General features: G+C 33.6%; 2 protein-coding genes and 1 pseudogene across 2 annotated transcripts; 2 read left to right on the forward strand and 1 right to left on the reverse strand.

Moving 5' to 3' along the window:
• The first annotated feature begins 32,248 nt into the window (after positions 1–32,248).
• Positions 32,249–33,275, forward strand: LOC139890095 (F-box/FBD/LRR-repeat protein At1g13570-like). Its single transcript, XM_071872997.1, has 3 exons — positions 32,249–32,629; positions 32,739–32,897; positions 32,979–33,275. The coding sequence occupies exons 1-3, from the start codon at positions 32,249–32,251 to the stop codon at positions 33,273–33,275; spliced, it is 837 nt and encodes a 278-aa protein (XP_071729098.1).
• A 1,002-nt stretch (positions 33,276–34,277) lies between these two features.
• On the forward strand, positions 34,278–41,159 carry LOC139893646 (uncharacterized). The gene is made up of 14 exons (XM_071876822.1): positions 34,278–34,412; positions 34,612–34,978; positions 35,399–35,637; positions 35,722–35,878; positions 36,014–36,091; positions 36,188–36,262; positions 36,390–36,509; positions 36,601–36,765; positions 37,575–38,100; positions 38,436–38,592; positions 38,760–38,869; positions 39,171–39,283; positions 39,808–40,165; positions 40,714–41,159. The coding sequence occupies exons 2-14, from the start codon at positions 34,646–34,648 to the stop codon at positions 41,022–41,024; spliced, it is 2,742 nt and encodes a 913-aa protein (XP_071732923.1). The 5' UTR covers positions 34,278–34,412; positions 34,612–34,645; the 3' UTR covers positions 41,025–41,159.
• Positions 41,160–55,845: 14,686 nt separating this feature from the next.
• Positions 55,846–63,690, reverse strand: LOC139893647 (auxin response factor 18-like; annotated as a pseudogene).
• Positions 63,691–72,089: the final 8,399 nt, after the last annotated feature.

A 72,089-nucleotide genomic window follows, 5' to 3' on the forward strand; every position in this document is an offset into this window, starting at 1 on the left:
ATATTTACATGATTAAACGTTTCCAACATGTTAAGCAATCAAACTTGTTAAGACTTGATTAATTGAAATAGGTTTCATATAGACAATTGACTACCCAAGTTGACCGGTGATTCACGAACGTTAAAACTTGTAAAAACTATATGATGACATATATATGGTTATATATATAGTTAACATGATATTATGATAAGTAAACATATCATTAAGTATATTAACAATGAACTACATATGTAAAAACAAGACTACTAACTTAATGATTTTTAAACGAGACATATATGTAACGATTATCGTTGTAACGACATTTAAATGTATATATATCATATTAAGATATATTAATATATCATAATATCATGATAATATAATAATTTAACATCTCATTAGATATAATAAACAATGGGTTAACAACATTAATTGAGATCGTTAACTTAAAGGTTTCAAAACAACACTTACATGTAACGACTAACGATGACTTAACGACTCCGTTAAAATGTATATACATGTAGTGTATTTAGATGTATTAAAATACTTTTGGAAGACTTCAAGACATATATCGAAACACTCATACTTAACGAAAATGGTTACAGTTACTTTCCCATTCTTTTCTTTCATCAAGAATTCTAGTCGTATTCTTACCCGTATTATACACAGCTTCAAAACGTACTTACTATGGGTATATACCAATAGGAACTAGCATGGGATTCCACTCTTGATTATGTCATGTATGACTAATCAATTTTAACTTCTACCATGAGCTAGTCAACTAACTAGAACTCCTTTTAACCCCACTCACCACTCACCAATTAACACTCATCATTCACTCCATTTCACTTCCAAATCTCTTTCTAATTCTCTCTCAACACACCCACACTATTATGAACGTATTTTTCCAGTAGTTAATCATCATCTTCATCAAAAATCACTTCAAGAATCAAGCTATAATCATCATAGGAAGAACACTTCAAGAATACTTCAAAAATCCCTTCAAGTTTACTAATTTACTTCCAAGCTTTCTAATCCATTCCAAGTAATCATCTAAGATCAAGAAACCTTTGTTATATACAGTAGGTTATCTTTCTTATTCAAGGTAATATTCATATTCAAACTTTGATTCAATTTCTATAACTATAAACTATCTTAATTCGAGCAAAAATCTTACTTGAACTTGTTTTTGTGTCATGATCCTACTTCAAGAACTTTCAAGCCATCCAAGATCCTTTGAAGCTAGATCATTTCTTGTCACTTCCAGTAGGTTTACCTACTAAACTTGAGGTAGTAATGATGTTCATAACATCATTCGATTCATATATATAAAACTATCTTATTCGAAGGTTTAAACTCGTAATCACTAGAACATAGTTTAGTTAATTCTAAACTTGTTCGCAAACAAAAGTTAATCCTTCTAACTTGACTTTTAAAATTAACTAAACACATGTTCTATATCTATATGATATGCTAACTTAATGATTTAAAACCTGGAAACACGAAAAACACCGTAAAACCGGATTTACGCCGTCGTAGTAACACCGCGGGCTGTTTTGGGTTAGTTAATTAAAAACTATGATAAACTTTGATTTAAAAGTTGTTATTCTGAGAAAATGATTTTTATTATGAACATGAAACTATATCCAAAAATTATGGTTAAACTCAAAGTGGAAGTATGTTTTCTAAAATGGTCATCTAGACGTCGTTCTTTCGACTGAAATGACTACCTTTACAAAAACGACTTGTAACTTATTTTTCCGACTATAAACCTATACTTTTTCTGTGTATATTCATAAAATACAGTTCAATATGAAACCATAGCAATTTGATTCATTCAAAACGGATTTAAAATGAAGAAGTTATGGGTAAAACAAGATTGGATAATTTTTATCATTTTAGCTACGTGAAAATTGGTAACAAATCTATTCCAACCATAACTTAATCAACTTGTATTGTATATTATGTAATCTTGAGATACCATAGACACGTATACAATGTTTCGACCTATCATGTCGACACATCTATATATATTTCGGAACAACCATAGACACTCTATATGTGAATGTTGGAGTTAGCTATACAGGGTTGAGGTTGATTCCAAAATATATATAGTTTGAGTTGTGATCAATACTGAGATACGTATACACTGGGTCGTGGATTGATTCAAGATAATATTTATTGATTTATTTCTGTACATCTAACTGTGGACAACTAGTTGTAGGTTACTAACGAGGACAGCTGACTTAATAAACTTAAAACATCAAAATATATTAAAAGTGTTGTAAATATATTTTGAACATACTTTAATATATATGTATATATTGTTATAGGTTCGTGAATCAACAGTGGCCAAGTCTTACTTCTCGACGAAGTAAAAATCTGTGAAAGTGAGTTATAGTCCCACTTTTAAAATCTAATATTTTTGGGATGAGAATACATGCAGGTTTTATAAATGATTTACAAAATAGACACAAGTACGTGAAACTACATTCTATGGTTGAATTATCGAAATCGAATATGCCCTTTTTATTAAGTCTGGTAATCTAAGAATTAGGGAACAGACACCCTAATTGACGCGAATCCTAAAGATAGATCTATTGGGCCTAACAAACCCCATCCAAAGTACCGGATGCTTTAGTACTTCGAAATTATATCATATCCGAAGGGTGTCCCGGAATGATGGGGATATTCTTATATATGCATCTTGTTATTGTCGGTTACCAGGTGTTCACCATATGAATGATTTTTATCTCTATGTATGGGATGTGTATTGAAATATGAAATCTTGTGGTCTATTGTTACGATTTGATATATATAGGTTAAACCTATAACTCACCAACATTTTTGTTGACGTTTTAAGCATGTTTATTCTCAGGTGATTATTAAGAGCTTCCGCTGTCGCATACTTAAATAAGGACAAGATTTGGAGTCCATGCTTGTATGATATTGTGTAAAAACTGCATTCAAGAAACTTATTTTGTTGTAACATATTTGTATTGTAAACCATTATGTAATGGTCGTGTGTAAACAGGATATTTTAGATTATCATTATTTGATAATCTACGTAAAGCTTTTTAAACCTTTATTGATGAAATAAAGGTTATGGTTTGTTTAAAAATGAATGCAGTCTTTGAAAAACGTCTCATATAGAGGTCAAAACCTCGCAACGAAATCAATTAATATGGAACGTTTTTAATCAATAAGAACGGGACATATCAGTTGGTATCCGAGCGTTGGTCTTAGAGAACCAGAAAATTTGCATTAGTGTGTCTTATCGAGTTTGTTAGGATGCATTAGTGATTCTGGACTTCGACCGTGTTTTCTTTAAAAATGATTGCTTAACATTTTTGTTGGAAACTATATATTTTTAACATATGAATATTATGTGATATATTAATCTCTTAACGTGTTTGATATTATGTGATAGATGTCTACCTCTAGAATAAGTCCCATTGACTCACCTAATAATAATGAAGAGTCAAATGTAAATTGGAATGATTCGTGGACTGATTCACAAGTTCCCGAAGAGGAACCGGAAGAAGAGTCGGAACCGGAAGAAGAATCAGAACCGGAAGAAGAATCGGAACCAGAAGAAGAATCGGAACCGGTGGGGGAAATAATAAAACGGTTAAGTAAAAGAGAATCCTCAACCAACAGACCAAGGTTAATTATGGTCAATGGTGTTTCCGCCAAGGAAGCAAAATATTGGGAGGATTACCAATTCTCCGATGAATCGGATTCCGACGAGAATTCCGATGATGTTATAGAAATTACCCCAACTGAATTTAAAAAGGCAAAAGAAAATAATAAGGGAAAGGGCATAAAAATAGAGAAATCTAATTCCAACCCCGATGAACTTTATATGTATCGTCAACCCCCGAAGTCCTTAAGTTGTAACAATGACCCGGGAACCTCTAAACCACCAGGTTTTTCTAAACCAATGTGGAAAATTACGGCTCGTATTAGGGGAACATCATATATCCCTAGAAACTTGGCAAAACGAACCAAAACCGAATAAGAAGAAACAAGCGAGTCGGAATAAGATAGTTGTATTCGTCTGGTGTAATATATGTAATATAGTGTGCTTATGCTTTATGATATATGTAAAAATTGCTTGTATTAATAAGTATTTTTTTTATGAATCTAACTCTTGTCTATTTTACAGTATAAAAACACAAAATGGATAGACAACCCAATATTTTAAGAGACCTACCCGGAGACATGATTGATGAAATCTTGTCTAGAGTCGGTCAGAATTCCTCGGCACAACTATTTAAGGCGAGATCAGTTTGTAAGACATTCGAAGAACGTTCCAAGAATGATTTGGTTTATAAAAGGCTTTCGTTCGGAAGATGGGGGATATCACATTGGGAAATCCATAAGTTACGATGTGTTTACTTTGACGCATATATTGCGGGGAACCCAAATGCTATTTTACGCAACGGGTTAAGAAATTATTTTGACTCAGTATATCCAAATATAGGACTTCGTGATTTAGAAAAAGCGGCTAACATGCAACATAAAGAAGCATGTTATGCTTACGGGTTAGTAATGTTCGCTTCTCACCAAAGTGAGAACAAGAACATCGGGCTACAACTATTAAACAAAACGTTCCCTCAAGTGACGGAGTCGGTAATTGGGGTAAGAAATGAGGTTTTTAGGTTATTACGAGACTGTTGGTCATTACGTAACCCTCGTCCCTTTGACGACGTTACAACACGCTGTCTTATCAACGGCCATAACGGTTATGTTCCACAAGACCAAGGATGGGAAGTAGTCCTAGTAAAACCAGAATGCATGACTTGTTTCTGGACGTATGAATTACGTGTCTTTATTGCCTTTGCTGAACGACTTGTGTACTAGCTAGAATTATCTTCACAACTATCTTGTATCAAAGTTATTGTGTGCTATATTTCATGCTTTATGTAAAATAAGCGGTATTGTAAGTTTGTAAAATATTGTATAAAAGTTTGAACGCGAAATATTATTATAATCAGTTTTTCATATAGAATTGTAGTAGTTGAATTGTATATTAGCTACTAAGTATGAACTTAACGGGTAGGTACTACCCGAATTTAAACTTATAAAACGCTAATATGAAGAAAAAGCTTTTATAAATGAGTTCATATTATGCTACGAAATACTATTAACTACTCTTAATATTCTGTATGATTAACTTGTTCCATTTGACTATTTTGAAGGAAATGGCACCGACTACTCGACACACCGTGAATATGAATGAAGAGGAATTCCGTACTTTTCTAGCTTCAAACATAGCCGCAGTACAGGCTGCGCTATATACCAACAATAACCTTGGATCTGGCAGTACAGGAAATCGTGTAGGATGCACCTACAAAGAATTCACTGCCTGCAAACCTTTGGAATTTGATGGAACCGAAGGACCGATCGGATTGAAACGGTGGACCGAGAAGGTTGAATCGGTGTTTGCCATAAGTAAGTGTACTGAAGAGGACAAAGTGAAGTACGCTACGCATACCTTCACAGGTTCTGCGTTAACATGGTGGAATACCTATCTAGAGCAAGTGGGACAAGATGATGCGTACGCACTACCGTGGTCAGCATTCAAGCACTTGATGAACGAGAAGTACCGTCCCAGAACCGAGGTCAATAAGCTCAAGACAGAACTTAGAGGGTTACGAACCCAAGGATTTGATATTACCACGTACGAAAGACGATTCACAGAATTGTTCCTATTGTGTCCGGGAGCGTTCGAAGATGAGGAAGAGAAGATCGACGCGTTTGTGAAAGGATTACCGGAAAGAATCCAAGAAGATATAAGTTCACACGAGCCCGCCTCCATACAACAGGCATGTAGAATGGCTCACAAACTAGTGAACCAGATTGAAGAAAGAATTAAAGAACAGACTGCTGAAGAGGCCAATGTGAAGCAAGTCAAAAGAAAGTGGGAGGAAAACGGTGATAAGAATCGCCAATACAGCAACAACAGCAATTACAACAATAATCGCAACAATTATCCCAACAATCGCAACTACAACAAACGGCCCAACAACAACAACAACAACAACAGCAACTACAACAATCATCCTAACAACAATAATAACCGCAACAACAACAATCAGAAGCAGCTATGCCAAAGGTGTGAAAAGAATCACTCGGGGTTCTGCACCAAATTTTGCAACAAGTGTAAAAGAAATGGTCATAGCGCGGCAAAGTGTGAGGTCTACGGACCAGGGGTTAATAGAACGAAAGGAACAAATGGTGTCGGAACGAGTAATGGCGGAGCAAGTAGTGTCGGAGCAAGTTATGCCAATGTAGTTTGTTATAAATGTGGAAAACCGGGCCACATTATTAGAAATTGCCCGAACCAGGAGAACACGAATGGACAAGGTCGTGGAAGAGTTTTCAATATTAATGCGGCAGAGGCACAGGAAGACCCGGAGCTTGTTACGGGTACGTTTCTTATTGACAATAAATCTGCTTACGTTTTATTTGATTCGGGTGCGGATAGAAGCTATATGAGTAGAGATTTTTGTGCTAAATTAAGTTGTCCATTGACGCCTTTGGATAGTAAATTTTTACTCGAATTAGCAAATGGTAAATTAATTTCAGCAGATAATATATGTCGGAATCGAGAAATTAAACTGGTTAGCGAAACATTTAAGATTGATTTGATACCAGTAGAGTTAGGGAGTTTTGATGTGATAATCGGTATGGACTGGTTGAAAGAAGTGAAAGCAGAGATCGTCTGTTACAAAAATGCAATTCGCATTATACGAGAAAAAGGAAAACCCTTAATGGTGTACGGAGAAAAGGGCAACACGAAGCTACATCTTATTAGTAATTTGAAGGCACAAAAACTAATAAGAAAAGGTTGCTATGCTGTTCTAGCACACGTCGAGAAAGTACAAACTGAAGAAAAGAGCATCAATGATGTTCCCATTGCAAAAGAATTTCCCGATGTATTTCCGAAAGAATTACCGGGATTACCCCCACATCGATCCGTTGAATTTCAAATAGATCTTGTACCAGGAGCTGCACCAATAGCTCGTGCTCCTTACAGACTCGCACCCAGCGAGATGAAAGAACTGCAAAGCCAATTACAAGAACTTTTAGAGCGTGGTTTCATTCGACCAAGCACATCACCGTGGGGAGCTCCTGTTTTGTTTGTCAAGAAGAAAGATGGTACATTCAGGTTGTGTATCGACTACCGAGAGTTGAACAAACTTACCATCAAGAACCGCTACCCACTACCGAGAATCGACGACTTATTTGATCAACTACAAGGCTCGTCTGTTTATTCAAAGATTGACTTACGTTCCGGGTATCATCAAATGCGGGTGAAAGAAGATGATATTCCAAAGACTGCTTTCAGAACACGTTACGGTCATTACGAGTTTATGGTCATGCCGTTTGGTTTAACTAATGCACCAGCTGTGTTCATGGACCTTATGAACCGAGTGTGTGGACCATACCTTGACAAGTTTGTCATTGTTTTCATTGATGACATACTTATTTACTCAAAGAATGACCAAGAACACGGTGAACATTTGAGAAAGGTGTTAGAAGTATTGAGGAAGGAAGAATTGTACGCTAAGTTTTCAAAGTGTGCATTTTGGTTGGAAGAAGTTCAATTCCTCGGTCACATAGTGAACAAAGAAGGTATTAAGGTGGATCCGGCAAAGATAGAAACTGTTGAAAAGTGGGAAACCCCGAAAACTCCGAAACACATACGCCAGTTTTTAGGACTAGCTGGTTACTACAGAAGGTTCATCCAAGACTTTTCCAGAATAGCAAAACCCTTGACTGCATTAACGCATAAAGGGAAGAAATTTGAATGGAATGATGAACAAGAGAAAGCGTTTCAGTTATTGAAGAAAAAGCTAACTACGGCACCTATATTGTCATTGCCTGAAGGGAATGATGATTTTGTGATTTATTGTGACGCATCAAAGCAAGGTCTCGGTTGTGTATTAATGCAACGAATGAAGGTGATTGCTTATGCGTCTAGACAATTGAAGATTCACGAACAAAATTATACGACGCATGATTTGGAATTAGGCGCGGTTGTTTTTGCATTAAAGACTTGGAGGCACTACTTATATGGGGTCAAAAGTATTATATATACCGACCACAAAAGTCTTCAACACATATTTAATCAGAAACAACTGAATATGAGGCAGCGTAGGTGGATTGAATTATTGAATGATTACGACTTTGAGATTCGTTACCACCCGGGGAAGGCAAATGTGGTAGCCGATGCCTTGAGCAGGAAGGACAGAGAACCCATTCGAGTAAAATCTATGAATATAATGATTCATAATAACATTACTACTCAAATAAAGGAGGCGCAACAAGGAGTTTTAAAAGAGGGAAATTTAAAGGATGAAATACCCAAAGGATCGGAGAAGCATCTTAATATTCGGGAAGACGGAACCCGGTATAGGGCTGAAAGGATTTGGGTACCAAAATTTGGAGATATGAGAGAAATGGTACTTAGAGAAGCTCATAAAACCAGATACTCAATACATCCTGGAACGGGGAAGATGTACAAGGATCTCAAGAAACATTTTTGGTGGCCGGGTATGAAAGCCGATGTTGCTAAATACGTAGGAGAATGTTTGACGTGTTCTAAGGTCAAAGCTGAGCATCAGAAACCATCAGGTCTACTTCAACAACCCGAAATCCCGGAATGGAAATGGGAAAACATTACCATGGATTTCATCACTAAATTGCCAAGGACTGCAAGTGGTTTTGATACTATTTGGGTAATAGTTGATCGTCTCACCAAATCAGCACACTTCCTACCAATAAGAGAAGATGACAAGATGGAGAAGTTAGCACGACTGTATTTGAAGGAAGTCGTCTCCAGACATGGAATACCAATCTCTATTATCTCTGATAGGGATGGCAGATTTATTTCAAGATTCTGGCAGACATTACAGCAAGCATTAGGAACTCGTCTAGACATGAGTACTGCCTATCATCCACAAACTGATGGGCAGAGCGAAAGGACGATACAAACGCTTGAAGACATGCTACGAGCATGTGTTATTGATTTCGGAAACAGTTGGGATCGACATCTACCGTTAGCAGAATTTTCCTACAACAACAGCTACCATTCAAGCATTGAGATGGCGCCATTTGAAGCACTTTATGGTAGAAAGTGCAGGTCTCCGATTTGTTGGAGTGAAGTGGGGGATAGACAGATTACGGGTCCGGAGATTATACAAGAAACTACCGAGAAGATCATCCAAATTCAACAACGGTTGAAAACCGCCCAAAGTCGACAAAAGAGCTACGCTGACATTAAAAGAAAAGATATAGAATTTGAAATTGGAGAGATGGTCATGCTTAAAGTTGCACCTTGGAAAGGCGTTGTTCGATTTGGTAAACGAGGGAAATTAAATCCAAGGTATATTGGACCATTCAAGATTATTGATCGTGTCGGACCAGTAGCTTACCGACTTGAGTTACCTCAACAACTCGCGGCTGTACATAACACTTTCCACGTCTCGAATTTGAAGAAATGTTTTGCTAAAGAAGATCTCACTATTCCGTTAGATGAAATCCAAATCAACGAAAAACTTCAATTCATCGAAGAACCCGTCGAAATAATGGATCGTGAGGTTAAAAGACTTAAGCAAAACAAGATACCAATTGTTAAGGTTCGATGGAATGCTCGTAGAGGACCCGAGTTCACCTGGGAGCGTGAAGATCAGATGAAGAAGAAATACCCGCATCTATTTCCAGAAGATTCGTCATCACCTTCAACAGCTTAAAATTTCGGGACGAAATTTATTTAACGGGTAGGTACTGTAGTGACCCGAACTTTTCCATGTTTATATATATTAATTGAGATTGATATTTACATGATTAAACGTTTCCAACATGTTAAGCAATCAAACTTGTTAAGACTTGATTAATTGAAATAGGTTTCATATAGACAATTGACTACCCAAGTTGACCGGTGATTCACGAACGTTAAAACTTGTAAAAACTATATGATGACATATATATGGTTATATATATAGTTAACATGATATTATGATAAGTAAACATATCATTAAGTATATTAACAATGAACTACATATGTAAAAACAAGACTACTAACTTAATGATTTTTAAACGAGACATATATGTAACGATTATCGTTGTAATGACATTTAAATGTATATATATCATATTAAGATATATTAATATATCATAATATCATGATAATATAATAATTTAACATCTCATTAGATATAATAAACAATGGGTTAACAACATTAATTGAGATCGTTAACTTAAAGGTTTCAAAACAACACTTACATGTAACGACTAACGATGACTTAACGACTCCGTTAAAATGTATATACATGTAGTGTATTTAGATGTATTAAAATACTTTTGGAAGACTTCAAGACATATATCGAAACACTCATACTTAACGAAAATGGTTACAGTTACTTTCCCATTCTTTTCTTTCATCAAGAATTCTAGTCGTATTCTTACCCGTATTATACACAGCTTCAAAACGTACTTACTATGGGTATATACCAATAGGAACTAGCATGGGATTCCACTCTTGATTATGTCATGTATGACTAATCAATTTTAACTTCTACCATGAGCTAGTCAACTAACTAGAACTCCTTTTAACCCCACTCACCACTCACCAATTAACACTCATCATTCACTCCATTTCACTTCCAAATCTCTTTCTAATTCTCTCTCAACACACCCACACTATTATGAACGTATTTTTCCAGTAGTTAATCATCATCTTCATCAAAAATCACTTCAAGAATCAAGCTATAATCATCATAGGAAGAACACTTCAAGAATACTTCAAAAATCCCTTCAAGTTTACTAATTTACTTCCAAGCTTTCTAATCCATTCCAAGTAATCATCTAAGATCAAGAAACCTTTGTTATATACAGTAGGTTATCTTTCTTATTCAAGGTAATATTCATATTCAAACTTTGATTCAATTTCTATAACTATAAACTATCTTAATTCGAGCAAAAATCTTACTTGAACTTGTTTTTGTGTCATGATCCTACTTCAAGAACTTTCAAGCCATCCAAGATCCTTTGAAGCTAGATCATTTCTTGTCACTTCCAGTAGGTTTACCTACTAAACTTGAGGTAGTAATGATGTTCATAACATCATTCGATTCATATATATAAAACTATCTTATTCGAAGGTTTAAACTCGTAATCACTAGAACATAGTTTAGTTAATTCTAAACTTGTTCGCAAACAAAAGTTAATCCTTCTAACTTGACTTTTAAAATTAACTAAACACATGTTCTATATCTATATGATATGCTAACTTAATGATTTAAAACCTGGAAACACGAAAAACACCGTAAAACCGGATTTACGCCGTCGTAGTAACACCGCGGGCTGTTTTGGGTTAGTTAATTAAAAACTATGATAAACTTTGATTTAAAAGTTGTTATTCTGAGAAAATGATTTTTATTATGAACATGAAACTATATCCAAAAATTATGGTTAAACTCAAAGTGGAAGTATGTTTTCTAAAATGGTCATCTAGACGTCGTTCTTTCGACTGAAATGACTACCTTTACAAAAACGACTTGTAACTTATTTTTCCGACTATAAACCTATACTTTTTCTGTGTATATTCATAAAATACAGTTCAATATGAAACCATAGCAATTTGATTCATTCAAAACGGATTTAAAATGAAGAAGTTATGGGTAAAACAAGATTGGATAATTTTTATCATTTTAGCTACGTGAAAATTGGTAACAAATCTATTCCAACCATAACTTAATCAACTTGTATTGTATATTATGTAATCTTGAGATACCATAGACACGTATACAATGTTTCGACCTATCATGTCGACACATCTATATATATTTCGGAACAACCATAGACACTCTATATGTGAATGTTGGAGTTAGCTATACAGGGTTGAGGTTGATTCCAAAATATATATAGTTTGAGTTGTGATCAATACTGAGATACGTATACACTGGGTCGTGGATTGATTCAAGATAATATTTATTGATTTATTTCTGTACATCTAACTGTGGACAACTAGTTGTAGGTTACTAACGAGGACAGCTGACTTAATAAACTTAAAACATCAAAATATATTAAAAGTGTTGTAAATATATTTTGAACATACTTTAATATATATGTATATATTGTTATAGGTTCGTGAATCAACAGTGGCCAAGTCTTACTTCTCGACGAAGTAAAAATCTGTGAAAGTGAGTTATAGTCCCACTTTTAAAATCTAATATTTTTGGGATGAGAATACATGCAGGTTTTATAAATGATTTACAAAATAGACACAAGTACGTGAAACTACATTCTATGGTTGAATTATCGAAATCGAATATGCCCTTTTTATTAAGTCTGGTAATCTAAGAATTAGGGAACAGACACCCTAATTGACGCGAATCCTAAAGATAGATCTATTGGGCCTAACAAACCCCATCCAAAGTACCGGATGCTTTAGTACTTCGAAATTATATCATATCCGAAGGGTGTCCCGGAATGATGGGGATATTCTTATATATGCATCTTGTTATTGTCGGTTACCAGGTGTTCACCATATGAATGATTTTTATCTCTATGTATGGGATGTGTATTGAAATATGAAATCTTGTGGTCTATTGTTACGATTTGATATATATAGGTTAAACCTATAACTCACCAACATTTTTGTTGACGTTTTAAGCATGTTTATTCTCAGGTGATTATTAAGAGCTTCCGCTGTCGCATACTTAAATAAGGACAAGATTTGGAGTCCATGCTTGTATGATATTGTGTAAAAACTGCATTCAAGAAACTTATTTTGTTGTAACATATTTGTATTGTAAACCATTATGTAATGGTCGTGTGTAAACAGGATATTTTAGATTATCATTATTTGATAATCTACGTAAAGCTTTTTAAACCTTTATTGATGAAATAAAGGTTATGGTTTGTTTAAAAATGAATGCAGTCTTTGAAAAACGTCTCATATAGAGGTCAAAACCTCGCAACGAAATCAATTAATATGGAACGTTTTTAATCAATAAGAACGGGACATTTCAATGGGTTCGCGAAATACTCACCCTATGGAGAAATGATGAAGGTACTCCTTATCACGAGCCAAACTTACCACCAAACGTCGGAGTACTCGATCCGCTTACCGGCGAACCTGTTCGCAATACCACTTTCACTCTTTTCGCAAAGATTTTCTGCCTCGAAGGTCGACTTGATGTAGCCCAAGACAGTATTCGTCCTCTACTCCCGAATTCTAACCAGATAGGGTTATTAGAAGAAGTTAGAAGACTTCGAACTAAATATCAAGAATTGACAAACCTTACGAAGGAATGGGTAGAACAAATCCATAGACTCGAGCAAAAAGTAGAAACCCTGGAGGAAACAGTGCACGATTTGGAAGCTAGGCTCACACCTACTACCCAAGTACCACAAGCAACACCAGCAATATAACTAGCACCACTAGTACCAACAATACCACCAACATCACCAATACCACAAGCATTGTAAGCACCATCAGCATCACCACCAACAGCATCAGCATCACCAACAATAACATCTGCATTTCACGCCTCAACATCACACTCAGTACCTCGGATATCAACATCATACGCCCCATAGATACCAAGGAATATTAGTAATAATGAGTTAAGATGTATTGACTCATTCTTCCTGAATAATTATATATGTATACTTTATATATATGGTTTGAAACAATAATAAATCTTTTCGTACTAAGCTATTACGTGTAAATCTTAACTAGTATGTACTACTTGGTTAATTCATATCACTAATATGCTATAATGTACATCCTTCGTTAATGACTTAATGATCGTTAATCACTGCTTCAGCACAATAAACTCCATTTCATAATAAATCAAGTGTATTATTCAAATACATGTCTGATTTTACACTTCCATTTTCGATGTACTCGAAACTTTTTAGAAAACATTATTCGTGTCTTGTGAATTTCACAAGAATTCCACGAGCACCAACATCATATACCGAGGTATATCAATAACAATGAACGATGAAGTATTGATTCATAACTCCATTAAAGAAATATTCCGCGACGATTATGTAATCTCTCAAGTTTTGAAGATTATTTATTCTTGTTCCAACCGCAAATCAAATGATTTTAATATTATATTAACTCATTAAATCTATATTATATTTGAAGAATACATATATGAACGTATATCTCCATAAAGATTGTAATTAAAGTTCTTTTATACAAACTGTTAATTGTGAAAATATTTTAACAGGTAGGTAATACCCGAGAAATATTTATATCTCACATTAATATGTTGCATTGTACATTCTTTAATTCTGATTCAATAATCAGTAACTATACTACTTACGTTCACAAGATATATGTATCCGTTCACTAAAGAACAACCATTTTCGTACAAATTCAATTACATATTCTAATTTTGACATATCAGAATCCAAGTAAAGCTTTAGCAGGTGTTATCTTCCTAAAGATTACTAAATTCATATATATATTCATTCGTATTTTGTGATGAATTATCACGTCAAACCACCAAAATTAGAACCATTGATGGTTACATCCTACGCTTAAACACTTCAAATTCAAAATTCTTGAAAACACCTCGGATTGATAATCAATGATTCAGATTCGTTAACCTTAAGAATGCTGACGAAGCAGCAAAAGCTATAGGTGGTCTTAATGGCCAAAAGTTTAATGATAAAGAATGACATATTGAAAAAGCTCAGATTTAGAACTGAAAAACGGATTGAGCTAACCATGAAGGAGACCATGGATAAATCATAAGGACTAAACATGTAATCAAAGAAGCTAGATGATTCGAATTCTGATGAAAACCACAAAAGATCTCCTTACGCATTCTAAATCCTTACAGAAGAATTTTCCTCATTATCATTGGATCTTAGAAAATTCTAAGATATCATCGTATCTTTAGTTATAAATATCCTCTATATTTCTGAAGATACCTTCATAACTATTCTTGTCCGAAATTATTTATCACTTCGCACTATCTGTGTTACATAATAAAGGAAACTGTTTTAGTTTCTATATTTCTATAACATACAAGTTTAAATTTTGAATGATTTGAGGTAGTGTTGGGAATTGAAGCATGAGTTAGTATAATATAATGACGTCAGGCCAACGTGATTATATTACAGTAAGTCATGCCAAATTTTTAATGGAAGATGATGATTCATAGACTTTATAATCATCATTTGCCATGTTACATGACTTTTACATTCTACTTAACCTCTGAACATATCAAGAACATATATTCTTGATAGTTCTATCCTTAGTAATTCTAGTAATTTGACAAATCAAATCGTGATATTACCTTTCCTTCTGCTTTGTATATTATGATCATTCGAAACTCCATACCTACGAATTCTAGACCATTATTCGCTTGACTTGAAGTCGGGAAGGAAAAACAAGAGCATAGAGCTCCGACATATAAGGGAAAATATAAAGCCCGATAACAACACGAAAATTACAAACCGTGTATATCAATGCGTATAGCAACATAAAGACACGGGAGAATTAAAAACACTATAACCCCAAGGTAATTGTAGAAGTAAACAGATTCCTCTGGGGTAAATGAAAAAGAAGAATGACAGAAACGATAGTCAGAAAAATATCCAGGATAAGAACTGGATGGAGCATTTTTACAATCTTTGGAAGTATGAATCGAGAAAGAAAGTATAGAAGTGGTGAAGATAATGAAACAGAAGAAGCTAATTTATAGCAAAATTCTGGACACAACAATCAAAGCAATTTTAATTTCCTTAATTACCGGAGAATCAAATCTTATACAGAATATAAAGATTTCCTTTAAATCCCTTGAATTCCGGAAATCACCTTTAATTATGTCAAAAGTTAAGGCAAACTGATATTTCCTTATTTCAAACTTTTAAGATAACTTCATTTATACTCTTCCCATAATCGAATCGTTTTATCCATATTACCCAATGTTGATAAAATAATATTTTTAACTCATATTCATCATTCTTGTTGTAAAGAATGACAATCTCTATCAAATTTCACGACTATGATTTTCATGAACTCCTCTCTATTTTGTCTACCCTAGCGTGGTGGCATAAACGCTCAAGGTTTAAATGAGCTCGATATTATTCATAACACATTTTATATATCCAATTTACTGAAATGACTTGTATAACATCATCATTTTGAATGATCTCCGCATTAATAATAAAATGCACTTCGTAGAAGAACTTGTAGAAATTATGGTTTATATGATTTTAATTCTTGAAACAGAACAATATTCTATCTGTTGGAATTCACGCAAGGCTCCGAGCATACCTGGGAACGTGAAAACTAAATAAAACGTAAATATCCTCGTCTATGTACGAACAACACTGATTAATGGCAACAACTAAATTTCGGGACGAAATTTCTTTTAACGGGTAGGTACTATAACAACCCTCATATTTCCATACCTGAATTGACTAATTTGACTACAGGGTTGTTATCTATACGTAATATATAATTAAATTTGACATTGATCAAATATTTATTTTTAGTCGACACTTTTTGTTAACTAAAGTTTACACTAATTATATAAAATAACTTTAGTTAATATTAATATTAATGCGTATTTTATTTAAAACTATATGAAACATAATTATTAATCAAATGATAAGTTATTTTAATCATTATATATATATTTTTAGCTTATAAAAAAAGAGATTTTTTTTATAAATTAAATAATGAGCCCATGAATTTTGACTAAATATTTTCAAAAACAAAAACTTATTAAAAATATTTTTAACATGTTTTTATTTTTTGTCAAAATTGGCACCTTTATTTTATTTATATTTTTTCTTTTCACCAACCATTTTTTTTCTAAAAATACCCACTTCCATTTCATATAAACTTGTATCAAATCTTTGGAAAAACTCTCTCACAAACTTGGAAAAGTACTTGAGGTATTTTCTATATTTTTTATCGAATTGCTTTTATTTTTTTGTATATTCTTTAAAAATTCGAATTTAATATATATAAATTATTTTTACATGTTATAATTAGTATTATAAGTATTATGATGTATAAAAATAATTTTGATAATTTATGGAAGATTATTTATAATTAAATACGAATTATGTAGTATTTAAACATAAAAACAATATAAAATTCGTAATAAAATATTAAATAGTAATAAAAATAATTATAATTTTTTTTGAGATTATTATACTTTTATAAACAAGTAAAAATTATAAAAATTAAATAAATTGGATGATTAGTATTTAAAAAGAATTTACTTTTACATTATTCTAAACCAAGAGAAATAATAAAGAAAATATAAAATAAATATAAACGTGTATTAAATATTTTTATAAAATTTTTATATGATTTTAGCATCACTAGATACTTTAAAAAATATATATAAAAATTAATTTTAAATTATTTTTCCTATTTATTTAATTATAGGCTGATTACAATGGTTAAATAATTAGAAAACAATTAATAAATAATATTTTGATATTAAATTTGATTTAATAATTTTTATAACATATTTACATAATATAGAACCTGTAAAAAATATAAAATTATTTATTTAGGTCAATTTAATATTTATTACCTAATTAAATTTGATTAATATAAACCGAGTATATATATAAAGAAAAGTGAGAAATAAATACAAAAACTTGATAAAATTATTTTTATAAAATATCCTACTAAATTGTATAATTAACTAAGTTTATAAAAATTATAAATATAATATTTAATGAATTAATATTCGAATTAACATATATTAGTATGATTTTCGATTAACATAAGTATATTACATATACTAAATTAATATTATTATTATAACTTACGGTTAATAACTAAGTATACTATATAATAAAGTATAATGCTTATAATGTAAGTTAATAACAATACATTATTAATAAACACTTATTTTATAACTATACTAATTTAATAATAATAACTTATAGTATATAATATAAGATAATCAAATTGTTAATACATTAATAAATATAATATAACATACATAATAACATATAAACCTAAAGTGAAGGTTAATCAAAGATAATGTACAATTCATGTTAACTTCATCGCTACTCACGGTCGTAAGTGAATGATGTCTAGGTTGCCATTTATGGGTAAGCTTGTGGATCTCGAATGCCATGACTTAGATTCTGGTCAAGAGTCCTGGGCCCCCGGTTACATCTGGTCATTCCTGACTTATTTGATAGCAACAAAGTTTGAGTAAAGTTATACAACGTCTTGCTAAAGATTAACCCGAACTTTCTAAAATTGGAAAATTACTATAAGTGGAAACTTTCCATAAATAGTAACCTTTCGAAATTGGAAATTCTTTAGTGAACCATTACTATCAATATAGTACTATATACTATTGTCTGTTAGGCAATGTCTGATCATACGTTCTATCTCGAGGTTGAGATCTCGGTCACGTCCTTCCGTTCAATTCTTTCGTGGAATACTCTTTTGTGCTACTAAGGTGATTTTCATAGCCCCACTTTTACTTTTTACTTAACTATTTATAACTTTTGGGGTGAGACACATGCTTGCTTTATAACTGTTTTACACTTAGACACAAGTACTAAATTGTTAACTATGCTGTCATGCTTTGATTCATGCTAAATTCCTACCGTAATATCGTCAATTGCTACGTTTAAATGCAAACTTAATTATTGTGAGTAGGCCTATTGAGAGTAACGTCTCTAACCATTCGACCGTTGGTCTTTGGTTACATAATAATAATTCCACGACACTGACAGTACAAGGTGTCATAGGGTAAACTTGTTTAGTAGCGATATTACAAAATGCAGCAACACTTTTAGATTGATATTTTTATATCAATCAACTTTAAACTAAATCTTGTGGTCAAAAACTTTGGATATTATTTATAAACCTGTGAATTTCACTCAACCTTTTTGGTTGACACTTTAAGCATGTTTTGTCTCAGGTGATGATTGAGCTAGCTGTTTGCAACATTGTGATGATAGATTTGTACTTAATGTTCCCGTGTACTTTGTAACCTTTGTGTTTATTTCGACTCATACTATTCTCAAGTATGAGTCCTCTTTATACCTTTAATTCATATATATAATATTTTATGCTTGGCCTTTAAAAAAAAACCTTGAGGGACTCGAATTGCAATATTGTCTATAAACGAAGGACCAACGGAGCAAAAAAGTCGAAGAAAAGAGTAAAAAGATGATTTTACCCTCACATGCATGGCACATGTCAAGGGTTAACGGCTAATTTAGACGGAAAACTGACGGAGGGACTCGGAGTGCAAAATTTTGCAATTTTAAGGACTCGAAAATCCAAAAAAAACTTGAGGGACTCGGATTGCAATTTCGTGTATAATTGAAGGATCAACGGAGCAAAAAAGTCATACACATAATATAGTTTTAGGAAGAAAAAAAAACTTGTATTGTTATGATAATAATAATAAATAATAAATGTATAGATAGTCATTTTTGTACAAAGATTTAGTCAACATTGTATGGCTATTTTTGTGTATAAATATGGGGTGTAAGTAACTCTTTAAACTTGCACATATATACACTTATCAATATATTTCTCACATATATACTCTCTCCATTTCCTCTTTTATAATAGAAATTATTTTCTACTTCTCTTCTTTATTCTTTGTTCATATTTATTAGTAAGAAGCCTTGTTGATAAGAATAGACTACTAAATGTAGTTATAAGCTACTAGATTTATAACACGTTATCAGCACGAAGTGCTCCGTATAATCAAGGTTTATCTAAGCAAGCACAAGTCACTAATCAAGGTAAGAAATTCTTTAACGATATCTTCTATTATTTATTAGTAAGGTAAATATTATTATCATCATAAGTAAAATTATATTTCTGTAATCTAACTTTTATTAAGTTCACTAACATTTATATTTATGTTATTTAAGTTATATATGGTTGGTTATACCGCCTGAATTATATTTATGTAATCTAACTTTTATTAACTTCACTAACATTTATATTTATGTTATTTAAGTTATATATGGTCGGTTATACCGCCTAAATTATATTTATGTAATCTAACTTTTATTAACTTCACTAACATTTATATTTATGTTATTTAAGTTATATATGGTCGGTTATACCGCCTGAATTATATTTCTGTAATCTAACTCTTATTAACTTCGCTAACATTTATATTTATGTTATCTAACATTTATGATTACTTATGCAATTAATCATTATTTATTTCATGCATGCTAATGTTTATTCTTAAAATTTATTATTTATGCATAATACGTTTATTCTCTTAATCTTCGTATTTATACTAAACGTATTTGTACTAAATGTATTTATAGTAATCGTATTTGTACTAATAAAATTCTTTTATTAAAATTATTATTAATATAACGAGTACATAACAGTCGTTAAACTAACGACGTTACAACAGTCATATATACATAACAGTTGTTAACGTCAACTGACGACGTTACAACGACTATATTTTTCAAATATAAAATAAACATCTCTGTTTTCACATTTTACAAATCAATCTTCATTTTCTCAGATTACCACTCTCAAAAGTTTTTTGTAAAGATGATTCACACAAAGATGATTTATCCTATTGTATTGGTCATACTAACTATCATCATTGTTGTTAATATACCATCGGGTGAACCTATATTCTATCCTGCTCTTGTGGTTTTATCATTTGTAATCATGCCATTATTCTGTTGTTTGCTACTTATGAATTTAAAATGATTCTAATTTCATTTTATTATTTGTATATGAATAAAAGTTGATTATGATTATGATTTATGTTGTTCATCTTCTTTTTTTTTTTTGATAATAGAAAATGTCAAATTTGAAAAAGCTTAAATTTGCTCCTTTAGAATCAAGTGGGAACAACTACTTAACATGGGTTATGAATGTAGAAAAACATCTCGAATCAATCGGTATATTAGAAACCCTGAATGAAAATAACAATTGTTCCGAACAAGAGAAAGCAATAGCAAGTATTTTTCTTAGCAAACATATTGACGAGTCCTTAGAATCTACATATTATATGATCGAAGATCCAAGTGTATTATGGAAAATACTCAAAAATAGATACGATATTAATTATCAAGAAACAACGGTGATCCATGAAAGAATAAAATTGAAGATGTTAGTAGACGCTCTTATAAAAATCCCGGAGATTATTATTAATGATCTGGTGACGTGGATCATCAGTCTAGTATTTCTTGAATACATGAACATCTTGTTTATCTCTACAAATAAGTCCCAAAAGAAAAGAAAACGAGAATGAATCTGTTGAAAAATCTTGATTAACTAAACCCTGAGCTACCTTGAGACTTGATGTGATGACCCGGGAATTTCCTACCAAATTTAAACTTAATCTTACTATGATTCTGATACGATAAGCAAAGTCTGTAATGTTGGAGTCTCAAAAATTTTGAACCATGTTCATGTATTCAATTACCCTTCGACTGTTCTCAATTATTCACGAACAACTATTTGTAAATAAATATGTGTGTATATATATAAATAATAATTGGAAGTATATAATTTGAAATATTGAATATTGTTGTTAAGAAATAGGATATTATAATAATTATTATTTAAAATATATCTCTATATATAAATAAAGTATATTAAAAATAAATATTAAATGATTGTAATACTCGTTTGATGTTTCGATGATATTAAGCAACTTAAACTCGAACTTATACAATTTTAAAATAAAAGGTGATCCGAAAATGAGTTATATAAGTTATAGGCTTATTAAAAGTATATTTAGGATCTAAGTATTTAATTTTAACATTTTTTATATTTTACCCATAAATGAGAGGGACAGTTGATGTAGTTTTTATTTAATGAGTTATGTTCGAATTTTACACCATAATGACCAAAATATTTAAATATAGTTAATCTAAAAATTTGAGATTTTTCTGAAGACTTTTATCCGCCACTAATTTCAAATAGCGCACGATGCACAGTCCGTGAAAACTGTCGGGCATCATTAAAATCCTTCATTACACGTTTATATTTGAATATATATTATAATTTAAAAATACTATACTTGATTTAGATTTACTGTACCTAATTGGTACCTAATTGTTTAAGTGATTAAAATTTTCTATTAATTTACTATTTTCCTTTCCTTGGATTCTTTTTTTTTATTCTATTTTTATTCTCCTCACAGTACATATTACGAATGCTAAATTATTGTTGTTTGCACAGTTGATTCCACTATCAAAGTTGTATGTAAATATAATATACACATACATAAGATAAAGATACTACACACACAAGCTTTTTTTTTCTTTTTGTGTACCATCGAACCCCCCTAAACATCCATCCCCACATGATTATATAATTATTTCTATAATTATAAATCATTAGATTAACTTATAAATTATATAAACATCTATACAAATACATGACATATGAAGAAAACACACACACAACCTTTGTCTTTTGTTTTGCAATCACCACTAACTCACTCCTTCCTCTCCTACTTGCTTCGGCAACCAAGAACCACCGGCCATCTTCAAATTTCGGCCACCATCAACAACCCGGCACCACCACCACCCCAATCACCGATCGTCACCATGATGACCACTATACAACCTCTTTTCTTCGGCACACCACCACCACCTAAACCCGTCATCACCCTACTTGAACTACCACCATTGACCACCGGTTAAACCATCAACCACTTCACCATCCTCTTTCCATTTGTAACACTAAACCAAAACCCATTTTTATTTGTGATACTCTATCACCATAACCTCACTTTCAATGAACTTTGTAAACAACCATCACCATCATTTACAACCACCACCGCCATTCTTTCTATCTCTATAATCACCACCATCATCAACTACAACCGGCTACCACCCAAAACACCACCCATTTAAACTACTTCTGTTCCTACTGTTTATGTCGCCACCAAAACAGTCCCCTCGCCACCCAAACATCACCATTTTTACTTCGGTTGTTTTTTGTTTATCACAGCTGCTACGAAAACATTTGTGTTTCTGTTAAACAGTCACGATGGAGATGCATCAAGGATGTTCCTGCTGTCAGGTTATTGCTACTATTTTTACCATTCGAAAAACACAATCTTCGTTATTGTTTACTACTGTAATGGTCTGAGAACAACCGTTAACTGCTGTACGGTTTTCCTTTTGGTCGAAGCCATCACCAAACCATTAACAAAAAGCTACTACAACCTTCTACTATTTCTATTTAGCCTGCTAATGTTCGAACCTGTTTGATACCAGAAGACCATCATCAATAATATCATTGAACATAACCTGCAACGACGAGATGATGAAGATGATGAGGTTGTGACAGCGAAATGATGAAGAAGAAGATAACCAAGAAAATAAAATGCATTATATAGTTTTAATCCTGGAATAATTTCAGAAAAATAGATTCGGTTGAGTGGTTTAAGGTGTGGTTGTGTTAACGAGAGGTCCTGTGATCGAACCATGGCGGCTACAAAACATTTATTTATTTTTATGTGATGGGCCGTGAGCTTTGTATTCAGTTGGGCTTAAGAAACTACTTTGGGCCGAGACTTAAAAGATGGGATTATGATCCATTAATAACTTTTGGTAGTGTTTTGGTGAATAAAATGAAAACATAAAAATACGTATTAAATACATATAAAATACGAATAATAATAGAGAATCGAAGACAGATGAATGGTTGGGAGTGTTGATGGGTAAGCTAGAGGTCGTGTGTTCGAGTCCTGTCTCGGGCACTTTAAGCCTTTTTAATGCTACAAAGGTATAACATATTGTTACTAATATTTCTACTACTACTACTACTACTACTACTACTACTATTATTATTATTATTATTATTATTATTATTATTATTATTATTATTATTATTATTATTATTATTATTATTATTATTATTATTATTATCATTATCATTACTAAAAAAAATAAAAATATTAGTTACCACTTAATATTAGTAATATCTAAAAACTAAAATTATGATTACCAGGATTATTGTTAAGTAATATTATTACTATCATATTAAAATTTATTAGTATCACTTTTATTAAAAAAAAAAAATTATCATTTATATTAAAAGTATCATTTTTACTATTATTATTATCATTATTAGAGAAATTATAATTTTTTATCAAAATTAATATTATCACTATCATTATTAGTATTTTGACATTAATATTAATATTTTTATATTATCAAAATTATTATCATAATAACTATTCTTATTACTATTATAAAATAAAACAACTTTTATTTATTGTTATCATCAATATTATTTTATCAAATAACTAATAGTATATAAAATTATATTTACTACACATAACATAACGATATTTATACTTTTATAATAAATATTAATAAATGTAATTAAAAAGGTTATTAATGAAAAACCTAATTAAAATAACAATTAAATATCTAATAATATATAAAATTGTTCGATTACCATTTTATGTGTTAATATATATAAATGATATAGGTTCGTGAATCCGAGGCCAACCCTATACTTGTTCAATGTCGTCATATATATTTTTACTACAAAATACATTAGGTGAGTTTCATTAATCCCTTTTTAAATGCTTTTGCAATATATATTTTTGGGACTGAGAATACATGCGCTGCTTTTATAAATGTTTTACGAAATATACACAAGTAATCGAAACTACATTCTATGGTTGAATTATTAAACCGAATATGCCCCTTTTTATTAAGTCTGGTAATCTAAGAATTAGGGAACAGACACCCTAATTGACGCGAACTCTAGAGATAGATCTATCGGGCCCAACAAGCCCCATCCAAAGTACCGGATGCTTTAGTACTTCGAAATTTATATCATGTCCGAAGGAGGATCCCGGAATGATGGGGATATTCTTATATGTATATTGTGAATGTCGGTTACCAGGTGTTCAATCCATATGAATGATATTTTTGTCTCTATGCATGAGACGTATGTTTATGAGAAATGGAAATATGAAATCTTGTGGTCTATTAAAATGATGGAAATGATTATTTATGTTAAACTAATGAACTCACCAACCTTTTGGTTGACACTTTAAAGCATGTTTATTCTTAGGTATGAAAGAAATCTTCTGCTGTGAAATTGCTCAATTAGAGATATTACTTGGAGTCATTCATGTCATATTTCAAAAGACGTTGCATTCGAGTCGTTGAGTTCATCAAGATTATTATTAAGTCAATTATAGTTGGATGTATTATGAAATGGTATGCATACTGTCAACTATCGATGAAAAGAAAGTCAGTCTTTAAAAACGAATGCAATGTTTGTAAAATGTATCATATAGAGGTCAAGTACCTCGCGATGTAACCAATTATTGTGAATCGTTTATAATCGATGTGGACTTCATCCAGATGGATTAGGACGGGTCTTCACACTTGAATGGTTTGAATTTTCTAAGATGCCTAGCTTGTTATGTATCACTCATAAATAAATGGTTTTAGACCATAACGCATATGTTTATTAAGTGTTATCTTTTATGTACTTCAGGTTGTAACTTGTTTGCAGGTAATATAATTTGATTATCTTGCTGAAATATAACTCATTATTTGCTTATCTTATTTGAAGTTTTAGTATGAATCCTGCTGAAATACAACTTCAATTAAATGGTAAAGACCTATGTATTGCAGATAGTGGTAACATACACACTATGATCAAATCTAAGAAATATTTCATTGATTTAAATCAAATGAAGGAATTATAAATACTATATCAGGTCTTGCAAACTTGATATAAGGAACGAAAAAGGCAAAAATTCATATTACCAAATGGTACGAATTTTCTGATAAACAATGCTTTGTTTTCTCCCAAATCAAAGAGAAATTTGTTAAGTTTCTCTGATATATATCATAATGGATATGATTATCAGTCAATGATAACCGAAAATGAAAAATACCTATGTAGCACCGAAAAGCGCATATGATGAAAAGCGCAGCGCATATGATTAAAAGCGCATATGATAAAAAGCGCAGCGCATATGATGAAAAGCACATATGATGAAAAGCGCAGTGCATATGATTAAAAGTGCATATGATAAAAAGCGCATATGATGAAAAGCGCAGCGCATATGATTAAAAGCGCATATGATGAAAAGCGCAGCGCATATGATTAAAAGCGCATATGATGAAAAGTGCATATGATGAAAAGCGCAGCGCATATGATTAAAAGCGTATATGGTGAAAAGGATATATGATGAAAAGCGCATATGGTGATTAATGAAAAGCACATATGGTGATTAATGAAAAGCACATATGGTGATTAATGAAAAAGTACATTTGGTGATTAATGAAAAAACACATATGGTGATTAATGAAAAAGTACATATGGTGATTAATGAAAAGCACATATGGTGATTAATGAAAAGTATATTATGAAAAGGAATAACAAATGTTTCTTGAAAGAATTCAAGGTGATATATATGGATCAATACATCCATCATGTGGACAATTTCGATATTTCATGGTTCTAATAGACACATCTAACAGATGGTCTCATATTTGTTTATTATCAAATCGAAATGTGGCATTAGGAAAGTTTCTTGTTTAAATTATTAAATTAAGAGCACATTTCTCGATTACACCATTAAAAGGGTGAGACTTGATAATGTTGGTGAGTCAATATCTCAAGCATTTTATGATTATTATATGTCTAAAAGGATTGTTATTGAACATCCAGTTGCTCATGTGCAAAAAATTTGATATAGCTGAATCAATAATTAAAAGCATGCAACTAATAGCTAGACCATTAAAAATGAGTACATAACTCTCAGAATTTATATAAGGACATGCAAATTTACATACTGCGACTTTATTTCACATTAAACAAAGTGCGACTCATAAATATTCTCCTCTACAACTTGATCTTGGCCAAGAGCCAAATATTTCACACCATTAAGACATTTGATTGTGCAGTGTATGTTCGAGTTGCACAACCACAACGCACTAAAATGGGTCCTCAAAGGATGATGGGAATATATGTTGGATATGAAACATATTCAATTATAAGATATATTGAACCCATGACGGGTGATGTTTTTACAGCACATTTTGCTGATTGTCATTATAATGAAAAATTGTTCCCTATATTAGGGGGAGAAATGAAAAATAAAAAAAAAAATGTTTCATGATGTGAACATAAATTAATGTATCTTGATCATCGCACAAAAGAATGCGAAAAGAAAGTTTAAAAATAATACATATGCAAGAACTTGCAAATAAATTACCTGATGTATTTACAGATACAAAAAGTAGTGACTAAATCATATATACTAGCAGTAAATGCTTCAGCTAGAATTGAAATTCTAAAAGCTGGCAATAATGTCACTCATGAGTCTTTGCCACGCCAGAAACGTGGGAGACCAATTGGTTCCAAAGATAAAAATTCTCGAAAAAGAAAATTAGTTGATAATGAGGTAAAAGAAAGTGTTCAAGAAGAACCACAAATCAATACTCCTTCTGCAGAGGAGATTAATGATGTCAATACGGAAATTGCAATCAATTATGCACATTCAAAAAATATTATGGAACCGAAATGACATGAAAAATATTGATGAGATATTTTCATATAATGTTACATATGACATCATAAATGATGATGATAATGATCCAGAACCAAAATCTGTCATAGAAAAATAGAAATGATTGGGATCATTGGAAAAGAGCAATACGAGCTGAATTTGAATCGCTCAATAAAAGAAAAGTTTTCGGATCTATCATTCTCACACCTAAAGATGTGAAACATGTGGAGTACAGATGGATTTTTATGCGAAAATGAAATGACAAAAATGAAGTTACAAGGTATAAAGTTAGACTTGTAACTCAAGATTTTTCTCAAAGACCGGGAATTGATTGTGATGAAACTTATTCCCCTGTTATGGATGCAATTACTTTTAGATACTTAATTAGCCTGTCAGATTCTAAAAATCTAGAAATGCATCTCATGGATGTTATTACTGCTGATCTTTATGGATCACTTGATAGTGATATATATATATATATATATATATATATATATATATATATATATATATATATATATATATATATATATATATATATATATATATAAGGGTGAGTCAATATCTCAAGCATTTTATGATTATTATATGTCTAAAAGGATTGTTATTGAACATCCAGTTGCTCATGTGCAAAAAATTTGATATAGCTAAATCAATAATTAAAAGCATGCAACTAATAGCTAGACCATTAAAAATGAGTACATAACTCTCAGAATTTATATAAGGACATGCAAATTTATATGCTGCGACTTTATTTCACATTAAACAAAGTGCGACTCATAAATATTCTCCTCTACAACTTGATCTTGGCCAAGAGCCAAATATTTCACACCATTAAGACATTTGATTGTGCAGTGTATGTTCTAGTTGCACAACCACAACGCACTAAAATGGGTCCTCAAAGGATGATGGGAATATATGTTGGATATGAAACATATTCAATTATAAGATATATTGAACCCATGACGGGTGATGTTTTTACAGCACATTTTGCTGATTGTCATTATAATGAAAAATTGTTCCCTATATTAGGGGGAGAAATGAAAAATAAAAAAAAAAGATGTTTCATGATGTGAACATAAATTAATGTATCTTGATCATCGCACAAAAGAATGCGAAAAGAAAGTTCAAAAATAATACATATGCAAGAACTTGCAAATAAATTACCTGATGTATTTACAGATACAAAAAGTAGTGACTAAATCATATATACTAGCAGTAAATGCTTCAGCTAGAATTGAAATTCTAAAAGCTGGCAATAATGTCACTCATGAGTCTTTGCCACGCCAGAAACGTGGGAGACCAATTGGTTCCAAAGATAAAAATTCTCGAAAAAGAAAATTAGTTGATAATGAGGTAAAAGAAAGTGTTCAAGAAGAACCACAAATCAATACTCCTTCTGCAGAGGAGATTAATGATGTCAATACGGAAATTGCAATCAATTATGCACATTCAAAAAATATTATGGAACCGAACTGACATGAAAAATATTGATGCGATATTTTCATATAATGTTGCATATGACATCATGAATGATGATGATAATGATCCAGAACCAAAAATCTGTCATGGAAAAATAGAAATGATTGGGATCATTGGAAAAGAGCAATACGAGCTGAATTTGAATCGCTCAATAAAAGAAAAGTTTTCGGATCTATCATTCTCACACCTAAAGATGTGAAACATGTGGAGTACAGATGGATTTTTATGCGAAAATGAAATGAGAAAAATGAAGTTACAAGGTATAAAGTTAGACTTGTAACTCAAGATTTTTCTCAAAGACCGGGAATTGATTATGATGAAACTTATTCCCCTGTTATGGATGCAATTACTTTTAGATACTTAATTAGCCTGTCAGTTTCTAAAAATCTAGAAATGCATCTCATGGATGTTATTACTGCTGATCTTTATGGATCACTTGATAGTGATATATATATATATATATATATATATATATATATATATATATATATATATATATATATATATATATATATATATATATATATATATATATATATATATATATATATATATATGAAGATACCTGAAGGATTTAAGGTCTCAGAAGCATCAAATGCAAAACACAAAGAAATGTACTCAATTAAATTACAAAGGTCTTTATATGGGTTGAAACAACCGGATCGCATATGGTATACCCGATTAAGTGATTACTTGATAAGAAAAGGGGTATACAAATAATCTTATTTGCACGTGTGTTCTTATTAAGAAAACAATGTCCGGATATGTGATTGTAAGTTATTTATGTCAATGATCATAACATCACATGAACAAATAAAGAGATCAGTATTGACTTGGATTGCGAATTAAGCATATGCCTAATGGTTTACTTGTACATCAAACAACTTATACCGAAAAGATTTTAAAACATTTTTAAAGACAAAATCGTTGGTTGTTAGATCACTCAATATTGACACTGATTCATTTTATCACTGTGAAGATCATGAAGATCTTAACGGATCAGAAGTTCCATATCTTAGTGCAATTGGAGCTCTTATGTATCTTACAAATTGTACAAGACCTGACATTTCTTTTGCAGTTAATTTGTTAGCAAGGTTCAGCTCAGCTCCTACCAAAAGACACTAGAATGGGATCAAACACATACCTTCGAGGAACCACTGATTTAGGATTATTTTATTCTAACGAATCAAAATAAGATTTGGTTGGTTATGCAGATGCGGGTTATTTATCTGATCCTCATAAAGCTAAATCTCAAAATGGATATATATTCCTAAACGGAGGTAATGCAATATCATGGAATTCTAAAAAACAAACACTTGTTGCAACATCATCAAATCATGCCGAAGTGATTGCATTACATGAAGCTACTCGGGAATGTTTTTGGTTGAGATCAATGACACAACTCATTACTGATTCTTGTGGACTAGAACGCGATAAAAGTCCAACAAGTATCTATGAAGATAATGCAGCTTGCATAGCATAGATGAAAAAATGGTATATCAAAAGTGATCGAACAAAACATATACCTCCTAGTTTCTTCTCATACACTCAAAATCTCATTGACAACCAGATTGAAATGAGATATGTTCAATCCAGCAAAAACTCTGCTGATCTTTTCACTAAAGCACTTCCAACTGCTATTTTCAGAACACACGTTCATAACATTGTAATGAGACATATTCAAAAGATGTAACATCAGAAGCGATGTCTACTTGAGGGGGAGTCAACTCTATGCTGCACTCTTTTTCCCTTAGCTAAAGTTTTTCCCACTGGGTTTTCTTTAGCAAGGTTTTTAACGAGGCAGCAACTTATAGTTGATCTCTTACAAAACAAAATTACTATCTAAGGAAGAGTGTTATGATAATAATAATAAATAATAAATGTATAGATAGTCAATTTTGTACAAAGATTTAGTCAACATTGTATGACCATTTTTGTGTATAAATATGAGGTGTAAGTAACTCTTTAAACTTGCATATATATACACTTATCAATATATTTCTCACATATATATATATATATATATACTCTCTTCATTTCTTCTTTTATAATAGAAATTATTTTCTACCAATCTTCTTTATTCTTTGTTCATATTTATTAGTAAGAAGACTTGTTCTTAAGAATAGATTACTAAATATAGTTATAAACTACTAGATTTATAACATATATAATATTTTATTTATATTTATGTCTGCTACTTTACCAAAGCTACCTATTGATAATTTATTATGTTCATCTTCCTAAAACATAATTTATACTCGTCGATACATATACCCTCTCTCTATATAATACGCCTGTAAAACCCTGACTACTCACTATCTCTATCATAAAATTCACAATCGATCATCAAAGTTATCATTTTATTTCACACTATCGATCATTTAATTTATCGATCATTTCATTGACTTTAGGGTTTTCGTTCACTAAATTTTACTCTGATATTAACTTGAAAAATCAGTCATTCACAGAATACGGAAGGTATCTTTAAGTTTATGTTTTGTTTAAATACATATTATCTTATATATACTCACGATTATGAGTTGTGAATCTGTAATTTTTTGTTTTTCTTATGTTAATTTGCTACAGATATATAGCACAAATATTTCGATGATTATGCCAAGCTTAATACTCTTTAGTGGTCAAAATATATTATTGACTATTATTGTTGTTTTAATTGTAGTTGTAATGGTGTTTTAGTTCTTCTTTTTGTTATACTTGATTGATACTGGTTTATTATGGTGTATATATGTAATATAATATGTAATGTAATAATGTAATAATTGATTTACTATTCTGCTAGCTTATACTTTGATTCTTATATCTCAGCTTTGTCTTATGTTTATTAGAATATGGATTTGGCTCCCGGGACACATGAAGCATCTAAAGTTGTGTTGGAGGATGGTATCAACAGCATGCCTGATAATGTGGTTACTAATATTCTGGATCGTTTGCCCATTCAATATGCAGTAAGGACCGCTATCTTGTCAAGGAAATGGAGGTTTAAATGGACTATGGTCACTCACCTCGTGTTTGACTGGATGTTTTTTGAGTATTTGGTGGGACTAGGAATTGTGAATTGGTATGATGTGAGGAATATAATAAGTAGACTTCTTCTTCATCTTAAAGGTCCCGTAACAAAATTTGTTCTCTCTATACCAAGTGGCAAGGTATTCGATGTTGAGGATATAAATGATTGGATCATGTTCTTGTCACGAAATGGAGTGAAAGAGTTAACTCTTAACAATATGCATGTACCACCTCTTAAGTTATCTACCCATATTTTCTCTTGTGTGGAGTTGGAAAGTTTGACACTTCATAACTGTTCTGTGTATTCCCCACCCACTTTTTGTGGTTTACCAAATCTTTTGCGTTTGGACCTGGGTAAGGTAGTATTTGAAAACACAAGTCTTGGAGAAATTATCACTCGAAGTCCTTCACTTGAGATTCTGAGTGTCAGCCAAGGAGAAATTAAACTAGTTGATATTGCTAAACTAATAAATCTTAAAGAATTGTTCCTGCCATTGCATTTGCTTGACCATAGAGCAATCACAAGTTCTTTAATTGTTGACCTTGGGACTTGTCTTCCAAATCTTCAACTGCTCTCTTTGGATTTCCTAGACTACCAGGTAAGGCTTATTACTTGGGTCTTTGAAATCATATATTTACAGTAAATTGAAATCATATTTACATTAAATTGCATTGATGCCTTCTAATCTACAACTTTTCTTATTATAGTTCTTAGGAGATTTAGTTGGTACAGTGCGGGTCCCTTCCTCCTTTCCCTGCCTTGAGAGTCTTACATTATACCAAATTGATTTTAGCTGTAAGACTAACCTGATGTTTGCTTTTGAGTTGATTGGGTGTTCTCCCAAACTGCAGACCCTTTGGATCTCAGTAAGTGAACATATATGTACCGTATACTTATCGATTTGCTTCATAGGTGTGTTTCTAAATAATACTATTTATTTTTGGTAGGCTAAACACAATGATGCTGTCCCACCACCTGCAATTTTTTTGTCAGAGATAAACTCCATCCAATTTGGGCTGCCACAACTACGAAATGTGGCGTTGCTATCTTTTCAAGGTTCAGAGAATGAAATATTGCTGATAAAGAAATTACTTGCAGATTCACCCTCGTTAAAAATTATTGATATTTATCCCGTGTCATCTGAAGTGTTTAATGGTGACAGTGGAAGGTTGATGGTTGCTACAAAGTTGTTAAAATTCCATCGAGCCTCAACCAATGCCGAAGTAGACATCTACTGGTCTTAGTATTCAGCACTTGTGTTTGTGTTCTATACCCCCATATAGTTTGTGTGAAATTGGTTAGCCCTTTTGTTTTAAAATGGCTTTAGTATAATTATAGATGTGATGTGATGTGATGATCAGTAGTCACCTGGCATTTGGAGTCTCCCCTCAATGCAGTCATGCCACTAGTACGTGTGTATTGCTATTTTGTGGTTGTGATATACCCATTTATTTATCTAAATATGGTTTACCTTCTATATCTTAATTTTCTTAAACTTTCTTTTCGTTGATGTGGCATTATATGATATGTTATGTTATGATTTTGTGACTCGTTAGATTATTGCGTTATATACCCGAAAGGAGGACATTTTCTTGTTGTGATGTCAAAAAATGAACTTGTTAAAGTTTCATACATGACCAAAAGGCAACAAAAACTCCAATACCCTTTCCCTTCTAACCAAACGCCTGAGTTATACTCGAAATCTTGATAAGGAGCCATACAAAATGCATATAAGATATATACTTAAATTGAGATATGACTCCGGGCTACTCTTAAAGTGGGTAATTGTTTAGGATTGGTTGGTTTGCAAAACAAGTGGTTGTCCTGAAATTGGTCGGTTCGCAAAGCGTGCAATCACCTTGTGATTAGTGGGTTCACAAAGCGGGTTCGAATACTCATATTAATACAAAATTCTAAAGATATTTCATATACTTTTCGACACATTGATTTCACTTATTCCTTTCTCATTTTTTTTTTCCGACAGTCTAAATTATTCAATTATTCTAGATTAATTTGCAATAATTGAAAGTTTGAATAGTTTTTTTTTTTTTTTTAAAGTTTGTTAGTTTGAAAGTTTGATAGCTGAGGGGGGTTGGAGGTCATTTATGAAAAGATAAGCAAACACTCATCCAATACCATTACGTCACATGCAAAAACACATCGACTTAAAAAGTCAAATAGCAACTAACACAAGACTTCAACAAACTACACATATACTGTATGTATTTCGCCAAATTAAAGGTTTTTTTTTTTAATATTTTGTTTTTCCAACTTACTATCTAAACAAGATAACTTATATTCCTCCCATATTCCGTGATCAGTTGTATACAAATCTGTTAATAAAATTCTCCCCATCTTAAGGGGTCCAAATCGCAATAAAGGTTCGATCTTTCAGTTATTCATTATAGAGATCAAATATGTATTCAAACATCAGTCGTAGTAAATACCCATGAATTATTGCTTAGAATTCTTTTTGAGATCCAATAATCTTGCAATTTTGAGTTACAATTTTGGTAAATTTTATCTTATGATTTTGAATAATGAAGTATATATAAGTGGTGTTATCTGGTTGCATTCCAGGTGTTTGATTAATTGCCAAAGTGAGATAATAAGAATGAGAAGCAGGTCAAAAAAGATTCCGGGTAGTACATCAAAGGAATCCGGTAATGGCGTATTAAAGTCAGGGAAGGTAGTAGACGAGACAAATATTAAGAATGTAGTGACTGCAAAGAGATCAGGTTATGTTGTTTTGGCTTTGTTTATTTTGATCACACAAGGGATATGGGCAGTTTATCATTACCAGTTTGAGATTTTACCCGAACCTCTTACGGCTGAGCGAGTCGGTAAAAGAGGGTTTTCGGAAGAGGCGGCAATGAAGCATGTTGTCGAGTTGACTCAGTTGGGTCCTCATCCTGTTGGTTCTGATGCTTTGGAGCTTGGATTGCAGGTATTATAAATTGTAACTTATGTTCAAGTATCTGGATATACTCACATATACTTATATGAGATGTATTCATTTGAATCCTCAAATTTGATTGAAATCCAAGGGACTAATCAGAGCGCGACAATCAAATGTGGTAAACGTGGGAGGTTAACATGTGATTGACTTCTTTTTTCTTATTATTATTAATTTTTTTTTTTTTTTTAAATTTATCCCGGTTTAGGGTTTAGGGTTTAGGGTTTAGGATTTAGGGTTCAGGGTTCATGGAAGTGATTGTCGCGCTCTGATTGGTCTCTTGGATTTCAAGCAAATTTAAAGATTGAAATGAATATTTCACATACTCATATACCTTATATTTTGATGATTTAGTGAATACATTAATCTGTGTACTTAATTTGTTTGTTTATGTGCTTGTTGTTTGTGCAGTATGTATTAGAAGCTGCCGAGAAAATCGCAAAGACGGTTCACTGGGAAGTTGATGTTGAAGTGGACCTTTTTCAAGCAAGCTCCGGTGCTAATATTTTGGTTAGTGGACTTTTTAACGGGAAAACGCTTGTTTATTCAGATCTCAAACACGTAGTTGTAAGAATTTCGCCTAAGTACGATTCTGAAGCTGTAGATAGTGCTATTCTGGTCTCTTCTCACATAGATACCGTCTTCTCAGGGTAAAAATATCATCCATTTTTCTTTTATTTTTTACTTATTTTTCTTTGTATTGAAAAAGATAATGAAGGTTTATGTTGATGAAGGGAAGGAGCAGGTGACTGCAGTTCTTGTGTAGCTGTTATGCTTGAGCTTGCTCGAGGAATCTCCCATTGGGCCCACGGTTTCAAGAATTCGGTTATTTTCTTGTTTAATACTGGGGAGGAAGAAGGCTTAAATGGTGCACATAGCTTTATAACTCAGGTATGAACCTTTGCTTGATCAGTAATGTGTCTTTTTTTATAGAAATTTTTTAAGCCCTAATTATAAACAGAAACAGAATGATTTATTAATGCATAAGTTTTAATTTAAATTTCTTTATTTCTTTTTGTATTGTAGCATCCATGGAGTAGTTCCATACGCATGGCTATTGACTTGGAGGCCATGGGCATTGGAGGAGCATCTGCTATATTTCAGGTTAACACATCTCTAATTAATGCAATTAAACCGAAAAACTAAACGTGCTTCATTAGATTTAAATAAATTTCTGTCCTAACAAGTTTGTTTTTACAGGCTGGTCCTCATGCATGGCCTATTGAAAACTTCGCATTGGTAGCCAAATACCCATCTGGTCAAATTCTTGCTCAGGTATGTATTCTTTCATTTCTTTATTTTCATCAAATATATTAAACCTTTTCGTGTTAAAAATAAATATTTTTAAACATATCATATATAACTTTGGATTTTTAAGTTTAAAATTTGTTTAGTGGTGCAGGATCTTTTTACATCTGGTGTGATTAAATCTGCTACTGATTTTCAAGTGTACAAAGAGGTTGCTGGTCTTTCTGGCCTCGACTTTGCTTACGCGGATAATACCGCCGTGTATCACACAAAGGTATTATTAAAAGTTTGTGTTGACATGGCACTTTCGTTCTGACCATTATAAACGAGTTCTTATGAAAGCGAGATCTTATACTCATGTGCAGAACGATAAGTTGAAGCTTTTAAAACCGGGTTCACTTCAACATCTTGGAGAAAACATGCTTGCTTTTCTGCTTCATACTGCATCGTCATCTGAACTTTCTAAAGGAAAAGTAATGGCAGTTAATGATAAAAGTGATGGTGATGCAGCCATATATTTTGACATTTTGGTATGTTTACCTTTTTATGCTTTTAGTGGATATGTTTTTATGGTTTAATGATTAGAAAACATGACGTATTACGACTCCCACCACTTCAAATGAGACTAACACTTTGACTTTTGAAATTAAATAGATGGAAAATTGTGTAGAATGGTAACCAAGAAAGTTTTAAGTATTGTTTGTTGGGTGACACATTTTTTGTGAAACTATTCAACAGGTAACAATTTACAGGAAAATAAATAAACATTTGATATATGGTAATCTAAAATTACCAGTTCACCTTGACCATGTTGACATATTCTGATGTGGAGCTGATGTCATAATAAATTTTGGTCTTGACTTCGGAGGGAGTAATCTGCAATTCGGGGATTAATTAGTTTGGACTTTTTATACGTTAAATAATAAATTTCAAAAATATATTTGTAGATATTGAAGAAATCCATAAACATACACATAAACTTTAGCAGAATTGTCTAACAACATAATGATAATCCTTCATTTATTCAAAAACTCTATTTTTCTAGTTGACAAAATTGTCTTAAACATCAAGATAATCGTTCACTTTGATTTTGACCAAAAAATCTGATTTTGACCCATTAACTGATGCTGACCAATTGGTTAAACGGATTTTGGAAAATCGGATCGGTCTGTTCTTAAAAGGAGTAATCGGGGATTAATCGTGAGTAATTGGAGGTGTTTTACAACAGTGGCCATAAGTGTTGCAAAAAAAGTTAATTAATCTCGCATAGGGAGTACCTTTAGTTATTTTTTAACATGATTACATGCTTCTGATATAATCATTCGATGTGACAATTCAGGGAACATATATGGTTGTATTCCGTCAACGTTTAGCCAACATGCTCTACAATTCTGTCATAATGCAATCTATTATGATATGGGCTACATCAGTTGTAATGGGCGGGTCACCCGCCACATCATCTTTAGCCTTATCATTCTTAAGCATCCTACTAATGTGGATATGTTCATTAAGTTTCTCAATCGCCGTTGCATTCATTCTACCACTTATATCTTCATCACCGGTTCCCTTTATTTCAAGCCCGTGGCTCGTTGTTGGTTTATTTGCTTCCCCTGCATTCCTTGGGGCTTTGACTGGTCAACATATCGGTTATCTTGTACTAAAACGTTACATATCACGTGTATTTTCCAAAAGAATGGAGACACTGTCTCCTGCGGTTCAAGCCAACTGGGCCAAATTGGAATCTGAAAGATCGCTTTATAAAAGCGGGTTGTTGCAATGGCTTATTCTTCTTGTGTTGGGACATTATTATAAAGTTGGATCTTCTTATTTAGCCCTTGTGTGGCTTGTTTCGCCAGCTTTTGCTTGTAAGTTTACTTTCTCAAAAAATAATAATCCCTATGTATCAAAATAAATGTCCCATTTGACCTTTTTGACTTTTGAAAGTCTTTCTTTCTCAACTCTGACTTGCTATTATTTTTTTGTGTTATATATTTTGATGAAATATATATAAATGAACCGGGCTTTAAACATGTTTCATTGATATAATTTTCATCAATTTTTTATAACAAAAACAAAAATATTAAAGTCAAAGTTGAAAAGAAAGACTTCAAAAGTCAAAATAAGACAGTTATTTTGGGACGGATGGAGTACTTGTAGTTAGTCTATGTTGGATTTTGAGTGATAATTCTTGATTTTTTAGATGGATTGCTAGAAGCAACTTTATCCCCGACCCGGGCACCAAAGGCGATGAAAACTATAACGTTAATAATCGGACTATTTGCACCATTTTTAATCTCGGGTGGCATGTTCATTCGATTAGCAGGAACTGTTGTCGGTATTGCAGTTCGCTTTGACAGGTATTACAAATATGTTTTTATTTAATATATTCTTTATATAAGCTTACCTTTATAACTGCCCCTACTAAAAGAAAGTCAAATTAACATCTTTTTTTATGTTCTCTTTTTTTTAACTACATTTTATGTATATGCATTAATTTTTTAAAATGTTTTTTATATGGATAAAGGAGTCCCGGAGGCAGCTCTGAGTGGATGGCGGGTCTAATAGTTGCCGTGTACATTTCGGCTATCATATGCCTTACGTTGGTGTATCTTCTTTCGTACATCCACATTTCAGGTATTTTTAGATCGCGATATAATATCGAATAAATAAATATCCATATTTGACTTTTGAAGTTTCATTTTGGTAACTTGTAATAATGTCTCGTTTTTTAGAAATTTCTAAGATCAGTTTTGACTATTAAAAGTCAAATGGATACTTGTTTTATAAACAAAGGAGAACAAGTAGCCTACTTATTCGCCTTCTTTGAAGCGTGACGACAAACATGTAGAGCAATTTTAGCATATTGAAACTTTATCATTTTAGTCTTATTATTATTCTTTCTTACTGCATGATGATTTACTTATTCTTCATTTAGGTGTAAAAAAAATAATTGCAATTGGAAACTTTATTTTGTTTGGACTTTCACTAATTGCGGTGATATCTGGAATCATTCCACCATTTACCGAAGATGTATCGAGAGCCGTAAATGTAAGTTCCTGTCTGTTTTGTTCATGACATTTTTCACTTTGTTGAACACACTTGTTATGAGATTGACCATGTACTTGATACGAGAAAGGGAAATGGGACCCAAAAATAACGAGTGATAATCAGTATAAAGAATCAGAAATTCAGAACTACTCATTTTATCACTTAGTTAAAATTACAATTTGTTAGGAAATAGATACATTTTTGAGTTTTTTGGTCGCAAAACCGCGTGCTTTCAAGATACAACACCAATATGTATTTCTATTTACAGACATATTTTACAGGTAGTATTTGTTATTAAGATTGGTACATCTATCAAAATAAAATAAAGAATTAGAAAAAGTTATTAATCCTTAATAAATTGTAAGTTAATGCATCACATTTGATAGTTCAAAGTTAAAACAACTTCAGACGGTGAACCTACTCTGCTCGACCCGCCCATTTTGCTACCTGAAGTCAAACTTCATATCTTTGTTTAGAACCAGTGGATTTGATTTATATTTATGTAAACCCATGATGATTCTCAGGTCGTTCATGTTGTGGACGCGTCAGGAACGAACGGGGAATACAAAGAACCGAGTTCTTATGTATCTTTTTTTTCAACTACCCCTGGAAACTTAAACAATGAGATTCAACATATTGATGAAGGGTTTGTATGTGGAAGAGAAAAAGTTGTTGACTTTGTCACTTTTAAAACTTCATACGGTTGTTGGACCGAGGGCAATTTGGTAAATGGATGGAGCAAATCAGATATCCCAACGCTCGATGTGACGAGTGATTTAAGAACCGATGAAAGACTTACTCAAGTTACTATCGATGCTAAAGTTTCGACCCGATGGTCTCTTGCAATCAATACTAATATTATAGAAGATTTTAGACTCAAAGGTAATATCTTTTTAATGATTACACATTATTAAGTTTCTGAATAAAATGATCTAGGGGATTATTACTGTATTTGGGCGCTTTTTGACTGGTTTTTGTAAATCCTACTTTGTTTTACCCAAATCGCAATCCAAAGTGACGGGATCACAAGTAAATGAGTAGAATTTTTGGATCTTTTTCACACCTTTTTCCACTGTTGTAAAAAAAAACCCGATTACTCCTTTTTAAGAACAAACTGATAGGGTTTTCCAAAATTCGTTTAATTAACCGGTCAACGTCGTTTAATGGGTCAAAATCAAGTTTGTTGGTCAAAGTTAAAATTGGCAACATTTTAATATGAATTTAAACTAGAATTTTAGAGCTTTTGAACAAATTAACAATTATGTTTATGTATTTATACAATTTGTTTGAGTTTATGTATATGTTTATGGTATTCTTCTATAATTTCTCGTAATTTGAAATTTATTATATAAATTTATAAAAAGTCCAATCAGATTAATCTTCGGTTAATCCCCGAGTTGCCGATTAATCCAGTAATGCTCATTTTTCAGATGCTGAAAATGGTGAGGAACTTATTCAAATCGGCACAAAAACTACCTCAGATGGATGGCATATCATACAGTATTCTGGAGGGAAAAATGCTCCCAAAAAGTTTGATCTGACCCTTTACTGGGCCAAAAACCAAACTCAAGTGACAAACAATGATCAAGGTCTTGTGTTGAAACTAAGAACAGATGTTGATAGATTGACTCCAAAAGTCAAACGGGTTCTTGAAAAACTTCCTTCATGGTGCTCGTTATTCGGGAAGTCCACATCCCCCCATACTTTAGCCTTTTTAAGAAATCTACGCGCTGATTTCTGATTTAACAACACTGATTTACGTCCCTGGAACACTCATATTGTTTATTAAGATTTTTTATTTGCATTTAATTTGGATGCTAGTTATGAGGTAAAAGAAGAAGTTATAGAGTGGTCAATAAGTAATTTTATTTTTTTAGTTGATTTTAATACATGTACTGATTTAGACCGGCAATTGTGACCCATACACTCAAATTCGGGTCAAATGGGTCAAGCTTTCAGGTCAATTGGGTCTTGAGAAAAATTAAGCCTAAAAATGTAAATTAAAACTTAAAAAAAGATCGAAATGTGTTTCTCTCCAACCTATTAAGTCCTATAAAAAAAAAATTGAAGAAACGGGTCTAATGGGTATCAATACTCAAAAATCAATAAATAGAAATGGGTCAAATGGGTTTTGTGAACGGGTTAAATGGGTCGAGCACAAAAAGTTTCATCCGTCAAAAGTTTATGAAAGCATTTATGGTTATATCATTTATTATGTTTATTAATAGTTCTTATGTATATATAATAAATAATAATAACTAAAATAATGTAATAAATGTAAAAAAAGTGATGTAACCCATTTGACCCAACTGACCTGTAACCCGTTTTGACCCGTTACCCAAACCGACCCAACCTGACCCATTTTGACCCGTTTGACCTATGACCCATTTCAATCCAAAACCATATTGACCCGTTACTCAAACCGACCCAACCTGACCCGTTTGCCAGGCATAGTACTGATACCATCTTGCTGCATATTTAACTGGGAATGTTGAATTACGTAGGATTTATGATATTGCTGAAAAGTTCCCATCTTTTGTTCGTTTATTCGTTGTGATCTGAATCCTTCCAATTGATATGTTGTCGTGATCTATAAGTAGTATTCGTTTTATTTCACATTACTTTTGATGTTTGATCATTTTTCATATCACTCGTGATCTTGTGGGTTGCTGAACAGTTTTCATGCTTTGGTTCATGTTATCTTCTACTCGTAAAAGGGATGTTTTCGTCATTTAAATACCAAGGGAAAGGACTTGCCAGATTAAGAGCCAGCATCTTGGTGCAAAATATCCCTTTTTTTTTTGGTTAATGAGGGTAGCCAAAATATCAGTTGCACATTTTTGGTTTATTTGGACCTGATGTCTTTTATGAAATGTCTATTAAAATTTTGGTTTACATACGAGTTTTTTATACTGAATTTAAGAGCGGGTCATTATGTCAGACACAACAGACAACAACTTGTTATCGGTTTTAGATTGTGGACAATTATAATGGAACGAATGAAGTATATGTTGAATCAATCACTTTTTTAGTACTTACAATTTGGTGTCGTGTAATTGAGGGATAAATGATCAGAGTATTATGAGTGCATGTAGTAGACAGTTGACAAGTTTTAACGTTGTTTAACCGTTCTCTGTATAATTCTTTCTCTTGCTAGGTTCTAATTTCATTTTTACTTTTTTTTTTTTTTTTTTTTTGGGAACAATGACATTTTATTAAAGAACATAACTCCCTAGCAAGATGTTAAATGAGGAATTACAATGGCATTAGAAGCCAAGACTTTCAATTAGAAAGTAAAGGACTTGTATGATAAAGCGGGTTAAAAGAAAAGTGAACAATGATATCGAAAGGAAAACTTTCTCTAGGCGAGCTATCATCGAAGATAACTTGGTTCCGAATACGCCAAAAGCACCAAGTGAAAGAAGCGATAATAGATTAATAGCTTGAAGTTTCTGTTTAATTAGCCTCCTTTGTAGCTCTCCATGACTCGATCCATGAAACGACTCCGTTCATAAAACACGGAGTATGTGTAGAGTGTGTTTATTTAATAGAATGATGGATTTAAGAATGTTCATCAACTTTTTAACGACTGATTCATAATGTTATATTATAGAGGACATTTAGTTTCTAACTGGAACTTTTGGTTGTCTATGCCCGTGTAATTATCCCTTAGCGTCTTGCTAGGGATCGCTTTTATTTCTATATATTCTTTGGCCGTTAAAAAAAAGGTTATATTATAAATAATAATAAGATATCCACCTAAATGGTCATTGACTTAGCGGTATTGATGTGCCCCTCTAACCTTGATACCATGGACTCAAGTTTGAGGTGGACATTATGTATATATTCCTGTAAAAAAGTAAGATATCCAAATATGAATAAACTACTCCGAATTAAACTAAAAATGTCAATGTTAAAAGAATTACGGAGTATATCAAACCAAAAAGAAAAGCATATTGTTTTCTGTATTGTAGAAGGTACGAGTCGTGTGATACTAGCATTTTGCTAGTTTTTATTAATATAATTATTATTATTATTATTGCCTTTCAAAAAAAAAAAAAAAAAAAAACATTACCACTTTTTTTTTTTAATGCACAGAAAAACATCATCACTTTCTAAAAAAACTAATCAATGACCGGTCATCTTATTTCAATGACTAAAGAACTGAACTTTTATAAATCACACATTTACCAGTAATAGATTTATTTCATTATACACACATAGTATAAAAAAAAAAAAAAAAACAAAGCAAAAAAAAGAAAAAAAACAAAAAAAAAAAAAAAAAAAAATGGCTCCGCAATGTTTTTGTCTTCGATCTCGCAGTTTAAAATCTGGAATGTTTCTTCGCAAGGAGAAAGGAGAGACGGACGGTGCCATCCATAAATATGAAAAATGCACATATGAGAGAGACAAAGACAAACATATCTTATACACAAGACCATCTTCTGTAGTGCGATAGATAATCAAATTTAGAGCTCTAAACAAAATACAAACAATCTGAAATAAAGTAAAATATGCACGGACAACTTCTATATTTGACTTTTTGACCAAATATCATGTATCTATGGGATCTTCAGCATTTCTTAAAACTTACTTGTGCTTAACCTTTGTAAATTCTTAATTATCTAATTAGACAATATATATCCGAGCATTACATTTTAAGCTTCAGATGATTGTGTCACAGTTTGACGGAAAGAGACGTCCCTAACCGGGCGTCACCAAGTGACAGATATGGGTGTTACTGTGTTAGCCACTTGGCTGGCGGAGGAAAAAGGTGGTGTTTGATGTTTTCCGGCCAATCGGGTTTTGACACACATTTACATATATTATTAACTTGTTTTTTCTTACCAAACTTTCAATAAAATTTTATCACATCACTCAAAATCATTCCAGCAAATTTAATACTAAGATTTAATACTGACCATTATTTAACTTCACTTTATGACATTCTCACATCATCAAAAAGCACACTATTTACATGTTACGTTTCAAGCATGGATGGGTGATCTTATGCCTAGCTAAGATTTTAGCTTGCTAATAATCTCTTCTATGGACTAACAATTTATTTATAGAATAATAATTAAAAATTTGTATTGAAATCTCTTTTCTTTTGGGATATTATAATATATTAATATGATTATAATCGATAAAAGTAAACATGTACCAGTGGCGGAGCTATGTAGAAGGCAATGGGTCATGTGACCCCAACGAAATCAAATATATAATAGGTGTTGTAAAGAAGAACACAAGTTCATTGGTAGTTTACTGGTTATGAGACTAGTACTTGAATTTCGAGACGAAGGTTCAAGTCCTTTGTATGCATTTTTTTATTATCATTCTAGTTGTCTGACATGGCATCAAATATAGGTTAGTAACTTAATTTTACCCATTTATATTTGGAGTCCACTCAATATATATAAAGTTTATGTTCACCAAAGTGTTATTTTAATGTTTAATCTAGCTAATTACTTCGTATTATTTATTTATTTATTAACAAAATAAATGTCTTAGATGACATTTATAAGTGTTATTTTGATGCTTAATTTAGCTAATTATTATTTATTTATTAACGAAAGAAATATCAAAGATGACATTTATGTTGGAAAATAACTTGATTTTTTATGTTTATAATTAATCCTAGTTGTCAATTAAATTTTGTAGCTAGGTAAAAATGGCTATCATTTTATGACACCAACCATCTTAATTTCTGACTTCACCACTGACATGTACGACAGAGTACCACACAAGATTGATTTAGTATTTTCATTGAATTTAGTTTTTTTTTTCTTTAAACAGTTTTTGTGTACCTAAATCAAACTTTTCATCTCTATAATCGAAAAAGAAACCTACTGTTGGTTAAGAAATTGAGGGTAAACAGTCGTACAATTTGGTTGTCTTAATTTTTTTTTTTTTTTAAAATTAGTTAGAAAAATATTAAAATATTAATTGTGTGAGAGACAATTTAGAGGATTAAATGGACATTAATTGGTGTGTGCAATTGCATGGGGTTGACAAGTCGTCGCAACCATCGAAACGGCGCAACTCTTGTTTCGCACTTAAACATAGGCCTTCTTATTGAATTCATGCATTAATCAATACTTACTATTATTTCCAATTTTTAAGTGTACTACATCCTTACATTATTTTTTTTTCTTTCTAAAAATACAATTAGATATAAGGACAATGATTTAAATGGCTACTAATTCAGTATTTAGTATCGTCATTAAGGCAAATCATAACATATCTATTTATATCGATGATCAAAAATATTTCTATCTCGAGTGTAAATTAAAATAGGACTTATAGAGTTATAGAAGATTAATCTTTGGTATAGAAGATTAATCTCTGTTTAGTTCCATGCTAGCAGAGTTAGCTTCGGTGCAGTTGTCAAATATTGAAGACTCGTGGTCTTGGTCGCTTGCATCGGATGGGTGTTTTTCTGTTCATGATACGAGAGCTAAAGTGGATAACTTAATTTTACCTTCTTTGTCGCCTTCTACGAGGTGGTATAAAATTATTCCTCGTAAGGTTAACATCTTATTATGGCGTGTTGGGGTGGATCGATTGCCTACTAGATTAAACTTATCGAGTCGAGGTTTGGAGATTAATGATATTATGTGTCCAGTGTGTTCTCATCGCGTAGAATCTCAGGACCACGTCTTCTTCGATTGTCATTTAGCTTCGCAGGTTTGGAGCAAGATTAGGAGATGGACTAATTGCAACTTACCGGTTTTTAATTCTTGGTCGGATTGGATGCTTTGGTTCGAACATTGGAGTAGCTCGGAGAAAGTCAAGTCTAAGTTGCTCGTTATTGTTGCTGCTTGCATTTGGATTTTATGGCGCCACAGGAATGAGATTGTGTTCAACAATCCTACAGTGAAGATTCCCGAGATTTTTGACTCTATTTGTATCTTTTCTTTTTTTTGGATTAGATATAGGGGTAAATGTAATATGTCTTGGATTATTTGGAACGTTAATCCTTTGTAATTCGTTTGGCGGCTTCTCTAGAGTCTTTCTAGAGGGTCGGTTGTGGTATATATTTTTGCCGTTAAAAAAAAAAAAATATGTTTATTAACAAAAATGTAAGACCCAAATATTTATTGTAGATAATGTATTTATGGTGTACTATGCATGTATGAAGTGTACGAAGCATGTACGTGTTGCTTGCTCGAACGTTGGAGGAAACTGGACATTGTCTGAAGTGACAAGGAGTGTACGTATCTTTTCAACCCCAAATAAAGTTGGTGTTAATGTTTCAAAGCCTTACCTTTGGAAAGAAAATCTTATTACGTTTCCAACGATATTTGATTCATCGAAAACGGAGCTACGGTCAAAAAGTTATGGCCAAAACAAGTTTCTGAAATCTGACCTGCAGAGTGGAGCGGCGCTCCACAATGTGGCGCGGCGCGCCGAATGGGTCAGAAGCAATTTTCAACCTTTTTAAAGGCTTTAAATGAAGGGTACTTTGGTCTTTTCACTTGGGGACGGTTTGGGGTCATCAAAACTGATCCTTTGATCAGTTTGGATCACATTCTCACCCACCACAAACACTCTCTTCAAACCCTAGTGAGAGAAACCCACTTTTAGTGAGAGAGAGCTTGATTTGGAGAAGAAGGAGTTGGATTCTCACCAAAGCTCGGGTATCAAAGTTGTTCCACTCGTCAACGGCATCATTTTGGCGGTATTGGTAAGTTCTAACTCCGAATTTCATTGTTGATTTTGCTATTCAAAGTTAGGGTTTGAACTTGATTTGTTGATAAACCCATTTAGACTCATGAAGTGACTTTAGTGATGCTAGTAATCGGGTTTATTGTTATTGTTGGTGGATTTCGGTTTGGTGAACAAATTGGTTATGTTTAGAACTTGAAATTGGGTTTAATCACTAGGTTTAGTGATTGTGGAAGTATTGAAACCTATTTAGGGTTATTTGGTTGACTAACTTTGACTTTGGGTCAAATTAGGGTTTGGTGGTGATTATGACCCAATTGGCGATTTAACAAAGTTTATAAACTTAAAATGGATTAAGTTGAAGTGTTAAACCGAGTTAAATATGTTTTGGTGTCAAAACTTGCTAATAGCGTGATATTGACTTCTTATGGGTCAAACTAGGGTTTAAGTGTCATTTTGGGCAAGATAGGTGTTTAACACCTATGATCGGGTTTAATTGGCGTATTAAGACCATTCTCACTTGTGTTAGTGATTATTGGTTAATTTTGGGCGCGTTTTGTACTTGGAAGTGCATTTGGGTCAAATTTGCACTAAGTGTCAATTTGGGTTGATTTGTGAATCCATTCTAAGTGTATTGTTGTAATTATGATAATAGAATAGGTATTTTCCATTGGCGAGTTGCGGATTATTTGGAAGCTTTCATCAAGACTTCAAGGTGAGTGTTAATATCCTATATGCATATGTATGTGTAGGATGGGTGCGGGTCGGGTGAAGTGATTCTCAGCTATAGAGCTCACTTCACATATAGGTGGATTTGATGGACTTGTGCATAGGTCCAATTGGCACGGTTGTGCGTTTTGGTTGACTACCTTTGGCAAAGTACACATTTTGGGTGTACGTTATCACACGTGGTTGTGAGTGGAATAATTATGCGTGTATGTATGTAATGTATTTAATTGTATTGTACGAATGTGGTATTGTCGCGTTGTTTAAGACACCACGTTCTATGAAACGAGTAGTATTGTCGCGGTGTTTAAGACACTACTCACTGTGGAATTGACGAGTAGTATTGTCGCGGTGTTTAAGACACTACTCATTGTGGAATTGACGAGTAGTATTGTCGCGGTGTTTAAGACACTACTCATTGTGTAATTGACTTGTGGTATTGTCGCGGTGTTTAAGACACCACAATGTCATGGGAGTGGAAGTGTCGCGGTGTTCAAGACACCACTCATTGTATTGAATGAAGTGTGGATTCGTCGCGGTGTTTAAGACGCCACATTGTTGTAAGGGTGAGTTAGTCGCGGTGTTTAAGACATCACCCGGGAGACTAGTGATTACGCGGTGTGTAAGTAACACTAGTGGATGTTATGAACTCCAACGGACTTTCATGTACCGTTCTCTTGTGTACTTGGTTAACCATGGTTGTATGAGTTATGTATTGGCATATTTAATTATGAACTATATGCTTTTGGTATTGCTAGCTATTGTGGACTTGCGGTTATTGGTATATGCACGATATGTTGCATGATTGTCGAATTGCTAATTCGTGATTAATGTTGTGTTGTCGTGATGTAGTTAACCCTCCGGGGGTAGTTATTGGCGTTGTTCACATTGACGTTGGTGAACTTACCTTATTGATGGTATTATTAGCTTGTTGCTTAGTGATCGTATGGTATACTTAGATTAGCTTGCCTTTAGGCTTGGACGCTCCGGTATGCGGTATTTGTTTATTTATGTGGCGTGTCCATTTTATGCATATATATGTATGTAGTATATTATCATTCACTAAGCGTTAGCTTACCCTCTCGTTGTTGACTCTTTTTATAGATTGCATGCGGACGTTGGCTCGGGTAAGCGCGGGGACTAGAAGACTTGCATAGTTGCTTTAGAGGCTTGCTTTTGGATTGTTTAGGATTGGGTAGCGTATCCCCAATCTCCATGCTCGGCCTTGTTTCGTATTAAGAGTCCTATGGTCAAAAATTGTATTTTGATACTTAAAGGGTAATTTGGGTCGATGTGGGCCCCGCTTCGTAAACTTAATTTTATTAATTGAACGTGCTAGTTTTTATATATAGAACGTATGGTTAAAAGTGTTACGCCTAAAAGTGTCGGGAACTAGTCAAACATTTTCGTTAAATTGACTTCCGGGGACAGCGGGCTGTCCAGGTGGTTTGGCGCGCCGCGCACCCACCTGGCGCGCCGCGCAAATGAACTGCACCAGAAATTTTTTTTTTTAGTTGTAAATTTTGACGGGGTTTTGTCGTGGATTGGTTTGGGTTGTTACAAGTGGTATCAGAGCATGGTCTAAGGGATTTAGGTGACTTGAGATAGGTGCCTAGACTTAGACTTTGTGTGTGCTTACTTTGTTGCGGGACTTGTAGGATTACGGGTCAGGAATAGGTTTAGTTAGTGCCTTGTTATAGGTTGACTAACGTTTGTATTAGTAATGCGGATATTATTAATATGTTATTTGTGTTGTGAAAATAATTCTCGCGTATGTTTGTATCGCGTAGAATCTTGATGTGTTTGTTTATGTGATCGAGCGAGACGGTCGTTGTACTAACAAGTCGATGCGGCGTGCGTGCGTAATAAGAACTTGCAAACCTTATTACGGGTGCAAATCGCGTCTAACGAGTGATGTACGACGAGTGTTTAGCAAGATGGGACGGAGTTGTGCGTGCGATTTTATACGTTCGTGATCTAATCGTTTTGCATTTTGAGATTGACGACGCGAAACGAGATCGAGGCGAATAACGTGGAGTTTAACGCTAGAGTTGCGGCCGCCGTTGCGGAGCAAATGAGAGCGTTTCGAGAAGAAATGGATAGGAAGTATTCCAAACTTCAAAGTAGTGGCGAAATGAAGCGTTATCTTAAGAGCTTCATGAGGACTAAACCACCGATGTACGACGGGAAACCGGATCCATTGGTAAGCACAACTTGGATTTCGGATGTCGAAGGGCGTTTTTGCACGATTGATTGCCCTCCCGAGAAGAAGACGAGGCTCGCAACTAGTTTGTTGCGGGGTAGGGCAAGGGATTGGTTGGATGGTAAGATTGATCTTGTTGGTGGTGAAACGTTTATGGTCTTATCGTGGGACGAGTTTAAGGAGGAATTCTTCGAGGAGTTCCGGACTTCGGCCGATTTGTGGGAATTGCGTAATGAGTTGCAAAACTTGCGACAAGGATCTATGGATTTAAATACTCTCAAGACGACCTTTATGGCGAAGGCTCGTTTTTGTCCGGAGTATTTGGGAAGTGATCGTTTATTAATGGGGGATTTCTATCGGACTTTGAATGACGACTTGAAAAGAAAAATTAGACGTGGTCAAGCGAAATCGTTTTCGGAATTATTCGACTTGGCTAGGGGTTTCGAGTCGCATACACGATCGAAGAAGGGTGAGCCTTCAAGGGATAGAAGGGTTGTTTCTTATGGTGCTCCGAGTAAGAGGACTAAGGGTCCGAGTGTGAGCACGGGTGGTACGCGGACGAGTATATCGAATTCTAACGCGTCTAGATGTTACAATGGTGGCATGAGGGGTCACAAGTCTTGGGAATGTTCGATGCTGTTTGAGTTTGAGTTGTTAATGCCTTGTGTTGTGCATATTGTTGTTATGGGTGACGTTCCTAATGGAAGTACCCTATGGTGACGTTTGATTGTCGGGCGAAGGGCGTAAGACTTGGTGCAACCAAGCATTCCTTGATATTTGAGAAATGTTTCTACCAAGCCACGGAAATGGTTTTGGTGTTCGATTGTTAAGCGCGTGTTCGCTTTTATGTTGAAGTGATGAACCATGAGGTTCGTCGGGTGGTTGGAACCCTTGAGATCGAGTGTTTTTAATCTCGATGTGTGTTGGTAATGGAGTCTACATGATGCAACATTAGGTGCCTCTTTTATACCTACTAGCGTGGTGTTCGACTCCGATTGTGTTGTGGTACGCTTTCGTTCAAAGTGTATAAGGATTGGTTAAAATCCTTCGTGAACTCGAGGTTAGAGCGAGATGTGGTGATGGGTCGTGTGTACCCAATCGTTGGTAAAGTCTACATTTGGTAGCACTGTACGGTAGTACGAGTTATGGATATGGAACGTAGTTCCAAGTGGGGGAGTTACACTCCCGCACGAGGAAGTTTTAGGGTGAGATTTCGGATAGTGCTTATGGTAGATCCGAAACTTGTGTTGGGACCTAGTTTTTGGTCGATTTGTGGTGGAGTACAATTTTGGTTCAAGTTGTACTATTGGTTTGGATTTAAATTACCACCGAGGTGGTAATGTGGTAAATCTCATTGAGAGATAATGGATGTGTTTGGCGAGCAAGGTGAAATCCCTCGGTTAAGGGATGTGTGTGTGTCGGATTCTCTTTTAGAGAATTATTGTTTGGTTCCTATGTTTGATATAGGTGGTTCTTGCTCGATTGTGGGTGGTTAGTGGTATCCGTTAGGGTTCCCCATAGTGTAGCAGAGCGCGATGTTGCACTACTCGATGTTTGAGGCCAAGTGCGTATGAGATTGGTGAAGCATGACCTTCGGGGTCCGCTGACTTCATCATGGTATTGTTGATTGGTGGAGCATGACCTTCGGGGTCCGCTGACTTCATCATGGAATTATATCGGTGAAGCATGACCGTTGACGGGGTCCGCTGACTTCATCGGGTGTTGAGTGATCTATCGGTTGTTTTATACACCGATGGTGGGATCGTGAGGACCATGTTGTGTGATTAGGGATGCGATAGCCGTGTTTCGCTCACATGTTGTTACGGGTGTGACAATAGTCAATTTTGTACACCTTAGGTTTAGCGTTGCCATAGTCGTTTTGGGCGCTTTTGGTTTTAGCCGTTGGATTTTGATGCTATGGTAGTTGCGTATAGGTCGTATTGCGCACTACAAGGGATGTTAGTGATTAATGTTATCCGTAAGGATTTGTTTGGTTCGGTCTTCATCGTTTCGGATTGTTGACTTTAAGTTGAGACTTGGTTGCTTTTAGCGTTGTCCTTGGTAAAGGTACGCTAAGGAATTGATATCTCGGTACGAGATGGGTCGAGTTTTTCCCGATATGGGAAATTTAGCAGGTTTCAGTGCTCGGATTGTGGTTTTGATAAATCACGGTTGACGACTTTAGTTGTTGAAAGTGATCCATTGGGAAGAATGGTCTAGGAAAGTTCGTATTGGGACTTGAGTGAGGATCGTTAAGCAGGTCCGGATTGTTTAAGTGGAGAAGATCACGAGGACGTGATCGAGTTTAAGTGGGGGAGAGTTGTAAGACCCAAATATTTATTGTAGATAATGTATTTATGGTGTACTATGCATGTATGAAGTGTACGAAGCATGTACGTGTTGCTTGCTCGAACGTTGGAGGAAACTGGACATTGTCTGAAGTGACAAGGAGTGTACGTATCTTTTCAACCCCAAATAAAGTTGGTGTTAATGTTTCAAAGCCTTACCTTTGGAAAGAAAATCTTATTACGTTTCCAACGATATTTGATTCATCGAAAACGGAGCTACGGTCAAAAAGTTATGGCCAAAACAAGTTTCTGAAATCTGACCTGCAGAGTGGAGCGGCGCTCCACAATGTGGCGCGGCGCGCCGAATGGGTCAGAAGCAATTTTCAGCCTTTTTAAAGGCTTTAAATGAAGGGTACTTTGGTCTTTTCACTTGGGGACGGTTTGGGGTCATCAAAACTGATCCTTTGATCAGTTTGGATCACATTCTCACCCACCACAAACACTCTCTTCAAACCCTAGTGAGAGAAACCCACTTTTAGTGAGAGAGAGCTTGATTTGGAGAAGAAGGAGTTGGATTCTCACCAAAGCTCGGGTATCAAAGTTGTTCCACTCGTCAACGGCATCATTTTGGCGGTATTGGTAAGTTCTAACTCCGAATTTCATTGTTGATTTTGCTATTCAAAGTTAGGGTTTGAACTTGATTTGTTGATAAACCCATTTAGACTCATGAAGTGACTTTAGTGATGCTAGTAATCGGGTTTATTGTTATTGTTGGTGGATTTCGGTTTGGTGAACAAATTGGTTATGTTTAGAACTTGAAATTGGGTTTAATCACTAGGTTTAGTGATTGTGGAAGTATTGAAACCTATTTAGGGTTATTTGGTTGACTAACTTTGACTTTGGGTCAAATTAGGGTTTGGTGGTGATTATGACCCAATTGGCGATTTAACAAAGTTTATAAACTTAAAATGGATTAAGTTGAAGTGTTAAACCGAGTTAAATATGTTTTGGTGTCAAAACTTGCTAATAGCGTGATATTGACTTCTTATGGGTCAAACTAGGGTTTAAGTGTCATTTTGGGCAAGATAGGTGTTTAACACCTATGATCGGGTTTAATTGGCGTATTAAGACCATTCTCACTTGTGTTAGTGATTATTGGTTAATTTTGGGCGCGTTTTGTACTTGGAAGTGCATTTGGGTCAAATTTGCACTAAGTGTCAATTTGGGTTGATTTGTGAATCCATTCTAAGTGTATTGTTGTAATTATGATAATAGAATAGGTATTTTCTATTGGCGAGTTGCGGATTATTTGGAAGCTTTCATCAAGACTTCAAGGTGAGTGTTAATATCCTATATGCATATGTATGTGTAGGATGGGTGCGGGTCGGGTGAAGTGATTCTCAGCTATAGAGCTCACTTCACATATAGGTGGATTTGATGGACTTGTGCATAGGTCCAATTGGCACGGTTGTGCGTTTTGGTTGACTACCTTTGGCAAAGTACACATTTTGGGTGTACGTTATCACACGTGGTTGTGAGTGGAATAATTATGCGTGTATGTATGTAATATATTTAATTGTATTGTACGAATGTGGTATTGTCGCGTTGTTTAAGACACCACGTTCTATGAAACGAGTAGTATTGTCGCGGTGTTTAAGACACTACTCATTGTGGAATTGACGAGTAGTATTGTCGCGGTGTTTAAGACACTACTCATTGTGGAATTGACGAGTAGTATTGTCGCGGTGTTTAAGACACTACTCATTGTGTAATTGACTTGTGGTATTGTCGCGGTGTTTAAGACACCACAATGTCATGGGAGTGGAAGTGTCGCGGTGTTCAAGACACCACTCATTGTATTGAATGAAGTGTGGATTCGTCGCGGTGTTTAAGACGCCACATTGTTGTAAGGGTGAGTTAGTCGCGGTGTTTAAGACATCACCCGGGAGACTAGTGATTACGCGGTGTGTAAGTAACACTAGTGGATGTTATGAACTCCAACGGACTTTCATGTACCGTTCTCTTGTGTACTTGGTTAACCATGGTTGTATGAGTTATGTATTGGCATATTTAATTATGAACTATATGCTTTTGGTATTGCTAGCTATTGTGGACTTGCGGTTATTGGTATATGCATGATATGTTGCATGATTGTCGAATTGCTAATTCGTGATTAATGTTGTGTTGTCGTGATGTAGTTAACCCTCCGGGGGTAGTTATTGGCGTTGTTCACATTGACGTTGGTGAACTTACCTTATTGATGGTATTATTAGCTTGTTGCTTAGTGATCGTATGGTATACTTAGATTAGCTTGCCTTTAGGCTTGGACGCTCCGGTATGCGGTATTTGTTTATTTATGTGGCGTGTCCATTTTATGCATATATATGTATGTAGTATATTATCATTCACTAAGCGTTAGCTTACCCTCTCGTTGTTGACTCTTTTTATAGATTGCATGCGGACGTTGACTCGGGTAAGCGCGGGGACTAGAAGACTTGCATAGTTGCTTTAGAGGCTTGCTTTTGGATTGTTTAGGATTGGGTAGCGTATCCCCAATCTCCATGCTCGGCCTTGTTTCGTATTAAGAGTCCTATGGTCAAAAATTGTATTTTGATACTTAAAGGGTAATTTGGGTCGATGTGGGCCCCGCTTCGTAAACTTAATTTTATTAATTGAACGTGCTAGTTTTTATATATAGAACGTATGGTTAAAAGTGTTACGCCTAAAAGTGTCGGGAACTAGTCAAACATTTTCGTTAAATTGACTTCCGGGGACAGCGGGCTGTCCAGGTGGTTTGGCGCGCCGCGCACCCACCTGGCGCGCCGCGCAAATGAACTGCACCAGAATTTTTTTTTTTTTAGTTGTAAATTTTGACGGGGTTTTGTCGTGGATTGGTTTGGGTTGTTACAAAAAACACATACATGATTTTTGTATTAATTGGTTTAAGAAATTGTGTTAATTGACAATTTATACATATGAGAAAAATATTATACGGTAATAATTGAAATATACTGTAATTATATTATATTATTTATATTTATATTGTGGATTAAATTAAATAGAGAAAGAAAAGTATATAAAATTGCAGTATGTATCATAACAGATACGGAGTATATGCGAAACAGGCCGCACGTGAGCAAGCTGTCTGTTCCTAATCCCACTGTGACTTTGGGATTACTGTTGTCTAGGGGACTTTCAATTTGTCAATCTAGAATTATGATACTCCGTATTTCTTTCATGGTTTTATATGTGTTTATAGAATTAATAACGACATTTTTAAACATCTTTAAAGTATAATAAGTTGCTTCAAATTAACACATTGCTACATCAACATCACGTCAATATTTCTTTCTTATCACTCACTCATCACATTTCACTATTCATCACTATCACACGCCACTACAGAGAATATGCTTTTTTTGTGACGAGTATATTTGTGATCAAATATGTTGGTGATTTTAATGTTATCCAACATTCATTTTAGCTAATTGTGGTTTATTTGAATGCAAGAATTGACTAGTTATACTTAACAATGGGTTTTGAGAGTGTGGAGTACACACCCGTTGTGAAAAATAAAAGGGCTCCCATACTCACATCCAAGATTGGTTGTGAATTTTTTTTTTTTATAACGGAGTAATTAGTTATTGTTACAAATAAAAGGGCGCCCATACTCCCATAGCTGAAGGAACAAACACATTTAAAAACAACCTACCAACTAGCTACATTACATTTTTACATATTAAAATCTAAAATAGAATTTAAATACTTACGAAGTAATGAAATTAATAGCAATAAAACAGCCGATCATCATCTAACATCCTAAATTACCACTATTCGAATCCACTACTATGTTTAACCTTCGTTCCACTTTCGAGAACTCATTGCAACAACAACAAATAAACCACCTTTCATTAGCAACGGGTAACCAAACACAAAAACAGTACTTGTGCATAACACGTGACATATGTTTCATGTTTACCATTATAAGAAATTTTGTAATTTTGTACCGTCCCCCAAAATACCTAAAGTGTTCGTCTCCAATGTGTTTTATAACTCCATTTGCATTTCGGTAAAATCAAGTTACTTGATGCATCCCAATTTTGTAGCCCGAACAAGCCAGCGACCTCTATGTACAAATCTTCATATGACCCTAGGGCCGTGAGGTCAAGTGTTCGACCCGCCCATTAAAATCTTACTATGGCCCGTTTCGACCCATGACCCATTTTCCTCAGAAGATCCCCGAACAGAACCATTCTGTAGAACAACCGAAGCATCCGTATCGCCAGAACCACTATCCGATAACTGCTCTTCGGTCAATATCGGTTGACCAAACAACACAAACATTGTTTTTTTCTTATCCTTTTCTTCATCTTTCTTTTTATAACTTGTTTTTAGGTTTTGGGTACCCATGGTCAACAAACAGGATACATTTTCATCACGTTTATGTAATGGAAACCGGCTTAACGTGTCGTGACCCGTTAGCCCATTTGGAAATGGTTGCATTTGGTTGAATTGGAGACGGTGGTCTAGCCCGAAAAGTGACCTATGCCTGGCTCCCTGTATGCTTGATGGCATTGTAAGCAGGGGAAAATTGGGTGCTAGCGGAAACCGAAGCCGCTTTCTTGGAGGTGAAAACGGAGAAAGATGAATCGCTGGCATACTTGCGACCAACTCAACCAACCACGGGTTGACCCGTTTCACGTTTTGTAGTAATTCAGGCTCGTCCCAAGCTACCTAAATTGGGGACAAACATAAAAACATTAGACAATGACCCAAATATAATTTTTTTAACAACAAACACACACCATTTTTGTCCACAACGGGACTTGAACTTACAACCTCAAGGTTGATGAGTTCCTTCATACCGTTGGGCCAGAAGCCCTTTGGTACCCAAATATGAATTTGTGCGAATTAAATCAAGAAGTTGATATAGATTTATACCTGAAGAAGCCTCCAAGGTGAATTAGGCCAACGAATTTGATCTTCAACTTGAACAGACGAAATTGTACCCATAAACCAGCTAATTCTGGATGAATCTTCAGCCTCGAAAGCCATTTTAAACCGCATACCAGGACACCATTGAATCTTCATTGCAACTTTAACTGTAGACGCCTTAACACAAAACTTCGGTGTGCTAGCCCGCGGGTAGTAAACAACTTCGAACTCCTGCCCGTTAGCCGCCCGGTTTACAGCTTCAACCACAGATTCTGCACTCACTTTGCAGCTTAAATTCTCGCTTTCGGGTTTAATTCTAACAAATCCACCACCATATATGGACGAAACACTCGGCATCTCAAAAAAACCTCCACCGATTCTTCTTTTCGCTCTCCGAATCCCAACACAAAGATCACCATTGTTAAAAGATGCTTCTTATGGTTAACGAATTTGCTCCAACCGGTTGTTAAAAGATGCCGTCGTGGATTCCCTCTATAGATATGTCGAAACTTCCATATCCGACCATGAACATCCTTTGCTAAAATAGTCTGAACCGGCGGTTCAGCTGTATAGTTCAAGCGCGGAAAAATAGTTTCCGCACAGTATCTGGGGACGGAGAATCCGCCCCCATTATTAGCATCAGATTGTGTCAATGTCTTCGCAAACGTAGAGGGTTTTTCTTTATTTCCATTTCGTATACAATCAAACCCTAAAAAGTAACTATCATCATTTTCTAAATCACAATCATATTGATTTTGTAATGGAAGAAGTCGAATTTTAGCATAGACTTCGTCTGTGTCAGCATCCGCCATAAATTTAATGGCGGACACCTGACACAGAAAGTACGGTGGAATCTTTCTGAAACCACCGAAATCGATGTTTCTGGCACCTGAATGCTCAGCATGACCCTGAGGAATATACAAGACTTTAGAGTTTAATGGGGGCATTTGCACCATACCACCAGCACAAGCATGCCATAACTGTGAATCCTGATGGGAAAATAATCACAACGGGTAATCTACAAAGCGGAAACAAACCAGTTTGACAAGCATTTCCCGACCCGTATGAACCTGTGAGGAAACTAACAAACAAGCTATATCAAAACCAACCTAAATCAGTCCCCAAATCTGTTCCAAATCAGTAGCTAAACAATAATCAAGCACACACTAAAACACGAGACTTTTTACGTGGAAAACCCCTCAAAATCGAGAGTAAAAACCACGGGACTCGTAAGCCACTTAAATTCCACTATCATCAACAAAGAGAGCAATACAATAATCCTTATCTAGATCAAATAGAGGTATATAACATCATCATACTCTTGAACAACAATAATCAACAAGTATATGAAGAAATTAAAGACAAAAGATGAAAGATTCACCCAATAAACTGCTCTCTGTTCCAGCAGCAAAATCACAACCTACAGACCTTATTAGACGAATTCAACGGTTGAAAATGTTGGCACTAATGTCAGGAAGACACAGCCAAAAAATTGAGAAGATTCAACGGTCGGATCTCCGGGGATCGTCGATTTTCTGAACTGCTGTATTTTTAGACGGAAATTGAGAATCTCTCTTTTTCTTTTTGATCTCTCTGATCTATCTACTCTCTTAATTAATGAATACAGCTGCACAACTTTAAATTAAAGATGCCCCTTGATTGTTGACCAAGTCAAACAATCAACTGGGCTTAATTTGTTGGGCTTGGGCTAACCACATAATTGGAAACCAAATAAAAAAACCCAACAAATCTCCCCCTTTCCAATTATGAGGAAGGGATCGCCATCCCGGCGATCGAGCAACATACCTTAAGCTTCTCACTTGCTAAAGCCTTTGTGAACATGTCGGAACCATTATCATCGGTATGAACTTTATCAAGTTCAAACGAACCATCTTCAAGACGTTCTCTAATCCAATGATACCGCACATCTATATGTTTTGTCCGCTTATGATACATAGAATTTCTAGCCAAATGAATCGCACTCTCATTATCACAAAGAACCACATATCGTGATTGCTTAAAACCAAGGTCTTGTAGAAACCTTTTCATCCACAATAGTTCTTTGCACGCTTCTGTTGCTGCCATATACTCAGCCTCGGTTGTAGACAATGCAACACACTTTTGTAACCTTGATTGCCATGAAACTGCTCCCCCTGCGAAACTCATCAAATATCCAGAAGTGGATTTCATGTTATCTTTGTTTCCTGCCATATCTGAGTCTGTATAACCAACGAGCATCGGCTCTCCATTTCCGAATGTGATACCTAACTTTGAAGTACCTCGTAAGTATCTCATAATCCATTTAACCGCTTCCCAATGCTTCTTACCCGGATTTGACATAAACCGACTAACAACACCTACCGCATGAGCTATATCAGGCCTAGTACACACCATAGCATACATCAAGCTACCAACCGCCGAAGCATATGGAACTTTATCCATCTCCTCAACATCCTCCTTTGAAGAAGGGCAATCTCTATCTGTTAGCTTAAAGTTTGTAGTAAGAGGGGAACTAACCACTTTAGCATTCTTCATGTTGAACCTACTAAGCACCTTTTCAATGTATTGCTCTTGTGATATATGTAACGTCTTAGCACCTCTATCTCTAGAAATTTGAATGCCAAGAATCTATTTTGCTGGCCCCAAGTCTTTCATAGCAAAAGACTTGCTCAATTCTCGCTTCAACTGCGCAATTCTTTTAATATTTTTACCAACAATCAACATATCATCAACGTATAACAACATTATGATGAAATCATCATCACCAAACCTCTGAAAGAAAACACAATGATCTGAAGTTGTCTTTCGGAAGCCTTGCTTTCCTATAACCGACTCAAACTTCTTATACCACTGTCTCGGTGCTTGCTTCAACCCATATAGACTTTTCTGAAGTCTACAAACATAATTTTCTTTACCCTTAACCCAAAAACCTTCAGGTTGCATCATGTAGATTTCCTTATCCAAATCACAGTGAAGAAAAGCAGTCTTGACATCCATCTGTTCAACCTCAAGATCAAGACTAGCAGCTAACCCAAGAACCACTCGAATAGATCCCATCTTCACGACCGGAGAGAAAATCTCATCAAAATCAATACCCTTTTTCTGGCTAAATCCTTTAACGACTAACCTAGCTTTGTATCTTGGTTGTGAAGTAAGCTCATCTGTCTTCACTTTGAATACCCATTTGTTTCTCAAAGCTCTCTTGCCTTTAGGTAACTTCACCAGCTCATAAGTATTGTTCTCTTGTAAAGAATTCATCTCATCTTGCATAGCTTCACCCCACTCTTTCTTATGCTCATCTTTCATTGCTTCTGAATAACATTCTGGCTCTCCCCCATCAGTAACTAATACATACTCATCAGCAGAATATCTAACAGAAGGATGACGGTCTCGGGTAGACCGCCTAAGTGGGACAAATGGGGGCACATCTGGTACTGGAATCTCTACCTGCTCCGGAGCATAATCATCATCAGTACCATGTTCATCATTATGAACATCATCTCTAACATGTTGTGGAGTAACTGGATCCAAATCAACAAGATCAGCACTAGTTTGAGGAACTGAATCTGTCTTCTCAACATCTTTTAACATCTGATCTTCTGTAAAAACAACATCTCGGTTTCGTACAAGTTTCTTCTGAACTGGATCATATAACCTGTACCCAAAATCATCTTCACCATAGCCGAGGAATACACATGGCTTAGTCTTCATATCAAGCTTTGACCTCTCATCTTTGGGAACATGAACAAAAGCTTTACATCCAAAAACTCGTAAATGACGGTAAGAAACATCTTTGCCGCTCCAAACCCTGTTAGGAACATCAAAACGCAAAGGAACACAAGGGGTTAGATTAATAATATGAACTGCCGTATTTAAAGCCTCACCCCAAAAGGAATCGGACAACCCTGCATGTGAAAGCAAACATCTAACTCTCTCAACCAAAGTTCTGTTCATCCTCTATGCTAAGCCATTCAACTGAGGTGTCTTTGGTGGAGTCTTTTGATGCCGAAACCATTCTCCTTACAGTAAGCATCAAATCTGCCAATGTATTCACCGCCATTATCAGTCCGAATACACTTGAGTTTCTTTCCCGTTTGCCTTTCAACTAGTGTATGAAATTCTTTAAACTTTTCAAATACTTGATCCTTTGACTTTAAGGTATAAACCCACACCTTCCTGGAATGATCATCGATGAATGTAACAAAGTAGGAACATCCACCAAGTGTCCTAGTCTTCATAGGCCCACAAACATCCGAATGAACTAGATCAAGTACGTTCTCCATTCGAAAAGGAGAATGACTCTTAAACGCAACTCTGGTCTGTTTCCCTGCCAAACAGTGAGAACACTTACTCAAATCAATACCACTAACACCCGACAACACATTCTTCTTGAACAAGATAGACATCCCCTTTTCACTCATGTGGCCAAGTCTTTTATGCCACAACTCAGTAGAATCAACATTGTCCACTGCGTTAACAATGTTCTGGATGATCTTCGGACGCGTGATGTATAATCTTGAGTCTTTCTTGCCTCTTCCCACTATCATAGAACCAAGAGTTAGTTTCCAAATACCATTACCAAAACCGTTATAATAACCATCATCATCAAGAATGCCTGTTGAAATAACATTAAGTCTCATATCCGGAACATGTTTTACATTATGCAAAACTAACTCCATTCCCGTGTCAAATTTCAAACAAACATCTCCAATACCAACGATCTTTGATAACCCGGCATTACCCATCCTAGCAAATCCATAGTCACCTGGAGTGTAAGATGAGAAGTGATCTCTACAAATTGCAACATGACATGTAGCACCGCTATCAACAATCCAACTCGTGTCATCATGAGTAAGATTAATCATATCATAATCAATACAAAAAAAGAATTCATCCGTAATAGTGTTAACTTCAACCTTATCATCATCACCACCATCACTTTTCTTTTATTTATTCTTGTCATATGCCTTTTTCTTCTCATTCTTCAACTTTGGACGATACCACTTTGTGTGCCCCTTTTCATGACAATTATAACACTCAACATTAGCAAATTTACCTTTGCGTGAGCTGCTACGATGATTGCCTCTTTTACTCTGACCTATACTATGACTTCTCCCCCGCGTTTCTGTGACCAAGATATCTGACTGTGAAGAGGAACCTTGTGAATTTATTCTCATCTCTTCATTCAAAATACTACCCTTAGCCAATTCCATGGTGATAGTACCATTCGGTGCAGAGTTGGACAAAGATGTCCTAAAAGTCTCCCAAGAGTCCGGTAATGTACCAAGTAACCAGAGACCCTGAATCTCATCCTCAAACTTGATACCCATACCTGGAAGCTGATTTATAATACCCTGATATGCATTTAGGTGATATGAATAGGAGTCCCATCATGATACTTCAAAGCCATCATCTGCTTAATTAAGAACAACTTGTTATTCCCAGTCTTTCGTTCATATAACTGCTCAAGCTTTTTCCATAAGGCTTTAGCATCAGTCTCCCCAGTAATATGATTCACAACATTATCATCAACCCACTGCCGAATATACCCACATACTTGTCTATGCAAAATTTTCCATTGAGCATCAGATTTTTCCTCAGGTTTATCCTCAGTAAAAACAGGCAAATAATAATCTTTCACATAAAGAAGATCTTCCATTTTACCTTTCCAAACATGATAATTTGAACCATTTAAACTAATCATTTTACTTGTATTAGCTTCCATCTTTCACACAAGTCAAATCAAATAACCTAGCTCTAGATACCAATTTGATGGGAAAATAATCACAACGGGTAATCTACAAAGCGGAAACAAACCCGTTTGACAAGCATTTCCCGACCCGTATGAACCTGTGAGGAAACTAACAAACAAGCTATATCAAAACCAATCCAAATCAGTCCCCAAATCTGTTCCAAATCAGTAGCTAAACAATAATCAAGCACACACTAAAACACGAGACTTTTTACGTGGAAAATCCCTCAAAATCGAGAGTAAAAACCACGGGACTCGTAAGCCACTTAAATTCCACTATCATCAACAAAGAGAGCAATACAATAATCCTTCTCTAGATCAACTAGAGGTATACAACATCATCATACTCTTGAACAACAATAATCAACAAGTATATGAAGAAATTAAAGACAAAAGATGAAAGATTCACCCAATAAACTGCTCTCTGTTCCAGCAGCAAAATCACGACCTATAGACCTTATTAGACGAATTCAACGGTTGAAAATGTTGGCACTAATGTCAGGAAGACACAGCCCAAAAATTGAGAAGATTCAACGGTCGGATCTCCGGGGATCGTCGATTTTCTGAACTGCTGTATTTTTAGACGGAAATTGAGAATCTCTCTTTTTCTTTTTGATCTCTCTGATCTATCTACTCTCTTAATTAATGAATACAGCTGCACAACTTCAAATTAAAGATGCCCCTTGATGGTTGACCAAGTCAAACAATCAATTGGGCTTAATTTGTTGGACTTGGGCTAACCACATAATTGAAAACCAAATAAAAAACCCAACAAATCCAAGCTTGTTTCCACTTCATTCATTGGTAACTTCACATAATTCATCGCATTAATCATAGCTAGCCTTTAATATCTGATAATTAACCTGAGAAACAAAGAACCTATATGTTAGTTTTTCATATCTGCATTCTTATCTTATATAGACCTAAAAAAGTACTAGTTAATAATATACAAAATACGTACGGATTAATATAAACCAAATTACACAACTTTGAAAAAATAATAATAATAATAATAATAATGTACCTACAGTAGAATATGAAAGCAGTTAAAATTTGAAGTCCCATTTTGTATTGCTAAAATTGGGAGTTGAAATGAGATTTAAATTCAAATGGTAAATAAAAATAAGTGGAGAAATGGAGGTGCAGGTGAATGGTTTAATAAGTAGGGGTTAAAAGAATATAAGCAGAGAGAGAGAGACATAAACGGTCATTCACCGGAAGCTTCGTTAACACTAACAGACAGATACATATAAACAAGTCTGTATGTATTGTATTTTATGTCATCATGTGTACGAATCGAGAGATTTTTACAGGGTTTGTTAAGTTATTGATTCCAGTATACCAATTTCCCAGTATTTCGTTATCTCATCCTTTAGAAAAAAAAATAGTTAACTAACACCCATTAACTCTTGCATTATTGCTCATTTAGCTCTTTATCAATGATAAATGATATTCTGTAATAGAAGATTAATGGTATGATAATCCGTAGGATATACCGAGTATTAATTTGTCTATGCATTTTGATATGGCTTTCGACCAAAATGCCTCAAACAAACTATAATGATTCGTGCTGGAAAAAAAATTGTTAAAATTCCATCGCAAGTCGCAAGGTGCCTTTGCGACCTTGCGACTTGGGCTTGCGACCATGTCAACTACGGGTTGCAGGGTGCTCTTGCGGCCTTGCGGTCTGGGCGCGAACGTGTATGATCGAAAATTTTCAGATCACGATAACTTTTGATATGTAGATCGTATATAGGCTCCGATTTTTTTTTTTATTATTGAAAGTGTGTATTTTTTTGGGGATCTATTTGTTATTAAAACCGAACTCTCAATTTTTACTCAAAAGACGACTGTGTGATGACCCGGAAATTTCCGACTAAATTTAAATTTAATCTGTATATGTTTCCGACACTATAAGCAAAGTCTGTAATATTGAGTCTCGAAATTCTTGAAATCTATATTCATGTAACCAATTGACCCTTGACTATTCCCGACGATTCACGAACAACTATTTGTAAATGATTATATATATATATATATATATTTAAATGTACATATATATATATATATAATAATTTGAAATATAATTTGAAACAATAAAATATAAGTTAAATATTTAAAACCAAATATGTAAAATAACATGCAAGATAATAATGTTGTTGTTAAGATAAATAAATCTTTATATACAAATATAAGTGACTTCTATACATAATTATTATTATTGTAATTTCTAATATGAAATAATATAATATAATATAGTAAATAGATATAAAATGATTATATATATATATAACATTATAATGTATTCATATTTACATGAGGTAACTAATATGCAAACACAATTACATAATATTAAATATAAAATGTGTAAATATTAAACATTCAGTATATGTTATTATATAATATATTACGATTCATAATTAATAATAAATAATATTAAGATATTCAATTAAGTTATGAATTTAAGATATAACTACTAAGGTAATATTATTACCACTTTCAAAATGATATCAACATTAGCATTTCTAATATCAGTATAATAAATATATAACATATAAATATAGAATTTGATATATATAAATATTATCATTAATATTATTATTATCCTTATTAATACTAAAATAATTAGTATTGTTATTATTATTATTATCATTAATAGTATTATTATTATTATCAAATTCACTAAAATTATTTTTATTGTGACTTATTAGTATTATTACTCTTATTATTATTATTATTATTATTATTAGAAATGTAATTATTATTAATATAATTATAATTATTAATTATTAATATTAATATTTAATATTTAATATAGATATATAATATCAAACGTACAATTTAGAATCTGATTCAGTTCCATATATCTATCAAGCTACAATGCGTTTTTTGTTTGTGTCCTCAATCTGTTTAACGTCCAATTCAATTAACCAAGAATCTGATAAAGCACGATAGCAACTAGTTTATTTTTTTTTATTTTTTTTTCCTTTCGTCCTTGTAAATCATCCTGTCGATGTCATTATCTTTAAAAGCCAGTGATTTCTCTGTATTCATAACAGACTCAATCCACTTTACACAAACAACATCAATTACGATCACAATTAACAGTTTAATTTAATAGAAAAGATTTAAAACTGCACGATACCTCTGTTTCTTGTTATTTTTCTAAAAACCTCAAAAACGAATCCTATTTTAAATTCTATAAATGCAGCGATGCTAGAAAACTTTCACTTAAACTTTCTGGAAAGTTTCAAATGCCAATTTTTCGTATCGAACTTTAATTTGGAGGTCAAACTTTCGATTTCAAAAGTCAAAGGAAACGTTCTTCACAAAAATTCGATATCAATATGTTGTTTTAGGTTCAATTAAGGATCCAGGTAGTTTCTGAAATAGTTTTGCAATCTTTGTTATGTTGGAAACTTTGTTTAAAACTGTCTTGATTCCTCAATCAGAGTTTGAGTTCTATTTGAGTGTTCTTCGCTAATTATTCTGTTACTGATTTGATTTTTTTTTTATTGATATGATAATTTTCATCACTCACTAGAAATTGTTTTCTGTTTCAAAAATCATAACATAAATTCAATTTATTAACTAGTTGTTGTGAGGTGGATAGAAACTGATCGATAATGTATAAGAGGAAGAAGGAAAGTATAACAGAAAAGAAAGAAGGGTTAAATAATATTGGAAACTGTTATAAGTAGGAAAAACAGAAAAATGGATCATTGGTTGAAGGTGTTAGTGTGTAAACGAGGGGTCTCGGGTTCGAGCCCGGGCAAGGGCAAGTATTTTTTTGGACTCCTTTTATTTGAGGTAGTCTTTATTTATTTACTTACTTATTATTATTATTATTATTATTATTATTATTATTATTATTATTATTATTATTATTATTATTATTATTATTGTTATTGTTATTATTATTATTATTAGTACTAATTATTATTGTTATAATTGTTATTATCACTAAAGTTATTATAATTACTTAGTATTATTATTATTATTAAGTATTAGGATTATTATTATTTTTGTAAATATTAGTAATTGTACCATTTTTAGTACTATTATTATTATTATGAATATGTTTAGGATTATTATTAGTGTTATTATAAAACAATACAAGTTATTATTACTCTCACTAATATTGGTATAAATATCATTATCGTAATTATTAGTTTTAATATTATTATTATTATTAACATAAGTATCAATTTTAACAATATCGTTATTAATAGTAGTATTATCAATATTAAGAAAGTTATTATTATTATTAGTAAATCATTATTAAAAAAACTATCATTTTCGTTACAAATAAATATTTTGTACCTAAAAATATACTTAATACATATATTATAATCATATTAAAAGTTTATATATCACATATCAAATATAATAACATTATTTATATAAATACTTATATATAACGAATTAAGAATATTTCATTTAATACTAACCATATACATATATAGAGATATATTAAAATAACCAAATATATAGATATTAAACATTTTAAATATATACACAAACTAAATAAGTATAATATATAATTCAAGTTATACTATATAAATTTGTTCGAATACGATTATATGTATTAATATACATATGAATGATATAGGTTCGTGAATCCGAGGCCAACCCTGCATTGTTCAATATAGTCATATGTATTTTTACTACAAAATACATTAGGTGAGTTTCATTTGCCTTTTTACCCTTTATATTTTTGGGCTGAGAATACATGCGCTGCTTTTATAACTGTTTTACGAAATAGACACAAGTAATCGAAACTACATTCTATGGCTGGATTATTAAACCGAATATGCCCCTTTTTAGTCTGGTAATCTAAGAATTAGGGAACAGACACCCTAATTGACGCGAATCCTAAAGATAGATCTATCGGGCCCAACAAGCCCCATCCAAAGTACCGGATGCTTTAGTACTTCGAAATTTATATCTTGTCCTAAGGAGGATCCCAGAATGATGGGGATATTCTTATATGCATATTGTGAATGTCGGTTACCAGGTGTTCAATCCATACGAATGATATTTTGTCTCTATGCATGGGACATATGTTTATGAGAAATGGAAATATGAAATCTTGTGGTCTATTAAAATTATGAAATGATTATTTATGATAAACTAATGAACTCACCAACCTTTTGGTTGACACTTGAAAGCATGTTTATTCTCAGGTATTAAAGAAATCTTCCGCTGTGCATTTGCTCATTTTAGAGATATTACTTGGAGTCATTCATGACATATTTCAAAAGACGTTGCATTCGAGTAGTTGAGTTCATCAAGATTATTATTAAGTCAGTGATAGTTTGATATATTATAAAATGGTATGCATGCCTGTCAACTTTCGATGTAATGAAAGTTCGTCTTTTAAAAACGAATGCAATGTTTGTAAAAATGAATCATATAGAGGTCAAGTACCTCACGATGTAACCAACTATTGTGAATCGTTTATAATCGATATGGACTTCGTCCAGATGGATTAGGACGGGTCTCTACAGTTGGTATCAGAGCGGTGGTCTTAGTGAACCAGGTCTTGCATTAGTGTGTCTAACTGATAGTCGTTAGGATGCATTAGTAAGTTTGGACTTCGACCGTGTCTGCATGTCAAAAATTTTGCTTATCATTTTTGTCGGAAATCATCAGTTTATCATCCTTAGGAAATTACCTGCTTATCATTCTTAGTCTAGACACATCTTACTGCAATGATTGCATGAATAGTGTATAGACAAAATTCATATCTTAGCATATCTACTAATTCATATCTTAACGTATTTGTCACTGTAGACTTTATCTGACACGTTTCCTTAATTTTCTCCGTAATTCACGGGACCTTTGGAAGTATGTATAGATATTCTATATATAATTAGAATATCATTCAATATTCGAAAATCATTTCATATCAAAACCCTTTAACTGATCGTGAGAGATGGATCCTACACCTAGCTTGGATTTCATTAGTTCCGGAAGCGATTTTGAGATGTATATTGAAGCAGACTCCGAAGTCAATGAACCAGAAGTGCCTCAACCATTTAGTTATTTTTCTTTCTAGAGGAGATGGGGGTGGGTCCGAGACTTACTCACTCGATGAAGAAATGAAGAAGGCGAGCCTTACTGCGAACCAAACTTACCCCCTAACATCGGAGAAAATGATGTACTCACCGGCGAACCTATGCGCAACACTGTATTCACCCTTCTTGCTAAAGTTTTCCACCTTGAAGGTCGCATTACTGCAATCTCAGAAAATATTCAACCTCTACCTCCGAATACCAATAGAAGGGGAATATTAGAAGAAGTTAGGGAACTTCGAATTGATAATCAAGATCTATCGAATCAGATGAGTGGTTGGATAGAAATGATAGAGGGTAGGATAGAAAACCTGACAAGGATGGTGCGTGATCTACAAGCTATACTTGCTACACCAACATCATCACCAACCTCAGCACCAACAACACTTGTAGCACCGACAGCAACAGTACCACCATCAGCAGCACCAGCAGCATAACCAGTACCAACAATCATAACATCATCACACGTCTCAACCTCGTAATCTATACCTCAAGTATAATCATCGTTCTACGAATCGCTCTACATAAACTATCTTCGTCCTTCATGGCGATTATGTAATCTCTAATGTTTTAGAGATTATGTATTCTAGTTCTAGCCGTAAATCCGATGAGTTTAATATCACATTGACTCATTAAATCCATGATTACGTCTGAAGAAAATATATATGTATATATGTTTTCATAAAGATTGTAATTAAAAGTTTTATTGTACAAACTGTTAATGGTGAAAATATTTTAACTGGTAGGTAATACCCGAGGAATATTTAGATTCCACATTAATAAGTTGCACTGTACGTTTTTCGAATTTGATTCGACAGTCGTTTACTATCCTACTTACATCTACCGTTATACGTATCCGTTCACCGCAGAATAACCCTTTTCATTCAATTTCATATTTGGATTTTGATCTATCAGAATCCAATAAGTGGCATAATGAAGAACACATTTGACGAAATAAAAATTTGATAGAAACAAACAAATTAACTACGAAAATTTTGTTAAGAATCCACGCTAACTGTTCCAGCTAACTGTTCCTAGCTAACTGATTACATTTATTTATCACAGTTTGTTTATCACAATTCTATTTATCGTCATTTAATTTCTGTTATTTACTTTACGCACTTTACTTATCGTCATTTAATTTCTGTCATTTATTTTTAAGCACTTTAAATATCGGGACACGTATACAAGGTTTTGACATATCATATCGACGCATACATATATATTATTTGGAATAACCATAGACACTCTATATGCAGTAATGATCGAGTTCTCTATACAGGGTTGAGGTTGATTCTATAATAATATATATATACTTTGAGTTGTGATCGAGTCTGAGACATGTACACGGGTCACGATACGTATTAATTAATTCGAATATTATATAGTAACTTATATATGAATTATTATTTGTACACTGCTAACTGTGGACTATCAACATTGGACAATTAAAATGAATTAAAATATTAATTATAACATATGAAACTAAATAATTCTTCAAGTTTGCCACTTGATCTCATTTTAAACCTCATTTGTATCTTGACGATTACAATCTGCGTTTAAACCTTTCATGATTCTTGAAAACACCTCAATCGAGAGGATGAACCAACCACACTTCATCTACGGAAGGAAAAATTTATGTATATAGTATTGCACCTGAGAAACTCTCGGCAACTGAGTAAAAGTTTAACACGTAACCACGTCAGATCCTTTGGCATTTATTAGCAAAAGTAACTTTGCGATCCCTTTTCAAAGTAGCCAATTTTGTCACAGCTCCAGCAAGTCAACTTCGACTTTTCATTCGAAGTAGCCTTACTATAATCCTGATATATACGATTACCCTTTTGATACCGGAGAATTCTTTTATATTCCACTATATTACCAGCAGACGTACCAGCCACCTCGTTGCTCCTTGGCTCAAATCTCTACGACAAATCAATATATTTATCTATTGAAGTCTTATCATGAACTCATCGGTATCTGGTAACGATAATTACCATACCAAGTACCAGAAGGCATCAATCGATAATCTCGAAATTCTCAGCGATTCTACGACAACAATATATATATATATATATATATATATATATATATATATATATATATATATATATATATATATATATATATATATATATATATATATATATATATATATATATAATATAACTTCTATCTCCTGGATTTACGAATTTCAATTCTGAAATTCTGAAAAGCACCCAGTCTGCAAATTAATGCTCTGAATTTTGAAAATGTTGAATGAAGCAACAAAAACTGTAAACAACCTCAACAGCCTAAAGTTGATGATAAAGAATTGTATGTTGGCAAAGCTCAGAAAAAGTTTGAAACTGAAAAACTAATTGAGCAAACTACGAAGGAGTCTCTGAACAAATCACAAGGACTAAACTTCTACATTAAGAATCCTGATGATTCTGTTTATGATGAAATCTTTAGCGAATACCTTGCTTCTGACTCCAAACTCTTGCGAACATTCTTCACCATCCTTCGATATTAGAAATTCCAAGATATCATCGTATCTTTCATTATAAATATCCTCCATATTTCTGAAGATATTTTCATAACTATTCTTATCTGAAATCATTAATCTCTTCATGATATAAGTGTTACATCATATAGAAACTGTTAGTTTCTATATTCTGTAAACTTTTGAGCTTAAAATATGAATGTTATTGAAGTAATGTTGGGAACTAATGCATGAGTTAGTATAATATAATGACACTTGATCAACGTGATTATATTACAGTAAGTCATGCTGAGTTTCTAAATGGGACATGATGATTCACAGATTATAACGTCATCCTGTGCCATGTTACATAACTCTTTCGCTCTGCTTAACTTTTGAACATATCAAGAAAGAATATCCTTGATAGTTCTATTCTCAGAACTTTAGGTAATTTGACAAATTAAATCGTGCGATTACGTTCTTTCTTGTATAGAACATTAAGTTCATTCGAAACTCCACGCTTACGAATTCTGGACCGTTACTCGCTTTACTAGAGGTCGAGAAGAGAATAAAAAAAAGCAAAGAGATCCAAAATATAAGAGAAAATAAAGCCCGATAACAACACAGAGGTTACAAACCATGGATATTAATACGAATAGCAATATAAAGACACGGTATAATTAAGAATAGTAT

The sequence above is a fragment of the Rutidosis leptorrhynchoides genome, chromosome 2 (assembly GCF_046630445.1).
Source record: "Rutidosis leptorrhynchoides isolate AG116_Rl617_1_P2 chromosome 2, CSIRO_AGI_Rlap_v1, whole genome shotgun sequence".
Taxonomy (NCBI): Eukaryota; Viridiplantae; Streptophyta; class Magnoliopsida; order Asterales; family Asteraceae; genus Rutidosis; species Rutidosis leptorrhynchoides.

What these genes read in the sequence shown, in the direction of transcription:
- LOC139890095 (XM_071872997.1), top strand. Translation starts at nt 32,249, where the DNA reads ATGCATGTACCACCTCTTAAGTTATCTACCCATATTTTCTCTTGTGTG. An exon ending in TGGATTTCCTAGACTACCAG is followed by an intron (nt 32,630 to 32,738) that starts GTAAGGCTTATT and finishes TTCTTATTATAG; the next exon opens with TTCTTAGGAGATTTAGTTGG. An exon ending in TGCAGACCCTTTGGATCTCA is followed by an intron (nt 32,898 to 32,978) that starts GTAAGTGAACAT and finishes TATTTTTGGTAG; the next exon opens with GCTAAACACAATGATGCTGT.
- LOC139893646 (XM_071876822.1), top strand. Translation starts at nt 34,646, where the DNA reads ATGAGAAGCAGGTCAAAAAAGATTCCGGGTAGTACATCAAAGGAATCC. An exon ending in CCGCCGTGTATCACACAAAG is followed by an intron (nt 36,510 to 36,600) that starts GTATTATTAAAA and finishes ACTCATGTGCAG; the next exon opens with AACGATAAGTTGAAGCTTTT. An exon ending in ATGTATCGAGAGCCGTAAAT is followed by an intron (nt 39,284 to 39,807) that starts GTAAGTTCCTGT and finishes GATGATTCTCAG; the next exon opens with GTCGTTCATGTTGTGGACGC.